We start from the raw sequence: 72,089 nt of genomic DNA, 5'->3' as shown, positions 1-72,089 counted from the left end.
AAAATGTCAGACAGGAGCTGATTGGCTGGCTGTTTATCACTCTCCATTTTATCATTTTTGAAGCTTAGAGAATCTGGCCCCATATCTGTTCCTGGACAGACAATGCAATAATATCAGGGAACTGTCAATCACAAGAATGTAAATCATTGCCTACAGCAGTGGTTCCCAAACTGTGCGCCTAGGCTCCCTGGGGTGCCTCGGAACACTTGCAGGGGTGCCTCGGGTTGGTCGTCCAGGACCAATTAAATTTATTTATGATCAATTTCTGGACTAAACCAGTGCTGGTGGCTGCCAATCATAAAATGTGTACAATCAGAACCAAGGGCCTTATTTTGGTTCATTCTTTCTGACAAAATCCTTCTTAGATGGGCAAAACCATGTGCACTGCAGGTGGGGCAGGTGTTACTTGTGCAGAGAGAATTAGATTTGGGTGGGGTTTTACTTCAAAGTGAGATCTATATTGCAGTGTAAAAATAAAGCAGTCAGTATTTTCCCTGCACAGAAACAAAATTACTCACCCAAATCTAATTCTCTCTGCACATGTTACATCTGCCCCCCCTGCAGTGCACATGGTTTTGCCCATCTAAGAAGGATTTTGTCAGAAAGAATGAACCAAAATAAGGCCCCAAATCCTACCCTTTTCCACATAACTGAACCTAAGAAGCACATATAAACACAATCTACTTAATTTGATATATATTTTTGGGGGCCTAGGGGTGCCTTGGAAAAATTATGATACTCTAGGGAGCCGTGATTAGAAAAAGATTGGGAACCCCTGACCTACAGTATTGTACATGCCTCTCAGCATTCCAGGGGATACAATTGTGACAAGCTTGCCATGTTTCTGATATGCCAGCATCACCACCAAAGCAAATAACATCACAACCATTTTCTCCCTTTCTGTTTCCTAAAAATGAGAACTGTTCAATAAAAATTTGTATAAAATAGTATAAATAGTATTAAAAAAAAAAAAATTGTGTGGCCATGATTTCCAAACATTTATAGAATCTTACAGCAATGGAAATACTATGGTTTAAGACACTTGTTTAAAATAAAAATTAAAAATAAAAAGATGTGCATAAAAACAATGAAATCAAATGATACCTTTAAGTTCTCCAATATTACACTGAGTACTACAGTATGTGTAAGTAGAATTGTTTCATTAAGCCCTTGAACAGCAATTATGGAGTCTAATGTATTCCAGAGTGTTTGAATGCAAACATTGTTAGTTTTATATGGGTAAGTTGCTAAATACTAGAGATGTGCGGCGGCCACTTTTTCGGGTTTTGGTTTTGGATCTGGATCTCCCTTCGTGTTTTGGATCTGGATTGGTTTTGGCAAAACCACCCTTGTGTGTTTTGGTTTTGGTTTTGGTTTTGGATCTGGATTTTTATGAAAAAATGCTAAAAATGGCTAAAATAACAGAATTTGGGCCTGTTTTTGCCCCTAAAGTATTATTGACCTCAATAACATTAGTTTCCACTCATTTCTAGTCAATTTTGATCACTTCACAGCTTACAAAATTGTTTTCATTTACTGTAGTTGGGCCAAAAGGGTATACCGAGGTAGCTGGATGACTAAGCTAAGCGACAGCAGTCGGCATCACATACATGTGGACCTTACACTTCCAACCTGGCAGAGCGGCACTGCAGGGGCAGACAGGGTGGCAGTTTAATAAACTATCCCAAAAAAAGAGAAATGCTCCAAACAGCAAATACAAAGAGGTATCGGCCTTGTCATGACTGGTGGTAGCAGCTTCAGCACTCCCACTATTTCCTCCTCCATCATCCTCCAAAAATGTGTTTTTATTTTATTTATTACTTTTATTTATTTTTCTTACTTTACACTGGACACAGCCTGTCACACTGGACACAGCCCCTTGGACACTGGACACAGCCCCTGGACACTGCCCCTGGACACTGGACACAGCCTGTCACCCTGGACACAGCCCCTTGGAAACTGGACACTGCCCCTGGACACAGCCCCTGAACACTGCCCCTGGACACTGGACACAGCCTGTCACCCTGGACACAGCCCCTGGACAATGGACACAGCCTCTGGACACAGCTCCAGTACACTGGACACAGCCATCACACTGGACACAGCCCCTGGACAATGGACACAGCCGTCACACTGGACACAGCCTCTGGACACAGCTCCTGTACACTGGACAATGGATATATGTCACGCTGGACACTGGATATATGCCGTCACACAATGGTTAGATGTCACAGTGGCCACTGGATATATGTCGTCACACTGGACACAGGATATATGTCGTCACACTGGACACAGGATATATGTCGTCACACTGGACACAGGATATGTCGTCAGTCATCACACAGGACAGGACACAGGATATATGTCGTGAGTGACTTGTGACACTGGACAATGGATAAGATATAGGCCGTCACACTGGACACAGCCCCTTGTATTAATGCTGCCCCTGTACACAGTGTACTACTCAGCAGCACTGCAGCCCCTGTGTGTGAGCACTGCAGCACTGAGTTAGTTAAATCACAAAAAAAACACAGGGTTCAGGGCTAAATAAAATAAATCACAACACAGGGCTTAGGGCTAAATAAATCACATCAGGGCACGGACCACAGGACAGCCCCTGGACAGTGGACACTGCAGCCCCTGCAATTTTATAAGTGGAAACCCTCTAGCGCTTAAACATGAAAGATGGTACTTCCCTTTATTTGGCGTGGATACTTCTTTACAGACAGGTGTGTGGGATTGATCGTCCTTGTGATTCAACTCTCATAGATTTTTATAGTACATGTAAAAAATGGAGAGTACAGACATCAATGTTCCACACTATATAATTAATTCTACACCCGTGCGAATGGATGGAGGCTGTGAAGTATTCTTTCTTCCACCCGACAAAAAAGGGGACAGACAGATGTAATCTGTAGGAATGGTGCGTACCAAAACTCACATAAAAATGTGGCTGGTTCCACACATCAAGGTATCTTTAAATCTTTGGTGCGTACCCAACTCACAATTAGGAAGAATGATATCCTCACATAAAGGTATCTTTTAACCAAACGAAATAAAGAATTCTGTCAAGGGGGTGCGTACCCCAACTCACTGGTGCAAATGTTGTAGTACTCGCATCAAGGTATCTTTTAGGCCACTCAGTTGATAGATCAGAAAGGTGCTTTAATAACTTCCACATCCAGAAGTGACAATATAAAATAAAATCAAACAGAGTGATCACTGTGACTGCCGTGTACAATAGAACAGTGGCGAAAACTTGGAGTCTACAACCTGGGAGGTCTTCCGGACGATCCAGCCAGGGAGTTGGTCACTCAGAGTTCCAAGGTCCAGCAGTCATCCAGGGATCCCTGTTGAAAAATCTACAATCATCACAGGCAAAGAAACATCTGCGACCCTGAACTCGAGTGTACAATACGGGCCTTCTTTTATATATCCTCATGGGTGCTCTTGATATCCGCCAACAGGACACAGTTGTATCATTTCTATCATGGCAACCAGTGAGACATCGCCCTCTAATGAACACAAGCAGAAGTGCAGTTTCAGCAAAACTGTACTACATTGATCCTGGTTTCTCCCAGACTGTCAATTTATCAAACCAAAAATGTAGAGCGTTTTATAAATACTGGCAAAGGATAAATTCAATACTTATTCATTGATTTACAGTTTCACATACTGTATCCACATCTAGGGTATATACATCTATATAAAATGTTATATCTATACATTTATATTGAATGCCCCAAACAGATTTGTTTGTACTTAAGCACTTTCATTTCCTTTGGATCGAGTTGGAAAAACAACAGCTACAGCTGACACATTCTGGATTTTATTACTGTAAGACCGTAAATACTGTACGAGACTCAAATATTTGTGAACTCTTAAATGATATCGGTATTTCCTGAATGTGGCAAAATTCCTGGCCGCAGCCATTTTTTTTTTTTTCAAGATACAAAATGCTTCTTTGTTAATCATGTCAGGATACTAATTCTAATCGCAAAAGGATCTAGTCCTGTCATCGGCAGCATTTAGAAAACCCTGGTCCCTGCGATTGACTGCTCGCTTATTATAAAGGTGAAATTGCATTACAGGTTATAAGAAGATTCTAGATCGTCATAGCCAATGTAAAATGTAGCTATGAGTCAAGTACAAATATGTATATGCCATCAACAGCATGAACGCAAAATACATAAGAACAAATGTTTAAGCTCATTTCAAATAAAGTTTTATGAATAAAAAAAAAAATGATCCCAGAGGTTTAAGCTTTATTGGATATAAGCACATTCATTTAGAATGCATTATGATAAAAGTATGCTCCATATAATAAGCGTGTTTATATCCCTGCTGTGTGGCAGTAGCTGTGAGTTGGTATATATTCCTATGTGTTTTCTTTTTCTTCATTCTTGGTCTGGGTATTTCGGTCTCCCCCTTGGGAGGTGGGGGTATGAAAAGGCAAGTCTTTGGGAAGGTGGATCTGAACAAAGGCACCTATTCACATGCTGGCTCTCAGTCTATCAGAGAGAAAAAAATCTGGGGCCAGCCTTTAACCTGAGCTGCTGGCAGTCTGTACCAGATGTGACATAACTCAGACAAGGAAGAAAAAATGTACATTCCACTGAGGACAGAATGTCGTTTGGAAAAAGTGGGTTCTTTCTATTTATTTTTTTATATATTCTTTATATTTCCATTTCCCGATCCTGGGCCTTTTCCTTAAACACCCCACATGAACAGAGGGTAGCAGAAAGAGCTCACATTTAAGGTGCCCATACACAAGTGCGGTTTTGGCTGATTTCATCCTATTTGATGCATCGGGCCAATAAATCGGATGAAAAGTGTCAAATCACATGTGTATGACCTCCGAATCTGATGCACGGTCCCATGAGCATCAGATCGGAGCTGGAGATTGTATGGCTTGTTCTATATGTAGATTTATCGGATTTGCAGCCGGATCAAGCGCGATAAATCGTATGCAGAAGGACTGCAAACGATATATCGCATGTAATCCAGCCACCGGGGAGCTGCTGGGTCACCTCCCAGGGTATCACATCCGATGTTGTCAGGCGATATCTCACACAAGTGTATAGGGGTTTTAGTATGGAGGTAAATGTACATAATGCTGTTGACATTCAAAATGTTGACATGTTTTGAATGTCGACAGTCAGCATGTCAACACAGATTGTTGACATTCAACAATTTTTATATTTACAGTGTTGAAATGGACAGAATGTTGACATGCGATAATGAATGCTGACAGACTTTTTCTCCTTCAGATTTTAGGACAAGGCTACAGTTAGGATTAGTTAACACGCCAATGCAAAACCAACACTCTATTTCTTGAAATTATGTGACATTTGACATATTGACCTCAAGTCCGTGTCAACATTCAGAAGATGTGGACATTCTGGTGTCAACATTCTGAATGCCGACTTTTTGCACCACTTGCTCAGTGGCAACATTTTTGCACCGTGGCTTTAGCTGAACACGCATCCATTTACAGATTGTACCTTGCATGAATTTGCACTGCCATACTCTGAAAATGGCGCAACCAAATGGCAATGCAGGGTCAAACAAATTTCATTAAAGTCTACACTTATGACCAAAGATGTGGAATTAAGGGGTGTTTACACAAATTCAGGCTAGAATCCAGGTTGGAAGTTAGCTGAAATAAGCCCTTTTGGAAGTGTATTTTTTGCACATAATACAGGCAGATGTACATGTGCACAGACATACAGGACTCGGCATGTATGCCACACACACATACTTTATATGGACAAGATGGCTACATCTTTATGGGCCTGATTCACAGAGAGAGAGGGTGCAAATGCACTATGCGATCATTACATTGCAATATAATATATAATAAGAGGTTGTTGGTATATCATTGACCAGTGATATTGGCCTGTCCACCAATCGTCCAGGTCACCTCTTGTCGAGCAGGTCCCTAACACTATGGGGTCACCACCTGGGACGCAGGGAACCCCGAAACATGATCCAGCTAAGGACCCCCCCAGGGCATCACAATAAAGAATAGTGAAAGTAAAGTGGTAAAATTATAAGTATGAAGGTCCCTACGATATGTTTGGAGGTAGAGAGTGTGTGAATTCACACCTGCAATTTTCGCAAATGGACAAAACCATGCTGCACTGCCAATTGAAAAAAATGCAGCCTTGATAACAGGTCAGAATTGGGCCGAATATGAGAGCAAGTATACACTGTGTGGATCCCCGGCCTGACCACACGCACAGATGGCCGGCAATGTGGGTGAGTACTACTTTCACACCAGCCAGGACCCCAGGTTGAACCCAAGAACAACCCTGCTCAATAGCAGAGTTGAAATCCAGGCAAATTAATGCTGGTGTGAAAGGGGTATTAGTGAATATAAGCCCTAATCACTCCTGTACTGTATTAATTAACTATATCTTCAATAACTTTTGAAGATACTTTGTCAGTACTTCGTCACAAGAAGGCTATGGTTATAATCACGTGTCCACTGGCTGAAGACTATGGAATAAGTCCATCACTGTAAATGCTAAGCTCCATGGCACTTACTACATTGTCTATATAGCTTACAGTAAGTTAGATTTTTTTAAATACAATTCAATTTACAGAAATTAAAAGTACAGGTCGAGTATCCCGTATCCGAATATCCGTTATCCAAATTATTCCGAAATACGGACTTTCCAGAAAGTGAAATTTTTTTTTTTTTTTGCTAAAAACTCACTGGGGACATTTGTAACAGCATCACTGGGGACATGATATGTAACTGGCACTATATATGTGCAAGACAATGATTGCTTGGCATTCAAATTCAGTGCTGAGATAGTACACAAATTTTGTTTCACGTTTTGAAACCTTGTTTTTTGAACAATTAAAATATATTTGTGTGTATTTTATGTGGTAATAAAATATATTTGTGTGTATATTATGTGTTTATACAGCATAAATGCAAGATACTTCAAAATACATCATTGAAATATTAAAATATTCCAAAATACGGAATAATCCGTTATCCAAAATTCTCCTGGTCCCGAGCATTTTGGATACGGGATACTCAACCTGTATTACTAAACAGAAACCCATTTTTTGACATTTTAGATTTTATTATGTCTTATATCTTATAATCCTTTGAGTGCCAACATTTCTGTGATATCCAAATATCTGCTAAAAGTTATATAAATTCAAATAAAAAATGTTGGGTAAAAAAATATTTTCTACATAAGGTAGACATTGTGATGAATAAAAATGTTTGCTTGGCAATTTTCACACCTATTTTGACACATTCACTTGGCACTCAAAGGGTTAATATATACACCAAACAACCACTGCATATAACTGGAATTGCTGTAAACGTTAGAAGATTAAAAATAAAAATATTTTTAAATTGAATCTAGTATTATAATAGTAGTTACCCGTCAATGCTGCCCCCCAAAAAAAACAAGCTGCAAGTCCTATATTTTGGATGTAGCCTTGTTTGCTTGCTAGAACTTCCTCTATCTTATAGAACTTAGCCATATACTATCTTAATTTGTCTGCTAGGATCCTAGCTTTTTACTATTTACTTTGCTTTATCACAGGCCACCCAGGGGTAATTTAATGTAGTTTTAGTGAAACTATGTCAGATATTTCTACGTTCAGTATATATATGTTTCTCTGACCCCATATTGCATAGGCTTGCAGCAGTGCTTCCTGTGGCACTGTTCCAGTGAAATGACCCCTTACAACCTTTCCCTTCATAGACAGTAATTTAAACACGACTGCACACCACACACTTTCCACTCCCATAATGTGACTGAAGGTTTCTACTCTTTTAACTGGCGAATTTCTCCCAGCGTGGCTTGTGAAATTTCAGATATTCACTCCAGCAGCTTATTTAAAATCCCCAGTGCGTTTGGTCTAAAAAAAATAAAATAAAAAAGTAAAGATCTGTCCACAATACTCACTACTGTACATCCAAATCCAAGCTCAGCCAAGCCCCCATTATTCGATTTAACCAACAGAAAGTCACTTCACCTTCAATGGAAGTTAACTTTTTTTGTGGATTATGAATATACATTTCATGATCCTAATTGAAAGCAACTGATTTGATTCATAAACTTTAAATATGGATGTTCTCTTGTTTTCAATGTATCATAATATTGTAATAAAAAATGCTAAAAATAACAGAACACATGGACCTCATTCATGAAGTGCAATTGACATGAACCACAAAAGTTGTTGTTTTTGAGGCCAGGTCCAGATTAACAATGAGGCAGATGGATCTCCAGCTCCAAGCCTCCCCATAAAGGCTCTGGGGAGCGTAGCGGAGTCACCTTATAAGGCCTCGCTGTTTCAGTTGGCCTTAGTTTTGGCATTCTTTGGAGCCTTTAGGGTGAGTGAATTAGTAGCTAGGAGTAAGTCATCTATAGACACAGGTATCCTCTGGGATAATAAGTGCGCAGCGAGAGTTTGCTTTACAAAATTGCGCGGTCCAAGACAGATCAATTGGGACGGGGTCGTTGGGTGACCTTGGCAGCTCAGAGGCAGGTATCTGCCCAGTACGGTTGGCACAAGGCTATTTGGGAGTCCGCCCCCCAGAGGGAGAAGGACAGTTGCTGGTGCATGCCGATGGGGGGCTGCTCACGAAGTTCCAATTTGCTGCGGTTTTAAAGCGCTGCTTGGGATTCTTGGGGCTGAGGCCCGAAGACTATGGGAACCATTCCTTTCGGATTGGGTCGGCTACACAGGCTGCGGCGTCTGGGTCTTCTGTAGTGGTGATCCAGGCGCTGGGCGGTGGAAGTCATCCGCATACAAGTCATATGTGCGTTTGGATAAATTGTAGTTGCGAATTAGCCCTTCCCCAATGTTCGGGGTTTGCACATGTGCATTTGTGAATATGCGCATACGCAAACCCCCGAGAGCAAAAGTGTGAAAAAGAAGAGTGCACATGTGGACTGTACAGTGAGGATGTGATTAGATAGGAACGGTACATGAAGGGTGAGTGGCTGGGGCTGGAATTTGATATTCGTCCATGAAGAGGTGAGTTTTCAGGGAACGCTTGTAGGTTTGGAGACTAGAGGAGAGTCTTATTGTCCATGGGAGAGCATTGCACAGAGTGCAGCCCAAGAAAAGTCCTGCAGTGAATGTAGTCCTGCAATTGGTAAAGTTGCTCACTGTTTGTCATCAGATTACTTCCAGGACTCACTCTAAAACCGTGTACTATATACAGGTACAGATTGGTGTTTGTCTTTTCACCAGTATTGTTTTTCTGTATTAATTCTAGAGGCAGGATGTTATGAATTCTGAGTTCGGTGGTCGTGTGGGATGCCGGACAAACTCAGACTTTTTTTTAGATGGGCAATCATTTAAAAGGCAAAACCATGCCTTGTAAAAAATTACCCCTTATAAAAAAGTTTGAGTTTGACTGGCATCCCACATGACCGCCGAACTCGGAATTCATAACATCCCACCCTATATGTTTTTTCACATCGCAGCGCAGCAAGCCCGCGAGGGGCGGCGGTACGCGTCCTACGACCTTTTCATACCCCCACTAAAGAAAGTGTGGCGAGCGCATCGAGCCACCGAGCCTGAAGCGCGGCAAGCGCAGCGAGCCCCGCAAGGGGACACGGATACCTTCACAGGTATACGCGTCCCCTCGCGGGCTTCACAGGTGTCCGCGTCCCCTCGCGTGATTTTTCAAAAATGCTAAAAACTGCAAAAATCGCATGCCATCGCATGCCACTACATTTGGCATGCGATGGCATGCGATGGGAGCCGTGAAAGTACACAAGTACCAAAATGGCAATATACCGGTTAAGAGCTGCAGTGTGAAAGAAGTATCAGACAGGGATGCGGTCATTTGGTCTACAGCAACTAGGTCGACAAGCATTTGGTCGACACCACTAGGTCGACAGGCAACACTGTGGACATGGGTTTAGGGCGACATGGGTCAAGGTCGACATGGGTCAAGGTCGACAGGTCATTAGGTCGACACAAGCATTAGGTCGATATGGGCTATGTCAACAGTCAAGTCCACATGGGGTTTTCACTGTTTTTTTGAGCCGACATGTGCCGACAGGCGGTATTTCATGCCCTAACATCCACTAGGGCGTGGTGGGAGAATAAAATAGTGTGCAGAGCGTAGCGCGGCACCATGCCCGAAGCATTGCGAGCGAATCAAACGATGCGAGGGGCTGCGGTGCACTTCAAACTGTGTCCAAGTCGACTGTGTTGACATTCGGGTAAAAAACTGTCGACCTTTTGACTGTCGACCTAGCCCATGTCCACCGAATGCTTGTGTCAACCTAATGTCCTGTCGACCTAGACCCATGTCGACATTGACCCATGTCGAATGCTTGTCGACCTAGTTGTTGTAGACCAAACGATCCACACCCAGATGACAGATCTCAGAGGACTTAGTATGGGACTGAATAAACCCTTTCATTCCATTTGGAATAACTGGAAATACTGACTGGGGGAAAAAATCATAATTTTTTAAATAATCAAGGAAAAGTTCTCAAGTCATCAGTGTCATACATAAATCTGCCAACACAACACCTTCCATGGCAGGCATAGAGAAAGAGTGGGTGCCTACAAATCAGTGACAGAGTGGAATGGGAATATAGTGATGTCACGCTTTCTAGTCACAGAGACAAAAAAAGAAACAGAACTATAAGCTATACAGTATGTGGATCAGAGGGGGGTTTTCAATGCTCTGGGCGAGTGGCTGCAGCGAGCAGAGCTTCCTGCTCGCTGTCACCACTCACCCTGTCAGTATTCAACGCAGCCCCCTCATACGCCAATTCCCCCTCGCTCCGTTTTTTGAGCGAGGGGGAATTGGCGTATGCGGCTCCAGAACCAGCGAGACTCGTTGCTAAATACAGCGAGTTTTCTGCATTAGCCGCGGGCCTCGCTGTTTTGGGGAATTCTCGCCGTCCTGTGACAGTGAGGATTTCCCCAGAACATTGAATAGAGCGAGCGGCCGGCACGGGGGTTAAACAGTGAGGATCGCTGGTTTTCTGCAATCCTCGCTGTTTAACCCCCTCGCCGGCCACATTGAATACCTGCCATAGACATGTCACAGATGCCTAAACCCTATCCACAGTAACAGAAAAAACATATAGGGTGGGATGTTATGAATTCCGAGTTCGGCGGTGGAAATGGAGGTTTGTGAGGTATTCCCTGCCTGGGTTCTGGCATACTTTTCCAAGCGGGCTGCAGCTGCTGTGCCAGATTTCCCCATGTTTGAGGAAGGAAGATGATAATGTTGGCGTTGCCAAAGCGGGGTTATTGTAATGTCGAGTTTCTGGGGTAGATTAAATTCGCACCCAGAGGTTCTTAACAGGCCAAGGCAGAAGAACCTTTATCCTCCGATTGCCACAGTATGCTGAGCAGACCAACTTCTGTGCTGTAATGTATCCCAAAAAAAAAGGAAACTGTCCGACTCACCCCCGCTGCACACACTGCGTGCCGGCCAGGTCTGCGTGGTGTACCCTGCTACGCCAGCCTCCATAGCTATGCCGTTGTGTCGCCTTGTTTTTCACCGCGGTGCTGCAGATGCTGCAGATACACCCCCCAGGTGTTTGCCAGTTGTGTATGATGGCGTGCTGCAGGCGGTAGAGAGAGCCGTTCAGATGCGCCCGGGTACTCCACTTTTCTGGCCATGCAGATCTCGTTTTTTGGGAATATTACATTCATATCACTTTCACACTGCCAAAACGTTTAAAAAACTGGTATTTTTAAACGGTATTTAAAACGGGTCTGAGCCTTCACATTGCAGTAGATTACCGTTTTAAATTACCATTCACATCAGTCAACCCGTTTAATCCCCTGAACAGGTTTCAAGGCAGAACGCAGGGGAACGCAGGGGACAGCCTATCACAGGTCTGTAATCTGTTGTTTTTACTAAATACCGTTTCAGAGCCATTCTCACTGAATTTTTTATTCAGTGAGAATGGTTCTGAAACGGTATTTTACCGTTTTGATTACCGTTTATGAATTTTTACCATGAATTCATGTATTTATAATAAATGTAATAAAACAAAACTCCCTTTTTATTTCATCTCACCATATTTTGATATACCTGTACTCCATCATATCATAGAATTACGCTATAGATACCGAAGGTCGCTGATACTTTTATCACTCCTGTTTACACAGGGACCAAATTTTAGTTCATTCCCTCGGATGGGAATTTGCACCGTTGCAAGTTTATTTATTTATTTACAGTTTCTTATATAGCGCAGCAGATTCCGTTGCGCTTTACAATAGTTGACAGTGATAAAACAAACTTGGTAACAACAGACAGACTTGGAGGTAAGAGGGCCCTGCTACAAGCTTATAATCTATGGGGATATAGGAGGGAAACACAAGGACAGGCACCAGTAATAGCATAGCAGTCCCACCAAGTTACAAGTCCAGAAGGGAGGCTATATAATGCATAAGTGCCTCAGAAAGTTATGCGTGTAGAACTTAAATATGATAGGCTTGCCTGAAGAGGTGAGTTTTCAGGGAACGCTTGAAAGTTTGGAGGCTAGTGGAGAGTCTTATTGTGCGTGGAAGGGCATTCCATAGGATGGGAGCAGCCCGATGAAAGTCCTGTAATAGTGAATGGGAGCTAGTGATCCGTGCAGAAGAGAGACGCAGATCTTGTGCAGAGCGGAGTGGTCGAGATGGGAGATATTTAGTGATAAGTGCAGAGATATATGCTGGTGCAGTATATTCAATGTGACCCAGATCCTGCCTTGTGATTGGTGGTACGCCAGCCCATCATCCGCAATGCACATACCTTCGCACTGGTGCAAATGGATGTTTTAAAAACTGTAAACATCCATTCGCAGCCTGCGGGGTAACACCCACATCATTTGATGGTCGCTCACCATCGAATGATGTGGCGCATGCAAGCAGATATAAGGTTGTTCAACAAAACCTAATACAGGTACCTGTTATATATATATGTCCAATTGCAATTCATTGTGCATACTAATGATAGGAAACTAACAATACTTGATCATACTAACAGTCATTTCACTCTAGACTACAAATATATGCAATAAAACGGACAGTGTCATTAATACTAAAATTACTAACCACCAATATAATTCTGATGGACTGCCTGTCACAAAAATCTTTACAGTTTACAGAGATGAACACAGTGGCGTAATTTTGTTTCAGTTGCCCGGAGGCAAGATATATATTGGTGCCCTCCCTCACACACACACACACAACCCTATGTAACCTTATATAAAATATTTGGTACTTGTTTCCTAGCACGGCGCCCGTCGTGAGTCATCGCATACCTTAAGTTAAGGTATGCTATGGACGCGACCGACGCGATTTTTGGGATATTTTTAGCCTTTTTCCTGACAATTAAAAAATTGCGTCCATCGCATGCCTTAACTTAAGGTATGCAATGTGACCGACGCGACCGATGCGATTTAACATTGAATGCATTGTATTCAATGTTAAATTCCTATGTAAAATCGGGTCCATTGTATGCCATTATAATGGCATTCAATGCGACCGATGCGATGGACCAGATTTTACATAGGGAACAATGTTAAATGGCCCAATGGACCCGATTTTTGATTGTATACCCACCCTGATGGGTAATTTGCATGTGAAATGCCCCCCATTGTTAACGCCACCAAACGATGAACGCCAACCTGTGAAGTAATGCGCGTCCCCTCGCCACGCTTTGGGCTCGGTGGCTCGCTACGTTCGCCACACTATATAAAATCAACTCCACGCCGACGTGGATAGTGGGGGTATGAAAAGGTCGGAGGACGCGTACCGCCGCCCCTCGCGGACTCGCTGCGCTCGCCACGCTTCGGGTTGGCGTTCATCGTGGGGTGGCGTTAACAATGGGGGGGCATTTCACCCATCAGGGTGGGGATACAATGAAAATTGGGGTCTGGGGGGCATTTAACATTAGGGCCAATGTAAAATCGGGTCTCAGGGACCATTTTACATTGCTCCCAATGTAAAAATCGCGTCGATCGCATCGCATGCGATTTGGTTGCGTGCGATGCGATCAACGCATTTTTTTAGGACCCGATGGATACAATTTTTATCGCTGGCGCCGTGCTAGGAAACAAGTACCAAATATTTTTTTCTGTTCGGAAACATAGATAGAGAACACATATATATTTAAGAACTCAGCAATAGAAGCAATTTCCTTGGCTTTTAAATAACTGATTTAAACTTCCAGGTGGAGGAGAGGTGCCCCCTTGGGAGCAGGAGCCCGGTGGCAGATTACTCCATTGCCTTGCAGAGTTCTGCCTCTGGATGAACACGCTGTGTAATTAGAGTGTGATATTGTACCCAAAAAATTTTTTTTAAAGGGATTACACATTAGACTATCTAAAGTAGAGTATATGTTAATTATTTTTTTATATTTTTATTATATTGTAAATGTTTTTATGTCTTTTCAATTCCTATACCTATAATGTACCTGTTTATATTTTAATATATAAATTATTAAATGAGGTTGTACCATAGTTTTTTTCTTTTCTGGAGTCGTTTGGGGACTGAGTATCCCATTGCATCTCAGCTGCTGATATTCGTACACTACAAATAAAAAATAAATAATAAACAAGAGCTGGACACCAGGGCGCCAAACTATTTTCTTTATATCTCACTCCCAGAAAACATCCAGTTGCCACCCAGAAACAGTATCTTCCTGTCAATCAACTTGTAAATGGCCCACAATGTGAAGAATTAGCAGGATTTAATTTCACGTTGACCTCGCGGATGCATACTACGAGCTGTATGCATGCGCAGTCTATCGATAATCGGTCACCTTGCAAATGCACACAGCAGCGATCAGGTCTGAATCAGGACCTTTGACCCTCAAGTTTTAAGATTTCCCAGTAAAAAAATAAATAAGGGTCTTAATTACATCCTACCTCAAATGACTGGCCTCATCTGTCAGCTAAGCTGTACGTAAACCCGTGCAAACAATGCAATACATTTAGGCAAACTGGGCCAGTTGTGCTGTAAATGCCACAAATTGATTTGATGCACTTGGACTTCTTACTGCCTTTAAGAAAATGTTAAATGTTTGTTGTGGCTTCAAATTACCACTAGATGGCACCATTGCCCAAGTAAAACAAACTGAAATGGAAGTATATTCTGTCTCACATGATGGCCGTATTAAGCAGGTGATCATCATGTTCTGCTCTGCAGAGCATCTGGTGATCTCTGAACTCGATTCTATATACAGGTCTATAACTAGGGTCATAGGCGTGCGCAGCACATTTTATTAGGGGGTGCACCGTCAAAGGGGTGTCCCTAGCACCACCTATTGGGCATACAGTATCTAACACCGCCCATTGGGTCTGTCTAACACCACCAATCAGGCATGTCTACCTCATCTATTGGTGCTCACTACAATGTAAAACATCTCTCAGCCACACCATAATCCCCTGCCTATTTCAGCTAAAGGGGGAGATTCTCTAAGCTAAAAAAATGCGGTAAAAACCCCGTTATCGGGGTTTTAACCGCATTTTGGCCCCCCGCCGGGTTACCGCGGTAGGGGGCATCGCCAGAAAAATCTGGCGATGCCCCATAGAAGCCTATGGGCTTCTACTACAACCCTCCGCCGCCCCGCACCGACCCACCGCCGCCCCGCATCGCCCCCTCTCACCTGTGTCCAGAGCTGTGCTGCCCGGACCTGTGACCTCCTTCCTGCACTGATCCTCTTCCGGGTGCAGGGAGGAGCAGCGCCGGGTAAGGGAGGGAGGGGAGAGCAGCCGGGTCCCCATGGGACCCGCTGACTCTATCGCAAAGGACAGCTCTTAACGCCGCAAGAGCTGTCCTTTGCCATAATTATCGCATATGTTACTGCATATGCCATAATTATGAATGCGGCGGTAAGGGGGCGCGGATGATACAGCATCCCGCCCTTAATCTTCTAATTACTCCATGCAAATAAAGTAAAAGACATACATGGATGAAACAGGTGTGCAGTGATATGACAATGGTCTAGTACAATTAACAATGCAAAAAGATATTGCTGGTATTGCTAGCGGCAGAGGTGTTCATAATGGTGGTCACAGCATTAGGGGGTGTCTGTGCACCCTTTACACTCAATGTGCGCACGCCTATGACTAGGGTGTGTGTCAGCTGTAGGGTTGCCACCTCTCCAGGATTTCCTGGATCCTCCCTGAATTGGTGGCAACCTTCCAGGACAGCGCTTTCTCCCAAACTGAGTCTCAAAGGAGAGATAAGCCGGCTGCTACTGTGTATCAGTCCCAGGGAACCTCTGTGTCTGTGCTGTGGAAATGGTGACGCCAGTGTGGAGGGGAGGGGGGATTTGTGTGTGTGTAGATGGTCAGTGTTTAGGGCAGATATGCATGTTAGAGAAGTGAGGGGGTGGGGGAGGTTGCTGTGAAGTTGTTGTCACTGGTGTCAGGGTGAGGGGAGGATGTATGAGGTATCTCTGTGTAAGAGTTGTCAGTAGGGGAAATGTGTTATTAAATGTAACAATAGGGACTTCAATACATGTCTGTATTAGAGCCAACGCCCACTTTTCTGAAGAGGTCATGCCCATTTTACAAACCCACGCCCACTTTTCCAGGCACACACATGAAGGCGTGTGGGGGGGGATCTCCAGGAATCGAAGATGCCTGAGGTGGTAACCCTAGTCAGCGGTGCCTTGCCCACAGGGCATCTGCACTCTCGGTGCACCACTGGCACCCACCTAGTCTGCAGAGTGGGGAGATAGGCCGGCACAAAAGAGTGGAGCCGGTGCCGAACAGGCTGCGGGAGCAGCAGGAGATTTAAAAAATCACATTAAATCAATGGGCGATCTCTGATTGGCCGGGAGAGCTGTGACTTCTGCCATCGCCCATTTTATTGCCCTATTTCAGCCTAAATCTATGTTGGTCAAAGTCAATTGCAAGTGGGTCATATGTAAGTGACCCCCCCCCCCCCCCCCCCGTGTGGGTTTCATATTGTTTGACCAACAATATTTAACCCTTGTAGGACACTGCTACTTATCCAAAATAGTGAAATCTGGGACCTATGCTCCTTTGCCAGACTGTTTTATGATTAAAATCGGGTACTTATGTATTATCTGGGCGTCCGATTATTGCATTGCATTGCATCGCATCGCATGCAATATAGTGGCATACAATGCAATGCAAGGCAATGTGATTTTTCATTGTAAAGACCCAATATTTAATTGTATAGTCAACCATGGGTGATTTCATACCCCCATTATCCAACTACGCATGGAGTTGATTTTATATAGTGTGGCGAGCGTAGCGAGCCACCGTGCCCGAAGCATGGCGAGCGCAGCGAGCGCCGCGAGGGGACACAGAATACATGTAAAGTTATCCACGTCCGCTCGCCACGCTTCAGGCACGGTGGCTCGCTACGCTCGCCACACTATATAAAATCAACTCCATGCGTAGTTGGATAGTGGGGGTATGAAATCACCCATGGTTGACTATACAATTATAAATCAGGTCTTTGCAATGAAAAATCACATTGCATGCTTTACAATGAAAAATCGCATTGCATTGCATGCCTTAAGTAGTGGCATGCAATGAAAAAATCGGGAGCCCAGATAATACATAAGTACCTAAAATCGCATTGGCACAGGCAAAATACAATTGAGATTTGTGTTGTGGATATTTTTTTGTTCGTACAATAATAATTTATTGCTCATACTTAATTTGTTTTAATATTAAAATTTTCTGAATAAGAAGCTGGATCACGAATAAGAAGTGAATAAGAAGTGAATAAGAAGCTGGATCACAAATTTTATATATTTATTTATTTACAGTTTCTAATGCCCCTTTCCCACTGCAGCTAAAAAACGGTAAATTGCAGATTTTCAGCGCAATTTACCGTTTTAAGGCTGCAGTGGGAAAGTGCCAGAGTTGAAATACTGTTTAAAGCTAAATGGTATTTCAACCCGTTTTTAACCCCTTCCTGACACAGCCAGTTTTTGCCTTCCTGACAGAGCCCTTTTTTTCAAATCTGACATGTATCACTTAAGTGGGGATAACTTTTTTTTACTTATCCCAGTGATTTTGAGATTGTTTTCTCGTGACACATTGTACTTCAAATTAGTGGTAAATTTGGGTCGATACAGTCTGTGTTTTTTTGTGAAAAATACCAAAATGTCGTAAAAAATGGAAAATTTAGCAATTTGCAAAATGTTAAATTTTCTGCTTGTGAGACAAATAATCATACCACTCAAAATAGTTAATAACTAACATAGACCATATGTCTACTTTATGTTTCCATCATTATTTCAACTTCCTTTTAATTTTTTTGGACACTAGGAGGCTTACAATATGAATAGCAAATTCTCAAATTTTCAAGAAAATTTCAAACACTGATTTTTTTAGGGACCAGTTCAGTTCTGATGTGACTTTGAGGGACTTGTATGTGAGACACCCCCATAAATGATGCCATTTCAAAAACTGCACCCCTCACAGTATTCAAAACAGCATTTTGGAAGTTTGTTAACCCTTTAGGTGTTTCACAGGAATTAAAACAAAGTGTAGGTGAAATTTCAAAATTTCATTTTTTTTGCAGATTTGCAATTTTAATACATTTTTCTAAGGAACACAGTAGATTTTACTAGAGAAATGTGACTAAAAATTGATTCCCCCAATTCTTTTGTTTTCATAAATATCCTATATGTGGCCCTAGTGTGCACGTTGACCAAACCACAGGCTTCATAATAGAAGGAGCACCTACTTGATTTTGGAGCCTCCTTTTTATGAGATTATTTTTTAGGCACCATGTAGGTTTCTAGGCACCATAAGATGCTAAAATTTAGGAACCCCCCCCCACAAGTGACCCCATTTTGCAAACTACACCCCTCAGGGAATTCATCTAGGGGTATAGTGTACATTTCAAACCCCCAGGGGTTTCACCAATTGTGGTACAACTGGGCAGTGAAAATGAAAAATTAAATTTTTTACACAAAAATGCAGTTCTGGCTCAAAATTTTTCATTTTCACAAGGAATGAAGGAGAAAAAGCACCCCAAAATCTGTGCCCCAATTTCTCCCGAGTACGGCAATGCCTCACATGTGACCAAAAAATACCATTTGGGTGCATGGCAGGACTCAGAAGGGAAGGAGTGATTTTTGGATTTTGCAGCTCAGATTCTGGTGGAATGTTGGTGGGTGCTATGTCGCATTAGCAAGACCCCCCAAGCACCAATACAGTGGAACCCCCCCACAAGTGACCCCATTTTGCAAACTACACCCCTCAGGGAATTCATCTAGGGGTATAGTGTACATTTCAAACCCCCAGGGGTTTCACCAATTTTGATACAACTGGGCAGTGAAAATGAAAAATTACATTTTTTTACACAAAAATGCAGTTCTGGCTCAAAAATTTTCATTTTCATAAGGTATGAAGGAGAAAAAGCACCCCAAAATCTGTGCCCCAATTTCTCCCGAGTACGGCAATGCCTCACATGTGACCAAAAAATACCATTTGGGTGCATGGCAGGACTCAGAAGGGAAGGAGTGATTTTTGGATTTTGCAGCTCAGATTCTGGTGGAATGTTGGTGGGTGCTATGTCGCATTAGCAAGACCCCCCAAGCACCAATACAGTGGAACCCCCCCACAAGTGACCCCATTTTGCAAACTACACCCCTCAGGGAATTCATCTAGGGGTATAGTGTACATTTCAAACCCCCAGGGGTTTCACCAATTTTGATACAACTGGGCTGTGCAAATGAAAAATTACATTTTTTACACAAAAATGCAGTTCTGGCTCAAAATTTTTCCTTTGCACAAGGAAAGAAGGAGAAAAAGCACCCCAAAATCTGTGCCCCAATTTCTCCCGAGTACGGCAATGTCTCACATGTGACCAAAAAATACCATTTGGGTGCATGGCAGGACTCAGAAGGGAAGGAGTGATTTTTGGATTTTGCAGCTCAGATTCTGGTGGAATGTTGGTGGGTGCTATGTCGCATTAGCAAGACCCCCCAAGCACCAATACAGTGGAACCCCCCCACAAGTGACCCCATTTTGCAAACTACACCCCTCAGGGAATTCATCTAGGGGTATAGTGTACATTTCAAACCCCCAGGGGTTTCACCAATTTTGCAAACTACACCCCTCAGGGAATTCATCTAGGGGTATAGTGTACATTTCAAACCCCCAGGGGTTTCACCAATTTTGATACACCTGGGCTGTGCAAATGAAAAATTAAATTTTTTACACAAAAATGCAGTTCTGGCTCAAAATTTTTAATTTTCACAAGGAATGAAGGAGAAAAAGCACCCCAAAATCTGTGCCCCAATTTCTCCCGAGTACGGCAATGTCTCACATGTGACCAAAAAATACCATTTGGGTGCATGGCAGGACTCAGAAGGGAAGGAGTGATTTTTGGATTTTGCAGCTCAGATTCTGGTGGAATGTTGGTGGGTGCTATGTCGCATTTTGCAAACTACACCCCTCAGGGAATTCATCTAGGGGTATAGTGTACATTTCAAACCCCCAGGGGTTTCACCAATTTTGATACAACTGGGCAGTGAAAATGAAAAATTAAATTTTTTTACACAAAAATGCAGTTCTGGCTCAAAATTTTTCATTTTCAGAAGGTATGAAGGAGAAAAAGCACCCCAAAATCTGTGCCCCAATTTCTCCCGAGTACGGCAATGCCTCACATGTGACCAAAAAATACCATTTGGGTGCATGGCAGGACTCAGAAGGGAAGGAGTGATTTTTGGATTTTGCAGCTCAGATTCTGGTGGAATGTTGGTGGGTGCTATGTCGCATTAGCAAGACCCCCCAAGCACCAATACAGTGGAACCCCCCCACAAGTGACCCCATTTTGCAAACTACACCCCTCAGGGAATTCATCTAGGGGTATAGTGTACATTTCAAACCCCCAGGGGTTTCACCAATTTTGATACAACTGGGCTGTGCAAATGAAAAATTACATTTTTTACACAAAAATGCAGTTCTGGCTCAGAATTTTTCCTTTTCACAAGGAATGAAGGAGAAAAAGCACCCCAAAATCTGTGCCCCAATTTCTCCCGAGTACGGCAATGTCTCACATGTGACCAAAAAATACCATTTGGGTGCATGGCAGGACTCAGAAGGGAAGGAGTGATTTTTGGATTTTGCAGCTCAGATTCTGGTGGAATGTTGGTGGGTGCTATGTCGCATTAGCAAGACCCCCCAAGCACCAATACAGTGGAACCCCCCCACAAGTGACCCCATTTTGCAAACTACACCCCTCAGGGAATTCATCTAGGGGTATAGTGTACATTTCAAACCCCCAGGGGTTTCACCAATTTTGATACAACTGGGCAGTGAAAATGAAAAATTACATTTTTTTACACAAAAATGCAGTTCTGGCTCAAAATTTTTCATTTTCAGAAGGTATGAAGGAGAAAAAGCACCCCAAAATCTGTGCCCCAATTTCTCCCGAGTACGGCAATGCCTCACATGTGACCAAAAAATACCATTTGGGTGCATGGCAGGACTCAGAAGGGAAGGAGTGATTTTTGGATTTTGCAGCTCAGATTCTGGTGGAATGTTGGTGGGTGCTATGTCGCATTAGCAAGACCCCCCAAGCACCAATACAGTGGAACCCCCCACAAGTGACCCCATTTTGCAAACTACACCCCTCAGGGAATTCATCTAGGGGTATAGTGTACATTTCAAACCCCCAGGGGTTTCACCAATTTTGATACAACTGGGCTGTGCAAATGAAAAATTACATTTTTTACACAAAAATGCAGTTCTGGCTCAAAATTTTTCCTTTTCACAAGGAATGAAGGAGAAAAAGCACCCTAAAATCTGTGCCCCAATTTCTCCCGAGTACGGCAATGTCTCACATGTGACCAAAAAATACCATTTGGGTGCATGGCAGGACTCAGAAGGGAAGGAGTGATTTTTGGATTTTGCAGCACAGATTCTGGTGGAATGTTGGTGGGTGCTATGTCGCATTAGCAAGACGCCCCAAGCACCAATACAGTGGAACCCCCCCACAAGTGACCCCATTTTGCAAACTACACCCCTCAGGGAATTCATCTAGGGGTATAGTGTACATTTCAAACCCCCAGGGGTTTCACCAATTTTGATACACCTGGGCTGTGCAAATGAAAAATTACATTTTTTACACAAAAATGCAGTTCTGGCTCAAAATTTTTAATTTTCACAAGGAATGAAGGAGAAAAAGCACCCCAAAATCTGTGCCCCAATTTCTCCCGAGTACGGCAATGTCTCACATGTGACCAAAAAATACCATTTGGGTGCATGGCAGGACTCAGAAGGGAAGGAGTGATTTTTGGATTTTGCAGCTCAGATTCTGGTGGAATGTTGGTGGGTGCTATGTCGCATTAGCAAGACCCCCCAAGCACCAATACAGTGGAACCCCCCCACAAGTGACCCCATTTTGCAAACTACACCCCTCAGGGAATTCATCTAGGGGTATAGTGTACATTTCAAACCCCCAGGGGTTTCACCAATTTTGATACAACTGGGCAGTGAAAATGAAAAATTACATTTTTTTACACAAAAATGCAGTTCTGGCTCAAAATTTTTCATTTTCATAAGGTATGAAGGAGAAAAAGCACCACAAAATCTGTGCCCCAATTTCTCCCGAGTACGGCAATGCCTCACATGTGACCAAAAAATACCATTTGGGTGCATGGCAGGACTCAGAAGGGAAGGAGTGATTTTTGGATTTTGCAGCTCAGATTCTGGTGGAATGTTGGTGGGTGCTATGTCGCATTAGCAAGACCCCCGAAGCACCAATACAGTGGAACACCCCCACAAGTGACCCAATTTTGCAAACTACACCCCTCAGGGAATTCATCTAGGGGTATAGTGTACATTTCAAACCACCAGGGGTTTCACCAATTTTGATACAACTGGGCAGTGAAAATGAAAAATTACATTTTTTTACACAAAAATGCAGTTCTGGCTCAAAATTTTTCATTTTCAGAAGGTATGAAGGAGAAAAAGCACCCCAAAATCTGTGCCCCAATTTCTCCCGAGTACGGCAATGCCTCATGTGTGACCAAAAAGTGGCAGGACTTAGAAGGGAAGGAGTGATATTTGGATTTTGCAGCACAGATTCTGGTGGAATGTTGGTGGGTGCTATGTCGCATTAGCAAGACCCCCAAAGCACCAATACAGTGGAACCCCCCCACAAGTGACACCATTTTGCAAACTACACCCCTCAGGGAATTCATCTAGGGGTATAGTGTACATTTCAAACCCCCAGGGGTTTCACCAATTTTGATACAACTGGGCTGTGCAAGTGAAAAATTACATTTTTTTACACAAAAATGCAGTTCTGGCTCAAAATTTTTCATTTTCAGAAGGTATGAAGGAGAAAAAGCACCCCAAAATCTGTGCCCCAATTTCTCCCGAGTATGGCAATGCCTCATATGTGACCAAAAAATACCAGTTGGGTGCATGGCAGGACTCAGAAGGGAAGGAGTGATTTTTGGATTTTGCAGCTCAGATTCTGGTGGAATGAATGGTGGGTGCTATGTGGCATTAGCAAGACCCCCGAAGCACGGTGAAATGATGAACCTAATAATCCATAGATGTGTGGTATATTTTAAAACACTCCTTTATACATAGGCCGGGTTTGTCGGGGCAAGTTTCACAGTGGAAAATAGTTTCCTTTCTTATTCCCTTTTTATAGCAAACTTTGCACCTTTTTTGTGTCCTGCCCTTTCTTGCAGTGGAGGGGATTTCGTTAGGAAAATGCTGCCCTGGTACAATACGGGGGCCAGTACTAGAAGTACTGGGGCCCTCTGCCTGCTGGTTCCCAAATATTAGGCCCTTTATGACTTCCTCTTGAAAGTGCATAAATGTCCCCCTCTGGCTGGTAGAACGGAATAGCACGTAAGCGTTATACAGTGCCATCTGGATGATATACACGGCCAGCTTCTTGTACCAGATTTTTGTTTTCTGCAGGGCACTGTACGGCTTCAGTACCTGATCTGAAAGATCCACTCCGCCCATGTACTTATTGTAATCTAGGATACAATTAGGTTTTGAGGTGTGGGTACTGGTACCTCGTACAGGGATGGAGGTGGTACTGTCTCCATGAATTGTTGTCAGTATAAGGACATCCCTCTTGTCCTTATATTTGACCAACAACATATTTTCGGTGCATATTCCCCTGCTTTCACCCCTTCTCATTACTTGGGCAATGTGCGTTTTTGGGAGGCCTCTTTGGTTCTTACGCACAGTACCGCAAGCTGCTGTACCTCTTGAACCAAGGGCCTTAAACAGGGGGATGCTAGTGTAAAAGTTATCCACATAGAGGTGATAACCTTTATCCAGGAAGGGGTGCACTAAATCCCAGACAATTTTTCCACTAACACCTACGAGGGAGGGGGGGCATTCTGGCGGTTCAATTCTTGAATCCTTCCCTTCATATACCCTAAACCTGTGGGTGTACCCTGAGGTGCTTTCACACAGCTTATACATTTTTATGCCATACCTTGCCCTCTTACTGGGAAGGTACTGGCGGAATTTAACCCTTCCTTTAAAATGTATAAGGGACTCGTCAATACAAATACATTTTTCAGGGATGTACATCTCTGCAAATTTGGCACTGAAATGATCAATGACCGGCCTGACTTTGAATAGCCGGTCAAAGGTGGGATCATCTCTGGGTGGGCACAGTGTATTATCGGTGTAATGTAAAAATTCTCAAAACGAGTCCGAGTCATGGCCATACGGTAAAGTGGGGTGCTGTACAGAACATCTGTACTCCAATATTGCCTAATTTCTGGCTTTTTTACTATGCCCATATGTAACACCAGACCCCAAAACGTCATCATCTCTACTGCATCTACAGGGGTCCACCTAGCAAATGATGACGTGGGGTTTTGAGCAATAAACTGCTGGGCATATAAATTAGTTTGGTCCACCATTAAATTTATAAAATCATCAGAGAAAAATAATTTGAAAAAGTCAATTTCTCTGAGACCTGCTGAATCAAATTGGATTCCTGGGATGGCCAAAAACTCAGGAACCTGGGGCTCAAAATTGTCTGGTGGTGGGGTCCATACGGGATCAATCATTTGGGGGGGGGTCTCAGCTGCTCTACGGGGGCGTCTTTGAGGGGGTCCCTCATCAGCAGAGGAGGAAGAGGAGCTTAAGGCGAATCCTTCAAATTCCCCGCTTGCATCACTGGCTGTGTCAGAGTCAGAGTCAGAGGCAAGCATGGCATATGCCTCCTCCGCTGAATACATACTTCTGGATGACTGGGATGACATTTGGGATGACATTTGGGATGACATTTGGGATGCCATTTTTATTTTTGTGTTTCTGTAAGTGTAATGTTTCAACACGTGTATAGTGTAGGGGGGGGTACAAACTTTATTTCAACACGGGGGGTATGTAGTGTGTAGTGTGTATGTAGTGCAGAAAAAAAAAATACTTTATACAGGAATTTGATCCCAATAAAAAAATAAATAATTGAAGGGGTTAAAAAAAAAAAAAAAAGGTCCTGCGCCAAAAATTGAGCACAGATGTTGGTCAGTAACGTCCGTCACTGAACAGCGCTCAAAGGCAACAGGACACCCACAAAAACAACGTGGGTGCAAAAACAAAAAAAAAAAAAAATTTAAAAAAAACTGCAGAAAAAAAATGATATAATGATATCAACCTGTGCCAAAAATGCTGTTCAGTGATTGTACGTCACTGATCAGCGGCCACAGGACACCCACAAAAGCAACGTGGGTGTAAAAACAATTTAAAAAAAATTTCCACAGCACTCTCCAAAAAAAAAAACAATTTAAAAAAACTGCAGAAAAAAAAATGATATCAACCCTGTGCCAAAAATGCTGTTCAGTGACTGTACGTCACTGATCAGCGCTCAGCGGCCACAGGACACCCACACAAGCAACGTGGGTGTAAAAACAAAACCCCACTGCACTCTCCAAAAAAAAAAAAAACTGAAGATCAGTGATGCAGTGATGCACCACTGATTAGCAGTGAGGGGCAGCAGACACACAACCTGACAGGGTATATATATAAAAAAAAAAACCTGGACCCCCAAAAAGTTGCTGATTAATTAATTAAAACTGACCAGCACAAAAGGGGGGGCAGCAGGGGGGGCAGCAGTCAGTTGCACACGCAGCACAACCTTTGGTGCAACTGACAGGTATATATATAAAAAAAAAAACCTGGACCCCCAAAAAGTTGCTGATCAGTTAATTAATCAGCACAATCAGCACAAAAGGGGGGGCAGCAGTCAGTTGCACAGGCAGCACAACCTTTGCTGCAACTGACAGGTATATATATATATATAAAAAAAAAACTCTGCACCCCCAAAAAGTTGCTGATCACCTCAGATATAGTGATCAGCACAAAAGGGGGTACAGCAGACACAAAATATAGCACTCTCTATCACTCTCTAATACTCTCTATCACGCTCTATCACTCTCTATCACTCTCTATCACTCTCTATCACTCTCTGTCACTATCTGTCCCTATCTCTCACGATCTGTGACTCTATGACACTGCTGCAGCAGCACACACAGAAGTCACAAGATCCAGGAAGTATCCAGCTGCTGGCAGCACGCTACCAGCGGTGATCAGCGGTGATCAGGTAAGTTTCAGGCAAGGATCAGGTATGTATCACGACAGATTGGCACGGTGACTGCTCTGCACGCAATTCCAGACCGGAATGGCGTCTGCAGCGCAGTCACCGTTAGTTTAAATCACGCGCCTTGGCTGTGATTGGTCCGTGGGTCCCACGGACCAATCACAGCCTTGGGGGCAGGTGGGGTGAGGTGTCGTCGTCACCGATGACCCCCTCATGCCCGCTGACGCCCGGCGGTGATTGACACCTGTGTTACCGAGCATCTGATTCGCCGGTAACACAGGAAAACGCTGTGAATGGCTGTTCACACTGAACAGCCAATCACAGCGATCGCCGACGGGGGGGCGGCATCGCAGCCCCCCCTGGGCATGCAGGGACATGTCTGCTGTCAGGGACAGCAGACATCGTCCCTCTGTCACTGCGTCTCGAGACGCAGTGGCACTTTGAAGTCATGATGTATATATACGTCATGTGTCGGGAAGTACATCCCGGCCATGACGTATATATACGTCAAATGTCGGGAAGGGGTTAAAGCACAGTCCTACACGTTAAATTAACGTTTAAGAGGCAATGGGAATGCCTCTTAAACGTTATTTAGCCTCCAGGCAGTCCCAGTGCCTGATGAGACCTAGTAGTTCTCACTTTGTGCATGCGTAATGAGAGCACGTGCATAATAAAGAGCCGCTCATTACATATGTGCATATGTAATGAGTGGCTCATTATTATGCACGTGCACTCATTACATATGCGCAAAGTGAGAACTACTAGGTCTCATCAGGCACTGGGACTGCCTGTACCCTGCATGGACCCCCGCTGCCTCCCCACTGCCCTGCATCCCCGTGCAGGTAAGTACAAGGGGAGGGGAGGTGGGGGCACAGGGCAGGTACTCTTTACACTTGGGGGGGGGGATTAGGCACTCTTTACACTGGGGGGGGGGGTTAGGCACTCTAAATTTTACACAGTTCACTGCAATGGGAATGGTACTTAAATGGTATTTAAAACGGTAATCTGCTGCAGTGGGAATGCTAATACCGTTTTAAATACCATTTAAGATTACCAGTACTTTAAACTGGTCTGCAGTGGGAAAGCAGCATTATATAGCGCAGCAGTTTCCGTTGCGCTTTACAATAGTAGACAGTGATAACACAAACTGGGTAACAAGAGACAGACTTGGAGGTAGGAGAGCCCTGCTGCAAGCTTACAATCTATAGGACATAGGAGGGAAACACAAGGACAGGCACCAGTAATAGCAAAGCAGTCCCACCAAGTTACAAGTCCAGAAGGAAAGCTATATAATACATAAGTGCCTCAGAGGGTTATGAATAAGAAGTGAATAAGAAGCTGAAGCTGACCGAATTAGGGATGGCCATCGACTATCGATGTTCCCAAAACATTGATGGTTGGGACCTAGTGCTCAATGTTTTGGGCATCGATAGTGGATGGTCGAATAGTTTTATGCCATCGATGGATGGCTTCCGATGGTAAAAGTTGTGGGCGCATGCGCACTGCGTGCGCAGCGTCATTGCGTCCAGCGACATCGCTGCGGGCGGCCCACCCCACCGGAAGGTGCGCGCACGCGCAAAAGAAACAAACTGGATTGATAGCTAAAGTTTCTTCTGCGCATGTGCACGGATCCCGGCCGAGCAGGCTGCCCGCAGCGACCCTTCCCGTTGCTCTGCGTATGCGCGGCTAAGCGATGGCAGGAACCATCGATGGTGTGAGATAGAATGGTTTATAGCCATCGATGGCTCCTGCTCTAGAAGCCATCGATGGCAACCATCGATGGGTGATGTGCCGATAGCCATCCCTAGACCGAATAAGAAAAAGGCTTTTTCTTATTCGGTCTAGGGATGGCCATCGGCACATCCCCCATCGATGGTTGCCATCGATGGCTTCTAGAGCAGGAGCCATTGATGGCCATAAACCATTCTATCTCACACCATAAGCTAGCTGGCCGGCCGGAATAGAGAAGTCAATTTCGTTTTCGTTTAGCCTCGTCCAATCACGCCCCTTCTCTCATGACCTGCAGCGCTACACACGGCTAATGGCTGGTTTGAAGTTGTGCCGCTGATTGGACGAGTGCGGGAAGTGGGCGGTACCAGCGCTGCCCGCTGTACCGCAGTCACGGAAGTAGTTCTGAATCCCGTGTAGCAGCAGCCTGGCCCTGTAGTCGTGAGACGCGTCCCCAGGCGGCACTGCGGCAGTGACGGCAGCTATTACACGGCGGAGGTACCGGGCGCTTGTGTGCGAAGTATATAGGAAGCTAAGCTACACGAGTGTGCGCACGGCCGCGCCTGCTCCCCGCCAGAGGCCACAGCTCTACAGCTTAATAAAGGGGCAGGTACATTAAATCCTAAACCATTCGTTTAGTGGGATAGCGACAATGAATCTACCCGCTAGCAGTACTGTACACACGTAAGCGCGTACTCTGGTTTGGGTTACTGATAGAAGCCCATATGAATCAATATTAGAGCATAGAGAGTAGGGTGATCATATTGTATAAGTACGGTAGGGTCTGATTCAGATGTTACTGCATTTCTAGCAGCAATCCACAAGGTAACTACTGTATTAAAACGTGCTAATGCTGCCACCTGGAAATGGATTGTAATGTAACTCGGTACAATAACATCCCTGACCCTCTCCATGAGGGCGAAAATGCTCTGTTCCTGGACTTCCCTGGAGCTAGGTAATTGACAAGAAAGGTGATGGCAAATATACATTACCAGGGAAGTCAAGGAACAGTGCATTTTCTCTGGACAGGTAGGCAACCATGCAATTGCATGTGATGCAATCTAGTTAAAAAAAAGGTACTTGTGGAGTATCCCGGCTCCCATCGTATGGCATCGTATGCCATATGTAGTGGCATACGATGGCATGCGATGCGATGTTTTACCAATTTTTGACCATTTTTGCTCAAAAATTGTATGCCATCGCATGGCATCGTATGCCATATGTAGTGGCATACGATGCGATACGATGTTTTACCGATTTTTGCGCAAAAATCGTATGCCATCGCATGGCATCGTATGCCATATGTAGTGGCATACGATGCGATACGATGTTTTACCGATTTTTGAGCATTTTTGCTCAAAAATCGCATGGCATCGTATGCCATATGTAGTGGCATACGATGCGATACGATGTTTTACCGATTTTTGAGCATTTTAGCTCAAAAATCGTATGCGATTGCATCGGATGCCATACGATGGCATGCGATGCGATGGCACCCGATTTTGCACTGAAATGCATCAGAATGCATTGAAATGTGTATTAAAGTAGTGAAATGCCCCCAAATGCCATTTTTCATAGTGCACCACCCCCTGTATCAACGTCAACCCGAAGCGTGGCGAGCGCAGCGGTACGCGTCCTACGACCTTTTCATACCCCCACTATCCACGTCGGCGTGGAGTTGAGAATAGAATAGTGTGGCGAGCCCCGCGAGGGGACGCGGATACCTGTGAAGCCCGCGAGGGGACGCGTATAGCTGTGAAGGTATCCGCGTCCGCTCGCCACGCTTCGGGCTCGGTGGCTCGCTGCGCTCGCCACACTATTCTATTCTCAACTCCACGCCGACGTGGATAGTGGGGGTATGAAAAGGTCGTAGGACGCGTACCGCTGCGCTCGCCACGCTTCGGGTTGACGTTGATACAGGGGGTGGTGCACATTTCAATGCATTCTGATGCATTTCAGTGCAAAATCGGGTGCCATCGCATTGCATGCCATCGTATGGCATCCGATGCAATCGCATACGATTTTTGAGCTAAAATGCTCAAAAATCGGTAAAACATCGTATCGCATCGGATGCCACTACATATGGCATACGATGCCATGCGATGGCATACGATTTTTGAGCAAAAATGCTAAAAAATCGGTAAAACATCGTATGCCATTGTATGCCACATGCGATGCAATGCGATTTTTAGCATACGATGCAGGTCGTGGGATCCGTGATACTCCACAAGTACCAAAAAAAAGTATGGGCAGCACATACTTTCTGAGCTGTGCGATGGGATGTGAGCGGGAGCACGCATCTCATCGCACATGGCAATTATACTGTGTATGGGCACCTTAAGTGTCTGCATGCACAGATGTCACACTTGTCGCAGATGGTTTGATAATCAACCGAGTAGCCTCAAGCTGGCCATACATCAGGACGACCTGCTCACAATCATGATTGTGTCCAGACTTCCCTTCAACTTCCCGGAAGTCCCAGACTCATGAATTGGTGGTTTATGGACACACAGTGTGCACACACTCCAGCTGCTGTACATGACCGGTCATCGCACAATTGATTATATGCACCTAAACTGCCTGAAAACTGCAACTCAAATGAAGCCGGTCATATGAGCAATCAAATGACTGATTACGTGTGCTTAACCCCTTCCCGACACATGACGTATATATACGTCATGAGTCGGTTGCGGGGGAATCAAGCCAGCTCACGGAGTGAGCTGGCTTGAAAGAGAGCAGGTAATGGCTGTATATTACAGCCAGGTACCTGCTCTCACGGCCACGAGCGGCGAGTTCGCCGATCGTGGCCGTTTAACCCTTTAAGCACCGCGGGCAAAGCGCCCGCAGTGCTTAAATAGCTGATCGGAGGGGGGGCGCCCCCCTCCGGCGCCGATCGGGGCCCCCCGCTGCGAGATCGGAGGGTGCCGATCGGTTGCCATGGCAGCCAGGGGTCTAATGTAGACCCCTGTGCTGGCCACTATGTTCAGCCATAGAGCTCTATGGCTGAACCTAGTACAGGCGTTCGCGCCCCCTAGTGGTCAAGTACACTAGGGGGCCTTGTAGTAAAAGTAAAAAAAAAAAATAAAATAAGTTTAAAAATAAAAAAAATATTAAAAGTTCAAATCACCCCCCTTTCCCCATTTCACAAATAAAAATAAATAAAAAATAAAAAAATTAAACCTATTTGGTATCGCCGCGTTCCTAAAAGTCCGATCTATTAAAATATAACATTAGTTATCCCACACGGTTAAAGGCGTAAACGGAAAAACATTCCCAACGCCAAAACTACGTTTTTTGGTCGCATCGCCTACCCAAAAAAATTTAACTAAAAGAGATCAGAAAGTCGCACATATCCCATAATGGTATTAATTAAAAAGTACACTTCAGCCCGCAAAAAATGAACCCTCACCCAGGTCCGTAGGTGGAAAAATAAAAAAGTTATAAGCCGCAGAACATATCGACGCGACGCAAATTAGAAAAAACGTAAAATTTTCTATTTTTTTTTTAGTGGTAAAACGTAACGAAAACTATATAAGTTTGGTATCACCGGAATCGTAACGACCCATAGAATAAAGATAAACCATCATTTTAAACGAACTATGAACTCCAAAAAAACCGTAACCAGCGCAAAATTGTGGAATTGCGGTTTTTTTCCTTTTTACCCCACATTGAATTATTTCCTGATTCCCCAGAATATTATACGGTATAGTAAATGGTACCATTAAAAAGTACAACTTGTCCCGCAAAAAAAAAGCCCTCATGTGTCTATATAGCCGGAAAATTAAAAAAGTTACGCTTATTTGAACGCGAGGAGGAAAAAAAAAAAAATTAACAAAAAACGCCCGGTCGGGAAAGGGTTAAAAGCATTGTTTTCTGTTGCTGGGATTGTAGGCTGAGAAATGCATGCATATTTGTCACCACACACAGCAACCAACATCGCTCAGGTAGCGATGCCAATAGTGCAACTGGCCATTGATAGTGTTAAACTATGCAATGGATGTCCATCGATAATTTTACCTATCGATGGTCATCCATTTGTTTTGACTGATTGGCCCGTGGGTCGGACTTCACTGGTGTTGGGGGTGGGGCTATGCTGTATGTCCTGACACTGAAACAAAACTGAAAGGTTTTGGGGTGCCATCGATGGAAAAAGTATTCAGCATCGGCCCTAAACCATTGACGATTTTAAATCATCGATGGCCGTCCCTACACTAAAGTACTTCACCTGGTGGGAGTGCAGTGTAACTTACTGTAGATGCATTTGCATATTGCTGATCACTAAACTGCAAAAACATTTGAATAGCGTACACCTCTGAATAAGGCCCATAGTTATGGCAAGTTGTAGTGGATTTTGTCTTGGGTGGAACAAAAATCCTGCAAAAAGAGTTAATTTTCCCAGCATATAGGAGGAAAATCAATAGCCAGCAAAGGGTAAGAAGTGCTGTTGCCATGACATTTAAACCCCAGCAACAGCACATCAACTCCCACCCTTTACCAGGCCAATTTGTATCCCGATTTGCACAAAGTGTTCGGTACTCTTTACCTAGCACGGCGCCCATCGCGGGCATCGCGACCATCAAATGCACTAAAAAACGGGTGCGACGCGATGCCCGCGATTTCCCATAGGGAACAATGTTAAAAGTGTGATTGGACGCGATTTTACTGTTCAATGCCTCAATGCCCGCGATTTTTCCATAGGAAACAATGTTAAATGGGCCACAGAGCCCAAATAGTCCCCCTGAAGTCTGAAATGGCCCCCACAATTGTTAACGCCACCCCACGATCAACGTGAACCCGAAGCGTGGCGAGCGGCAGCGGTACGCGTCCTCCGACCTTTTCATACCCCCACTATCCACGTCGGCGTGGAGTTGAGAATAGAATAGTGTGGCGAGCGCAGCGAGCCACCGAGCCCGAAGCGTGGCTAGCGCAGCGGATACCTTCACAGGTAAACGCGTCCCTTCGCGGGCTTCACAGGTATCCGCGTCCCCTCGTGGGGCTCGCTGCGCTCGCCACGCTTCGGGCTCGGTGGCTCGCTGCGCTCGCCACACTATTCTATTCTCAACTCCACGTCGACGTGGATAGTGGGGGTATGAAAAGGTCGGAGGACGCGTACCGCCGCCCCTCGCGGGCTCGCTGCGCTCGCCACGCTTCGGGTTCACGTTGATCGTGGGGTGGCGTTAACAATTGTGGGGGCCATTTCAGACTTCAGGGGGACTATTAGGGCTCTGTGGCCCATTTAACATTGTTTCCTATGAAAAAATCGCGGGCATTGAACAGTAAAATCGCGTCCAATCACACTTTTAACATTGATCCCTATGGGAAATCGCGGGCATCGCGTCGCACCCGTATTTTTTAGTGCATGCGATGCCCGCGATTTTTTACCCCCGATGACCGCGATGGACATCGTGGGCGCCGTTCTAGGTAAAGAGTACCAAGTGTTCTCTTACATTATGGGTTAGGGATCACTTTTGTGTCAGATATTGCTGCTGTAAAGTGCTGCGGGTGTCATGCAATTTTGGATGGCAAGATCATCATTCTGTTAGTAAATAATGCTGCTTTCACATTGCCTAAACGTTTAAGACCTGGTATTTTGAAATGGTATTTAAAACGGGTCTAAACCACTAAAGCCCTTTCACATGGCAGGTACAAACCATTTTAAATAGCATGTAATACCATTCATACTACTTTCAGACCGCAAACCCGTGTCCAACCCTGCATTTTGAACACGGGTTTGTCCTTGTGGAGAGCCGTTTCAGACTCTTAAATTACCCCTTTCACACTGCACTTCAACCCGGGTTTTCCTAGGATTGGTGCTTACACACTAAACCCGTGTCAGGGCTGGAAAACCTATGTGTGTCATTAAAAATTGGCTTTTTTTTATGGCTCACAATAATGATGTCACAAAGGAAATAAAAGTGAGGGGTGGAGATTGTTCACAGCATTGCAGCAGCAGCACCCCTAATGTTGAGCAATTCCCTCATCTCCTCATCTGTCCAGAGAGAGGACATATTGCTGGAAAGCAGGCTGTAGAAGTGTGGAATACACACTGGACAAGTGTGGATTGCAGGCTGTAGAAGTGTGGAATACACACTGGACAAGTGTGGATTGCAGGCTGTAGAAGTGTGGAGCACAGGCTGGGATGGTGCCTGTGTCCGTTGGTCCGCAGCTCCAGCGTGCTGCTTGTTGGTTTCCGGGGTCAGACTGCTGACCTCACAGGAATGCACCAATAGCAGCATTTCATAAACAGCAGTGTCGGATGACACGGGTCTGGGCCTTTCTGACCACACAGAAACATGTGTTAGAGCCGTGTACAACCCTGGTAAAGACCAGGGTTGAAAAGCTGTGTTGCTCAACACGGGTTTTCTGAGTGTGGCACTTTCATACCGCACCTTCACCCGTGTTTAAGCCCCGCGAACACGGCAATAACCTGTGTTCACAGTGTGGTCTGAAAGCGGTATCACACATTCAACCCATTTAACCCCCAATGAACACATTTCAAGCCATAGAAATAGAGCCATTCACACTGCCAAAAAAACGGGTAGGACACTGCTTTTTAACCGTTTAATAGTGCCGGTATTTGTTAAACGGTTAAAGCACCCTGAAGCTTTCACACTGCAGGTCTACCCTTTTTGAAATGCTAAAAAAATGGCAATTTACTGTTTAAGAGCTGCAGTGTGAAAGGGGTATATGTTGCCCATAGTTAGAAATTTCACTTAATTTTATTTATTAACAGTTTCTTATATAGCGCATACATATTCCGCAGCGCTTTACAGAGGATATTTGAACAATCACATCAGTCCCTGCCCCAGTGGAGCTTACAATCTATATTCCCTACCACATGTACATGCACACACAGACATTCTAGGGTTAATTTGCTGGGAGCCAATTAGCCTACCAGTATATTTTTGAGGATTGTGGGAGGAAACCGGAGTACCCAGAGGAAACCCACGCAAGTACAGGGAGAATATACAACTCCGCACAGTTAGAGCCATGATGGGAATTGAACCCATGACCTCAGTGCTGTGAGGCAGAAATGCTAACCATTACACCATCTGTACTGCCCAATGCTTGTTATCCTTTCTTACTTAATGTAAGAAAGGATAACAAGTATTTTTACTTAAGCACTTCAGTAATGCATGGAACTATTTTGGATGTAGTACTTTTTGCATTATGGTGGTAGCATGTCTAAGCAGATTTAAGGCCAACACACACTGGGCAATTTTCAGCTGAAAGCAGCTCAGTTTTTGTCGTTTGAGTTTCTTTCATCTCAAAAGCCTACCAGTGTGTACGGGGAAGTGGTGAGCACTTATGTGCGCTCCTGCATCATCGTCAGCGGCTGCTGCTCATCTGGTATTATCAGTAGATGAGAGACGGGGTGGATGGCTTTCCATAGTGTCCCAAATACAAACAATTATATGTTCTCATGTTTTTATTGAACACACCATGTAAACATTCACAGTGCAGGGTGAAAAAAGTATGCAAACCCTTATTTATTTTTTTCTTTACATTTTTTTTTATATAGCGCAGCAGATTCCATTGCGTTTTACAATTGTAGACAGTGCTAAAACAAACTGGGTAACAACAGACAGACTTGGAGGTAAGAGGGCCCTGCTGCAAGCTTAATGGATTTAATAACTGGTTGACCCTCCTTTGGCAGCAATACCTCAACCAAACGTTTCCTATAGTTGCATTTCTCCTTCATACTTCATGGCAGCCATTACATTGGGTTCATCCCTCTCTCCTCTCCAATTAGACAGGTAGTTTTTTCCCCTAGGATCCAGCCCCTTCCTCTATATAATCTGGCACCTCCCCATAGACCGTAGTCTTTTTCCTGTCTCCTTCTGTCTGTGACAGGTAGTCAGTTAGAGTTAGCTTATTTATTTTATTACCCGGTAGGCTGGTTATGCTATCGGAGACCTGGGCGGTAAGGCTGGCGGTGCCTTAAGCCTAAAGTGTGTCCGGGGGCCGGTGGCAAGGACATCATGGAAACCCACAGCGTCTCTCCCCGCCTAACATATGTAAGTATCACCTTTACGGACTCAGGTGCCGTCAGGGGCGCGCGCGTCACTTCCGGCGGATGCACGCGGCGTGCGGGTCACGGCCGCGTGCGTTCCAGCTATGCGGAAGTGCGCGCCAGGCTGGCGCCGGCGGGAGGAGGACGCTGGCTGCTAGAAGCAGCGGGTATTTAAAAGGCGCCTGGTCGGTGTTACAGGCGCAAGGCGATACGGCTGCAGAAGCATTTTGGATTGTTCTAACCGGAATTGTTGCCATGGAGGATGCCTCTCAGAAAGGTGTTACACCGCCGCCCAGGTAAGTCCTCTTACAGAGGACACGCTGTTAGAACATGCCATTTGTCAGTCAGATAGTTAGTATCTTTTTTCTTGTTTTTGTAGTGTGCCTTCAGTGCCCAGAAAGAAAGTGGCTAAAACTAAGAATACTAAAGACTGTCCAGGATGTGATAGAGCCTTTGTTGGAGAGACGGTGCTATGTTTAGAGTGTCTTACAAAAAAGGATGTTGGAATGAATATATCAGCCCAATTAGCTGAGATGAGGGACTGGATGAAGAAAAACTTTATTTCCAAGGAGGAGTATGCAGGGAATAAGAGGTCCAGGTCCCAGACTAGCCTTGATAAGGATGACGGGGATGTGTCTGTGCATGATGATGTGGACAAGGAGGAGTCTGGTGGCTCATCAGCTGAGTCAGGCGAAGTATTGGAGGACGAGCGTCTATTTAATGTGGAGTTGGTAGAGGCAGTGCTTAAAAATCTTTATAGGACACTTAACTATAAACAGCCTGCAAAATCTGAGTTTGACGCATTGTTTGAGGATCGTTCCAAAAAAGGGAGATCTTTTCCAGTACATAAAGTTGTGAAGGATATCCTAGCTAAGGAGTGGCAAGGTGTCGACAAAAGAGTGGGGTCGACTAAGAGAATTCAAAAGATGTTTCCCATTGAGGATGAAGAATTCATTAAATGGTGTAATATACCTAAAGTCGACGCAGCAGTGTCAGAAGTGACGACTCGTACTACCATTCCCCTGGAGGATGGTGCGTCACTGAAAGACGCAATGGATAAAAAAATGGAGAGTGCTCTAAAGAGATTGTATATCTCTGCCTCAGTCTCGCTAAAATCAGGAGTGGCCATGGCCTCCCTTTCTCGGGCACTCAGGATTTGGTGTTCTGCATAACAGGAAGACATACAGGAAAGGGTTTCCCGTGATCAAATTTGCAAGAGTCTTACCCAGGTTCAGCTGGCGGTAGACTATATGTGTGAGGCCTCCCTAGATGGTCTTGACTTTGCAGCAAAATCCCTGACATCGGGGTTGGTGGCCCGTAGGGCCTTATGGCTTAAGTCATGGGCAGCAGATTCCCATTCGAAGAACAAGCTAGCGACTTTGCCCTATGAGGGTGCTTTCCTTTTCGGCAGTCGTTTGGATCAGATGATTCAAAGAATGTCAGGTGGTAAATCAGTCAGATTACCTCAGGACAGAAGAGGGAGGTTTTCCTCATATTCTTCCAGACAAGCGTATAGACAGGCCAAGTCCTACAGGCCGGGCAGGTCTGTCCGGGACAGATACGCCCAGGGGACGTCCAGAGCCTTTTTTCGGCAATACGTCAAGAAAAGAGGCGAAAGTTCGGGAGCCACACAGAAACAGTGACGGTGGTCCCATGGTGGAGCAGGCTCAGGTAGCAGGAAGGCTGTTGGGCTTCGCTCGCGTCTGGGAACAAACCGTCCGAGACAGATGGGTTCTGGAGGTAGTCAGGACTGGCTATCCTCTAGAGTTCATGTCAAGGCCAAGAATGGCAAAAATTTTGTGTTTCAGAGATCCCAGTTTCGAAGATAGAAAGGGAAGCTCTAAATTTAAGTTTAAAGGGACTCATCGCATCAGGAGCAGTGGTGAGAGTCCCGGAGGAAGAGAAAGGAGCCGGTTTTTATTCTCGTCTCTTCATAGTCAGCAAGAGTTCTGGAGGTTACAGAACTATATTAGATTTAAGAAAATTAAACTTGCGCATAAAGAAAAGAAAATTCCACATGGAGACTACAAAATCGATCCTGATGGGGTTGAGAAGAAACGATTTTATGGTCTCCATCGACCTAAAAGACGCCTACTTCCATATTCCCATTTCCCCAGACGACAGAAAATATCTGAGATTCTGCATAGGTCACGATCATTTCCAGTTCACCTGTCTGCCCTTCGGCCTCACCTCTTCACCAAGGGTCTTCACCAAGGTTCTAGTGGTGTTGATAGAAGAACTGAGAAAAAGGAAAGTCATTATATGGGCTTACCTAGACGATCTATTGATCGTGGCATCTTCAGAGGAAGAGGTGGTCACAGCAAGAGACTACACCATTCAGTTTCTTCAGGAACACGGGTGGCTATTAAATTGGGAGAAGAGCTGTCTAAAGCCAACACAGAGTCTCCAGTTTCTGGGAGTGCTGGTGGATACCGTGAGGTTTCAAGTGTCCTTGTCCGCAAAGAGATGCGAGAAGATCCAGCAGCTAATTTCAAAAATCTACGAGGAGGATCGCGTACCACTCAGGTCAGCACTGAGCCTTTTAGGGATGATGGTGTCCACGGTGGACATAATCCCATGGGCCAGATGGAGGATGAGGCCTCTCCAGTGGTCCCTTCTAGGTTACTCGAAAAGACTGGTGCCGCTGGAAAGGAAGATAAAGATCTCAGTGGCAGTCAAAGAATCCCTAAGATGGTGGGAGGCCGATCAGCTAGTACCAAGAAAGTCTTCACTGGCAAGTCCCCGTTACAGTGTGATCACCACAGACGCCAGCGCCATGGGTTGGGGAGCTCATGGTCTGGGCAAGACATGTCAAGGTCTGTGGTCCCGGCATGAGTCAGAGTTCTCCTCCAATCACAGAGAACTAAGAGCCGTGTGGAAGGCAATAGAATTCTTCAGCGAAGATATCCGAGGGGCGCACCTGCGCATTTTTTCGGACAACGCCACTACCGTCTCCTATGTCAACAGACAAGGAGGTACACGGAGTCACGTGCTCTTAGAAGAGGTGCGAAACATCATGTGTTGGTCCGAGGAAAACCTGTTGTCCATATCAGCACTCCATGTACTGGGGGAGGACAATCGGCTCGCAGATTATTTGAGCCGCACAAGCGTGGTTCCGGGCGAATGGGAACTGAAGGATTCAGTATTTCAAGAAATAGTAGAGCAATTCGGTCAACCGGAGGTGGACCTCATGGCTTCAGCAGTCAACAAGAAGCTGCCACGGTTCTACTCGCGATACCCGGCTTGGGGGTCGAGCGGAGTGGACGCCCTATCACACAGTTGGGAGTTTCACCTAGGGTATGTGTTTCCTCCAATTTCCCTCGTTCACAGGACATTGTGGAAGGTCAGAACGGAGGGGGTCCAGGTCATAGCCATTCTACCCTACTGGCCCAGGAGGGCTTGGTTCCCCATGTTAGAGAGCATGGCGATTGCGGGTCCAGTGTTTCTTCCAGTGACTCAAGATCTGCTCAAGCAGGGCCCAGTCAATTGTCTAGAGCCTCACAAATTGAATTTAGCGGCCTGGAAATTGAAAGGCGGCAACTAAGAGACAAAAATTTATCCCCAGAAGTCATTGAAGTACTTCTCCAAGCGAGGAAGAAAATATCGTCAGAAATCTATTACAGAATATGGCGGGTGTTCGCAAAATGGTCCAAGGACAAGTTCACTTTTCCTAAGGCGAACATTCCTCAAGTGTTACAGTTCCTTTGTGATGGGCTTAACAAAGGGCTTTCGGCTTCAACACTCAAGGTCCAGATTTCGGCACTGAGTGTGCTGCTAGACAGGAAACTAGCGGAGCATAGTTTAATTAAAAGATTTTGCCAGGCTCTCAAGAAAATCCGGCCTAGAGTTAGGTCAATAATCCCCCAGTGGGATCTTAATTTAGTTTTGAATGGACTAATGGAGGCTCCGTTTGAGCCATTGGACAGAGCGAAGTTAAAGTTTCTAACATGGAAGATGTTATTTTTAGTTGCAATAACTTCAGCAAAAAGAGTGGGAGAGATCCATGCTCTGTGCATTAAAGAACAGTATTTGAAGATTTTCCCGGATCGGGTAGTGCTGAGGACTAGGCCGTCCTTTCTACCCAAGGTGGTTTCCTCATTTAATCTAAGTCAAGAAATTGTTTTGCCTTGTTTTTTCCAAAATCCTCTGACGAAGAAAGAGGAAAAATTGCATACCTTAGATGTCTTGAGAGCTGTCAAGATATATCTACACAGGACAGCGGGGTTCAGGAAGTCAGAAGCATTATTCGTGATTCCCCAGGGGGCAAAGAAAGGGTTGGCTCCGTCAAAACAGTCAATGTCAAGGTGGCTAAAGGAAGTAATTGCGTTCACTTACAAGAAGGTTGGTCGTGAAGTTCCTGAGGGTATTAAGGCTCACTCGACAAGGGCAATGGCGGTTTCCTGGGCGAGAGAGGCCAAAGTGTCAGCTAAGGAAATTTGTCAAGCAGCCACCTGGTCTTCCTTGCATACCTTCTCTAAGCATTATGCATTGGATGTCGCGGGGTCAAGCTTTGGAAGTGAGGTTCTTAAGCAAGTCTTGGCTTGAGGTATAGTATAACCCACCCTACTGCTTTGGTACATCCCAATGTAATGGCTGCCATGAAGTATGAAGGAGAAAGCAAGGATTATACTCACGATAATACCTTTTCTTCGGAATACTTCATGGCAGCCCAAAAATTTTTTGGGCCCTCCCTATTTGTGTTTTTTCCCTAGGATCAGGACGGAGACAGTCAAAGACTACGGTCTATGGGGAGGTGCCAGATTATATAGAGGAAGGGGCTGGATCCTAGGGGAAAAAACTACCTGTCTAATTGGAGAGGAGAGAGGGATGAACCCAATGTAATGGCTGCCATGAAGTATTCCGAAGAAAAGGTATTATCGTGAGTATAATCCTTGCTTTCAGACCTGCACAACGGTCAGGAGGAATTTTGGACCATTCCTGTTTACAAAACTGTTTCAGTTCAGCAATATTCTTGGGATGTCTGGTGTGAATTGCTCTCTTCAGGAACATGCCACAGCATCTCAAGTGGTTTGAACTCAGTATTTTCTTCTGTTGAAGCCATTCTGTTGTTGATCTACTTCTGTGCTTTGGGTCATTGTCCTGTTTAGGGTGGCCAATCTCGGGATCCCTGGATTTGGCCTAAAAAAGTCCGGGATTTCAATCCCGGGATTGGATTATCCAATCCCGTGATTTTCGGGATTAGACTGCGCATGCGCAGTCTAATGCCGGGCAGCGTCTGAGCACTAGCTCAGACACTGCCCGGCTCCCGAATCCTGACCCCTGCGCGCGGCGATGCGTAGCGTGACAGTAGAGGTCTAGCTGCGCAGCCTTCTGCTGTGCACGCCCCCTTCCAGTCTCCTCGCACGTCGCCCGCCTGCCTCTGCCCGCCCGCATTCTTTCCGGCCTGCGGCCTGGCTGCTAAAAAGGAGGTGCACGAGCCTGGAGGTACCGTGCACCTCCGAACCCACTCCCGGCCGCCCACCCGCTAATGTAAGTAAATGTGCGGGTCAGCCTGTGTGGGGGTGGGTATGTGTGGAGCAGAACTGTATTAGGGATGCCAATCCCGAGAATCCCGGGATTGAGCATTTTTCAATCCCGGGATTGAAAAAATGCCCCGGGATTGGCATCCCTAGTCCTGTTGCATCACCTATCTTTTGTCGAGCTTTAATTGGTGAACAGACGTCTTTAAGTTTTCCTGCAAAATGTCTTGATAAACTTGGGAATTCATTTTTCTGTCGATAGCAAACTGTCCAGGCCCTGAGGCAGCAAAAAGACCCAAATCATGATGCCCCCTCCACCATACTTCACAGTTGGGATGAGATATTGATGTTGGTGTGCTGTGCCTTTTTTTCTCCACACAGTGTTGTGTGTTCCTTCCAAACAACTCAACTTTGGTTTCATCTGTCCACAGAATGCTTTGCCAATAGTGCTGTGAAACATCCAGGTGCTATTTTGCAAACTTCAAACATAAAGCAGTGTTTTTTATGGACAGCAGTGACTTCCTCCGTGGTGTCCTCCCATAAACTCCATTCTTGTTTAGTGTTTTACATATCGTAGATTCATCACCAGAGATGTTAGCATGTGCCAGATATTTCTGCAAGTATTTAGCTGACACTTAAGGATTCTTCTTCACCTCATTGAGCATTCTGCACTGTGTTACAGGATGGCCACTCCTAGGGAGAGTAGCAACAGTGCTGAACTTTCTCCATTTATAGACAACTAGGTGATTCATCGCGCCCTCTTCACACCGTCGTGAGAGTTCCCTGGAAAACTCAGTTGATGTCCGGCCATTGAGAGGGACGGCCGCTGGCGTCATCTCCCCACAGCCATTACAGCGCCGAGTATGTATTGGTTTACTCTGCGCTGTGATCGGGGGAATCCATTTGGTGTTGAGTGATTGTGGATGGTATTCGCAGCCAAATGCTTGGGTGGGATTTTGTGTGTGTGGGGCGGCATTTACATATAGGAGGAAAATCAATTTGGGCATTTAAACCCCAGCAACAGCACATCGACTCCCACCCTTCACCAGGCCAATTTGTATCCCGATTTGCACAAAGTGTTCTCTTACATTATGGGTTAGGGATCACTTTTGTGTCAGATATTGCTGCTGTAAAGTGCTGCGGGTGTCATGCAATTTTGGATGGCAAGATCATCATTCTGTTAGACAATAATGCTGCTTTCACATTGCCTAAACGTTTAAGACCTGGTATTTTGAAATGGTATTTAAAACGGGTCTAAACCACTAAACCCCTTTCACATTGCAGGTGCAAACCATATTAAATAGCATGTAATACCATTCATACTACTTTCAGACCGCAAACCCGTGTCCAACCCTGCATTTTGAACATGGGTTTGTCCTTGTGGAGAGCCGTGTCAGACTCTTAAATTACCCCTTTCACACTGCACTTCAACCCGGGTTTTCCTAGGATTGGTGCTTACACACTGAACCCGTGTCTGGGCTGGAAAACCTATGTGTGTCATTAAAAATTGGCTTTTTTTATGGCTCACAATAATGATGTCACAAAGGAAATAAAAGTGAGGGGTGGAGATTATACACAGCATTGCAGCAGCAGCACCCCTAATGTTGAGCAATTCCCTCATCTCCTCATCTGTCCAGAGAGAGGACATATTGCTGGAAAGCAGGCTGTAGAAGTGTGGAATACACACTGGACAAGTGTGGATTGCAGGCTGTAGAAGTGTGGAGCACAGGCTGGGATGGTGCCTGTGTCCGTTGGTCCGCAGCTCCAGCGTGCTGCTTGTTGGTTTCCGGGGTCAGACTGCTGACCTCACAGGAATCCACCAATAGCGGCATTTCACATGCCACAGCATCTCAAGTGGTTTGAAATCAGTATTTTCTTCTGTTGAAGCCATTCTGTTGTTGATCTACTTCTGTGCTTTGGGTCATTGTCCTGTTGCATCTCCTATCTTTTGTCGAGCTTTAATTGGTGAACAGACGTCTTTAAGTTTTCCTGCAAAATGTCTTGATAAACTTGGGAATTCATTTTTCTGTCGATAGCAAACTGTCCAGGCCCTGAGGCAGCAAAAAGACCCAAATCATGATGCCCCCTCCACCATACTTCACAGTTGGGATGAGGTTTTGATGTTGGTGTGCTGTGCCTTTTTTTCTCCACACAGTGTTGTGTGTTCCTTCCAAACAACTCAACTTTGGTTTCATCTGTCCACAGAATACTTTGCCAATAGTGCTGTGAAACATCCAGGTGCTATTTTGCAAACTTCAAACATAAAGCAGTGTTTTTTATGGACAGCAGTGACTTCCTCCGTGGTGTCCTCCCATAAACTCCATTCTTGTTTAGTGTTTTACATATCGTAGATTCATCACCAGAGATGTTAGCATGTGCCAGATATTTCTGCAAGTATTTAGCTGACACTTAAGGATTCTTCTTCACCTCATTGAGCATTCTGCACTGTGTTACAGGATGGCCACTCCTAGGGAGAGTAGCAACAGTGCTGAACTTTCTCCATTTATAGACAACTAGGTGATTCATCGCGCCCTCTTCACACCGTCGTGAGAGTTCCCTGGAAAACTCAGTTGATGTCCGGCCATTGGGAGGGACGGCCGCTGGCGTCATCTCCCCACAGCCATTACAGCGCCGAGTATGTATTGGTTTACTCTGCGCTGTGATCGGGGGAATCCATTTGGTGTTGAGTGATTGTGGATGGTATTCGCAGCCAAATGCTTGGGTGGGATTTTGTGTGTGTGGGGCGGCATTTACCTGACACACACACACAGCCCAGCGATCAGGTCTGAATTGGGCTCAATATTCCTGTAGTAATGACCTCTTACCATAATCCCAGGTCTTACTACAGTGACTGGAGCTGAGGACTACAATCCCAAAAATGCATCAGACACACGTCCCTGACCTCACTGAGTTCTGTGTATATGGGAGCAGAGGCGGAACGTGCTGTCCGGAATGTCACTAATGTGAGCTGCCAGGTAAGGGGGTGATTGTTATTCACCCCACAGTGTGTATGTGTGTGTTATGTGATTGCCCACTGGTCTGACACACAACGTTGCACTGTGTCTGTGTGATCAGAGGAATGCTGCATTTACCTGGGAGGCAAGAAGGGCGCGCTGCCTTGTGTAACCAGCTCACATGTGCAGCTGGAGGCACCAGGCATGGGCTGGCGGTGTTGAGCGGCGCTCTCCGGTGCCGCTCCTGTGTGCAGCTGTGGTCGGGGATGTCCTGTGCCGCTCCCGCACACCCCCACTAAACAGATGGCGGCGGGTCACTGTGTGCAGCTGGGGGCATCAGGCAGGGGCTGGCGTTGGGCACAGCAGTTGGTATGGCTTCTGGCGGTGATCCAAGCAGGTGTGGGGGGACGTGCCTTGCACGTGTAGTCAGTAAGGGGCATGGAGGGTGGGCGGAATGAAAGCAGAGTGCTATGGGGTGGGGGGGCGTGGTGTGCAGGAGTGGGGTGGGGAGTGGTGGCTGAGGAGGGGGCGGGAACTTGGTGTGTAGGACGTAGGCTGTGTAGAACGTTTAACGCAGGTTCTGCAGTGTGGATAACGGTGGACGGGCCTGTCAATCACCCCTGGAACCACGCCCACCGTTAGCTACACTGCTTTTGAGTGACGGATCTGGCTAAATATATAAGAGATTTGTCTTACCCTGGACTGATGAATATCAAGGCTTTTAGAGATACTTCTGTAACATTTTCCAGCTTTCTGCAAGTCAACCATTCTTAATCGTAGGTCTTCTGAGAGCTCTTTTGTGTGAGGCACGGTTCACATCAGGCAAGGCTTCTTGAGAATATGGGTGTGAGTTTTTTATATGGGTGTATGTTTTTTATAGGGCAATTCAGCTTTAACCAACACCTCCAATCTTGTCTCATTGATTGGACTCCAGGTTGGCTGACTCCAATTAGATCTTGGAGAAGCCATTAGCCTAGTGCAGGCATGTCCAAACTGTGGCCCTCCAGCTGTTGTGAAACTACACATCCCAGGATGCATTGCCATAGTTTTAGCATTCCCTAATAGCAAAACTGTGGCAAGGCATGATGGGACTTGTAGTTTCACAACAGCTGGAGGGCCATAGTTTGAACATGCCTGGGGTACATATGGTGCGTTCAATAAAAAACATGAGAACATATAATTGTTTGTGTGCTGTTGGTTTAAGCAGACTGTGTTTGTCTATTGTTGTGACTTCAATAAAGATCAGAACACATTTATGAACAATTTATGCAGAAATCCTAGTAATTCCAAAGGGTTGACATCCTTTTTTTTTACAACTGTACATGGCAACTAACCACCAGTAACATAATGTAAAAAGTATATATATATATATATATATTAACAGAAGTTATGTGATTGATTATGCTTCATTATTTGTAACCTTTACACAGGATGCACCTTTTGACACATTCAAGTTTCGACAATAACGTAAAGTCAGTAAATATCAACATACCTAAAAAGAGATTTTTGTAAGAACTTACCGTTCTAATCCCTTTCTCTGATATGGTCCTGGTGACACAGCTCAACATTGGGATGTAGGAGGGTCCGCAGGAGCCAGGCACCTATCCTAAAGCTTTTGGAGGGTAGGCTCCTCCCTTCTGCATCCCAGACTCTTCAGTTCAATCTTTCAAAGCCACTGGAATACATTAACGCAGTACAAACGCCTGCACATATTATATGCACAATTTCAAATTAACTTCTCAACCCTATATAACATGAAACATCATGAACTTGGCATACTTACTGAGCATAAGGGAGAGATCGCTGTGTCACCAGGACCATATCAGAGAAAGGGATTCGAACGGTAAGTTCTTACAAAAATCCCTTTTTCTCTTTCAATGGTCCTGGTGACACAGCTCAACATTGGGACGTTCCAGAGCCGGTCCTTTGGGTGGGTACGCTCAGGTCTGCAGCTCTCATCACTGCTCGCCCGAATGATGCGTCCTCTGACGCGAACTCATGGAACCTATAGAATTTGGCAAAGGTATGAACAGATGACCAAGTGGCAGCCCTGCAAACCTGCTCAGCTGTTGCCCCATGTCGAACCGCCCAAGAGGTGGCGACTGACCTGGTGGTGTGCGCATTAATCCTGGCCGGCACAGGCCTACCAACTTTAGTATATGCAAAAGCAATTACAGAACGCAACCACCTAGCAATGGTCTGCTTAGAAGCAGGCCAACCAATTTTGTGTACATCATACAAAACTAACAAAGTATCAGTCTTCCTGACACTCTTTACTCTGTCCACATAAATGCGCAAGGCGCGCACAACATCCAAATTCCTTTAACCCTCTGGGGGTTGGAACACAGGCAGAACTATGTCCTGATTTATATGAAAAGTAGAGACTTCTTTTGGTAAAAATTGGGGTACTGTCCGAAGGACAGCCCTATCATCATGCATTATAAGGAAGGGAGACTTGCAGGACAATGCTCCCAACTCCGATACTCTTTTTGCTGACGCCACTGCCAACAAAAATACCAGTTTCCATGTAAGGAATTTAAGGTCAGCCGACCTTAACGGCTCAAAAGGCGCCCTTTGAAGGCACTCCAGAACCAGAGATAAATCCCATGGTGCTACTGGTTGCTTGTAGGGAGGTTTCAATCGAGAAACCCCCTGTAGAAAAGTCTGTACTTCCGGTAGCAATGCTATCCTTTTTTGGAAATAAATAGATAAGGCCGAGATCTGCACTTTGAGTGACTGAAGGCTTAACCCCGAGGAAAAGCCATCCTGCAAAAACTCCAGCAATTTAGCCAATCTGAATCGTGATGTGTGTGACTTCTGCCTCTCACACCACCGAATATAGGTCTTCCAGACTCTATAATAATTTGCAGAAGACACTGACTTTCTAGCCTTAATCATAGTGTTAACCACAGCCTCTGAGAGCCCTTTACTCTTCAAGATGGCGGTTTCAACAGCCAGGCCGTCAAAATTAACCGAGCTGAATCCAGATGATTGAACGGTCCTTGATTTAGAAGGTCTGACCTCAGAGGTAGACGCCACGAGTCCACAGACAATCTCTGAAGTCTCGAGTACCAGGACCTCCTTGGCCAATCTGGGGCCACTAAAATCACCGGAATTGCCTGGGCCTGAATCTTTTTCAGAACTCTTGCCAGCATTGGAACTGGTGGAAAAACATAAAGAAGATTCCCCTCCCAGGGGATGGTCATAGCATCCACTGCTTCTGCCAGTGGATCCCTCGTTCTGGCATAGAACCTGGGCACCTGATGGTTGAACCTGGATGCCATCAGGTCCACCTCCGGAGTTCCCCATTTCAGGGTAATCTGATGAAATACATGTGGGTTCAGGCCCCATTCTCCTTCCATGAGCTTCTCCCTGCACAGGAAGTCTGCCTCTATATTCTCCACTCCTGGTATGAATATCGCTGATAACGTTGGAACATTCTGTTCCGCCCAGCAGAGGATCCGGGACACCTCCCACATAGCCAGTTTGCTGCGTGTGCCTCCCTGGTGATTCAGATATGCCACAGCTGTGGCGTTGTCGGTCTGAATCCTTAAAGGGAACCCTTGCAATCTTTCTCACGCCAGAGAAATCACCTTCCACACAGCTCTCAGTTCATAGAAACATAGAATTTGACGGCAGATAAGAACCACTTGGCCCATCTAGTCTGCCCCTTTTTTCCAGTTCCAAGATGTTGATCGGCAAGACAGACTCCACAAGCCCTGCAGACGCAGTTCCAAAACTACTGCCCCCCAGCCCCTGAGGCTGGCGTCGGTAGTAACTACCAGCCAGTTCCAGGACTGTAGGGATCGACCCCACTGAAGGGAATCTACCTCCATCCACCATTTCAGGGAGGATTGAGTTTCTGGAGACAACACTATTTGTTCTGACTTCATGGTCTGAGTATTTCCTGACCAGGCTGTCAGAATGTTCCACTGGAACACTCGAGAGTGGAACCTGGCGAACTGCAACGTCTCGAAAGACGCCACCATTTTCCCAAGGAGTTTGAGGCACCTCCATACTGATGTGCTCCGAGACCCGAGGATCTCTTGGACCAAGGCAGCCAGATCCCTGGCCTTTGCCTCTGGTAGAAATACCCGATGTAGGTGGGTATCCAGAACAACTCCCAGGAATTGGAGTCTCTGTGACGGTACCAACTGAGACTTTTGTAAATTTAAAAGCCAGCCGTGAGCCTGCAAAAACCCAATGGCTTCTGCCAAGTGACTCCTTAGCCTTTCTGCTGACTCCGCTTTGAACAGCAGGTCGTCCAAATATGGGATCACCGTGATTCCCCTCAGCCGAAGTACCGCCGCCATTACAAACATTATTTTGGTGAATACCCTTGGCGCCGTAGCCAGACCGAAGGGCAACGCCTGGAATTGCAAATGCAGGTCTCCTATCGCAAACCTCAATAGAGCCTGATGTTCTGGGTGGATGGGGACATGAAGGTATGCGTCCTGGACATCAATGGACGCCAAAAATTCTCCCTGGTCCAGGCTTAGCAACACTGACCGTAGAGACTCCATTTTGAAATGGTCTACCCACAAATGGATATTCAATGTCTTTAAGTTCAGTATTGGTCTGAAAGACCCGTCTGGTTTGGGTACCAAAAACAGAGTGGAATAAAAGCCTTTTTTCCACTCCGCTCTGGGGACCGGGACTACCATGCCCTTCTCTAACAGAGAGTGAGCCGCTCCCAAGAGAGCCATACGGAGCCGAGCCTCCTTTAGTAGTGGTGTGGGAATGAATCTTCTCGGCGGAAGACCTTTGAAGGGAATTCTGTAACCCTGGGATATAATTTCTAACACCCAAGAGTCCCGGTCTAACAGCGCCCATGCGTCTCTGAACAGTGTCAGACGTCCCCCCACCTTGACCACCGCCCGGTTAAACCCCTGGCAGTCATGCGGAGGGTTTGTCCTCTCCTTTGGTGTTTGGTTTCTTATGAAAGGAACCAAATTTTGACTTTGGGGCCTTGCGCCTGGAGGACAGAAATTTTCCCCTAAAAGACTGAGCTCGAAAGGACGCACCTCCTCTAGGGGAGGGCCGAAAGGATGGCCTGAAAGCAGAAAACCTTGATGTCTGCTTGGCTGCAGGGGCAGGCAGGAAGGTACTTTTGCCACCTGTGGCCTGCTTAATAATCTCTTCCAGCTCAGAACCAAATAACAGCTTTCCTTTAAAGGCTAATGCCTCTAAGGCCTTCTTAGACTCGTTATCTGCCTCCCAAACCTTAAGCCAGAGCACTCTCCTGGCATTGACAGACACTGTGGAAACTCTTGCCGCCATTTTGAGAGCTTCCTCCTCAGCCTCAAGCACATACTCTGCAGCTGCTTTAAGCTTCTCCGCAAGCAACAATACACAAGGGTCAGCATGTAAAATACTGCACAAATCATTGGCCCACACAATCATGGCCTTAGAGACCCAGGCTGAAGCAATCAGAGGACGTAGGGTGTATCCCACCCCTTCAAATATTGCCTTAAGGTTACCCTCCAGCTTTTTGTCTACGGGGTCCTTAAAAGTTGCTCCCCCTTGCACTGGTAGCACAGTAGCTTTTGACAAACGTGCCACAGAAGCATCTACCACTGGCACTTTCTCCCAGAGCTCTGCATGAGCCTCAGGCATAGGGTATAAACTGAGAAATCTCTTTGGCATCTGCAGCCTTTTATCGGGCGTTTTTCAAGCCCCTTCCAATAAATCCTGTAAACCTTCATCTGCTGGGAAGGTAACAGCTTCCTTACGCTGCCGTTTAAACACACCTCTTGCAGGAGTTTTCTTTTCCACAAACAAATTCAAAGCCTGTTTTACAGCAGTAATCAAATCCTCCACCCCTGCGGCTGAGGAATCCTCAGAATCATCACCCTGCTCCCAGGGAATGTCTGCATATGCTCCATCCTCATCATCAACCATTAAATGCACTGAATAAGACCTTTTAGGGGTCCCCACAGTATCAACATCAATCTTGTCTAGTAATTCACTAAACCTGTTAATCCCTTTAGCAGTATCCTGCATGACCTGTAGCAAAGCAGGATCTGCCTGGGTCAGAGGCAAGGAGCCGGAGGACTGCTGAGACGATGGCATAGGTCTCTGAGAATCTACCAAGACATCACTGTCTATCCAGCAATTGCACTAAAGCATTCACAGACCTGCCCAGGGCACTGGCCCACGCAGGTTCCAATTGCTCTACCCTCTGGAGTTCACTCCCCATGGGTTTCACAGCAGCGCAAGCAATACACAAGCCCCCCTTGGCCATCTGCTCAGGGACAAATTTCAGTGTACAAACACTGCAAGCGCTCAATGTATCTGGGGCTTCCTCCCCCAAAACCACAGACTGATGCACAGACATGATGTTCACAATTAACACAGTCACAGCGCAAATGTACAGGCGTTTACACAGAGCCAATGTACTCAGTCACTTAGCTGTCTGTAGTCTTCAGATAGGGAAGGCGATGCCCAGGAAATCCAATCACTCTGTCAGGATCTGTCAGCCAGCTCAGCTCCGCTACAAGCGTTCCGAATGGCGCCAAAACAGAGTGAGGGAAGAGACCAAGTCCCTGCTGCTGCGGGGTCCGTGACTTTTGGCGCCAACTACCCCCAGACAGCCGCTCCCATTGCAGGATCTCCTAGTTCCAGTATCTCCCCCTCGCTGGGGACCACTTGGAACATGCCTGTAACACACTGCTGTCCTCTCATACAGGAGCTCAGTGTGTAAGCTCCGCAGAAAATGGCCGCCGCCATCACGGAGCGCCTGTCCCCCATGATCCCCACCTAGCGTGAAGCCGGTTTCAGAGCGCTCTGGAGCCCAGGCAGTTTCTTAAAAGAAGCTGTAAGCGCTGCACGGGGAGACCAGACAGCGTCTCCCCTGTGCACAGCGAACTGACAGGACGCGCTTCTGTCAGCTCCTGCTGCGCTAGCAGTGTGAGGATTCACTAATAAGAATCCTCACACTGTGCCTACCTAGCTAGTGTAAAAGTTAATAAAATAATAAAAACCCTAACTAACTCTAATCCTTCGGCTGCTCCGGCAGCCCTTTAGAATAGCACCCACTCCAGTGGGCACCTAACACGAACTGAAGAGTCTGGGAAGCAGAAGGGAGGAGCCTACCCTCCAAAAGCTTTAGGATAGGTGCCTGGCTCCTGCGGACCCTCCTACATCCCAATGTTGAGCTGTGTCACCAGGACCACTGAAAGAGAAATTAAGTTCACCTCATATTCATCATTAGTGGAAATGGTTGCTTATTTTCTCTTTATGACCTCACTTTTTCCTGTAAATAACAAATGTTTCTTTTCTACAGTAATGGCTATGGCAGTCAGCAATCCTGTGAAAGAGTTGGAGGAAGAAGTGACTTGTCCAATATGCCTTGATAGCTTCAAAGACCCTGTCTCTATAGAGTGTGGACACAGCTTTTGCCGGCCATGTATCTCTCAAACATGGAAAGGGGTCCGCAGTAATTTCTGTTGCCCCCAGTGTCGGAAAACATCCAAATGGAAGTTTTTTAGGCCAAACCGTCTTGTGGAGAATGTAGTAGAAATTTCAAACCGTTTGCTTGCTGCTGGTGGAAACAAAGAGCACGGGAAACGGTGTCAGAAACACCAAGAGCTGTTGAAACTTTATTGTCAAGTTGATGCAGAAGAAATCTGTATAATATGCAGAGAATCAGTTTATCATCGTAATCATGCAGTGATACCAGTAGAAGAATCAACAAGCAAATTTAAGGTAAAGCATAATAAATGCTAAATAAATAAGTAGAAGCTTTTACTATGCAAAGTCACTTTGCGTCCAAAAAAAAATACCCCTTTCATATATATATATATATATACACACATACAGATGTAGCCCGGCTCATCCTTGCAGGGGATGGCAATTGTACAGCCAGGGGCTCGTGTGCCCCGTGGCAACGGAGCTTGGCGGGGGTCCCCGCTGCTTCCCCCGCCGTCGCCACCGGTCCTCCTTGCTGCCTCCAATATATTGGATTAGCTGCAGGACCTAGCACATAGATCAGGAGCCTGGAGCTACTCAGTTACTGCCTGTAAACCATGATAAGGATGATGACACAGACTTCTGTTCAGGCATCAGGAGAGTGCAAACACAAATAAGCAGTAGATGCAGCCTCATGGTTCACACACACACATATATATACGTGTGCGTCTCCTTCCTTCCGTTATTTTTATATATATAACAGTTTCTTATATAGCGCATACTTATTCCGCCGATGCGCTTTACAGAGAATATATATAAATATTTGAATAGCTCCAGGCACTTATCACAGGACCTTTTTAAAGCCTGCAAATATTATATCCTTTTATTTTGTAGGATATAAAACAAATAAAATGAAAGCCTAATAACATGTTAGGAAGAATTAAGACATGGTTGATAAAGGTTTCTAATACATTATAACATTTTTGGGTACTTGTGAGTTATCCGGGCGTCCGATTTTTAAATCGGGTCGGATCGGGACATCGCATCGCATCGCATGCGACCATCGGATGCGATGCGATGACCCGATTTTTCCATAGGAATCAATGTTAAAATGGACTGAGTCCATTTTAACATGGAATTCAATGGGAAAAAGGGTCCTTTTCATACCCCTACTATCCAAGTGGGCATGGAGTTGGATATAAACCTGTGGCGAGCGTAGCGAGCCACCGAGCCCGAAGCGTAGCGAGCCCCGCGAGGGGACACGGAATACCGTCCCCTCGCGGGGCTCGCTTCGCTCGCCACGCTTCGGGCTCGGTGGCTCGCTACGCTCGCCACAGGTTTATATCCAACTCCATGCCCACTTGGATAGTAGGGGTATGAAAAGGACCCCTTTTTCCGTAGGAATCATTTTAACATTGATTCCTATGGAAAAATCGGGTCATCGCATCCGATGGTCGCATGCGATGCGATATCGCATCGCATCGCATCTGATTGTATGCCTTAACTTAAGGCATACAATCTAAAAATCGGACGCCCGGATAACTCACAAGTACCCATTTTTGTTCAACAAAACAATAATGCTGTAAAAAATGGTTTAAACAAAAAAATTAAAGTTTTTTTATTTTACACTAACCCTGATACAAATGTGGCGCACCTCATCTTGCCGAAGTGGCATCAACAGCCACTGGAAGGGGACGCACGCGCGTCCCCTTCCGAAGGTGCTCTTTGCCATTCGCTGTCCGCACCCTCTCTAACCATGTCCGTCTCCCTGGAGCAGAGATGGGCAGTATTTTCACTCCCCACCGCCAAGTGACTGGGGCACGCGTGCGTGTGAGACGCTCACGCATCCCAGTCAGATGGAGCACCTTTTTGCCGGCGATCGCCAGAGGGGGGCAATCTGGCGAGTCCCGGTGCTGCATGAGAGGCACTTCATCTGTATATACAGATATACATACATATGCTGAAGTGCCCAGGCAAAGGTTTTGCTGGGCAGAACATTTTGCCCCTTTCCACACTTTAGGAATTTAATTTTGACCTTTTCCAGATCACCCAGCAGGTGCACAGGGAAGGTTCATTTTCCAGAGCACAATGGTGTTACATTGTAAATGACAAGCGGATATTTTGCATAGTGATACTGTGTGTGTTTAAATTTTGGGGTGTTGGGGGGAAGAGGTGCGTTTTGGTGGGGTGGTGTAGGTAGTTTGGCTAGGTGTAGAGTGCAGGTGTTGGTGGTATAGTGGTGCAAAGAGAGTGTGTGAGGTATTACTTTGGGATGTGGGGGGGATGGTGGTACATATTTCAGTGGGTTGCTGCAGGCTAGGTTGCGCATATATATATATATATATATATATACACAGTGTATGCGTTGTAGAATAGTGATTCCTGTAAGTGTCTTCTGTCAGGTACCGGGAGTCCTTGCGGGTGCTGAGGTAGCAGGCATCGGCGTAGCGTTGAGTGCAGTGTCAGGGTAGCGGGACTTCTGCAGGTAGTATGCGGCTTTGTGGCTGTGAGGGGAGAGTGTGAGATTGGCGGTCGCGGCTGGAGGGGTGGTAGTGTAACTTCGGGCGGGTGCGGAGGTGGAAGGCGAATTTTTGGCTAGAGGGAGTGGTAGGTTAGCGGTCGCGGCTGGAGGGGTTTGCAGGGATCGGGCACACTTTGCAGCACTGTGCGGAGCGTGCTGCCGCGGCAGTTAACGCGAGAATGGGAGTCTGCAGCCTTTGACCTGTGTCTCCTGCGTGAGTTCCCGCAATACTTCCGGGATCGCAGGTCCCGGCCAGGGTGATGCTGGTGTCTTGTAATATGTGGGTGGCGGTGGTGTTTGCAATAGCACTGGTTAGTTATCTGGTTAGCTGGGCATATTAGCCACATCTATGTATTATATTTGGGCAGTGTGTATAACACTGGGCGGGGGGTGGAGTTTCATGTGTGACCCCGCCCAGCTTTATACACACACACTCCCAGAATGATTGACAGATGTAGCTAACTATACACACACACACAAACATACAATTTGTTTTATTTTTTTCTAAACAGGTTGAGATTAAGGATCAACTGCAAGAACTGAGAAAGAAGGTGGCAGATCTAGGGCAAAACAAAGCTCAAGAGGAAGAAAAGGCTCGAAAACTTCAGGTGATTATAATTAGACTGTCCAAAATTGCATAACTAGAGTATATTACAGATTATACTGTAATATACTCTATATTATAGAGTATAATGTGGTGTGAAACTCCAAAATACTTCCATTTACTGGGTACTGCGCACAGAGTTTATACAGCAAAAAGTTGACGTCTTACCTTGTCACAGCAGCGTGTGGCTACACACCTGGATCATTGAGTTGTGTGGGTGTGTGTGTTGTGTATATATATATATATATATATATATATATATATATATATATATATATGAATATGTGTGTGTGTGTTTGTTTGTGTGTGTATATGTATGAATGTGTGTGTGTGTATATTTATATGAATATGTGTGCGTGTATATATGTGTGTGTGTTTATGTATGTGTATATATGTATAGAATCCAGGATCCAAGTAGACATCATTCAGCGTTTCAATACCAAGCAGGTATGGTCATCAGGCTTGGTATTGAAACGTTGCTACCATTAAAACTATTAGTTTTTACCAACTGAATGATGTCTACATGGAGTGCCACACAAGCCTGGATTCTATTGCTACTTCTTTAGTGCAGGCACCCAGTGCTATCTCTTCTATAGGAGGCTGTGCCGAGCTACCTGTTATATATATATATATATATATATATATATATATATATATATATATATATATATATATATATACAATGTCCTACGGCCAAGCAACTCCTATGGAAAATAATCAAAGTCCCGGTGCAAACCATTAGCCTGGTCACAGGCAAATATACTCTCGTCACACTGTGTATGCAGTGAAGGCAGCACACGGTCAGGAATACAAACGAATCAGCAGGTAACTTCAAGCAACGTTTCGATTTTATTTACAAAATCGTCATCAGGCATAATACAACAATAGAAGTGCTCACCTTATATCCCCCACTCCAAGGTGGGGGATATACAGGCGGTACGGACTTTATTGAATGACAATGCTTTATATGTGGGACCCTCTATTGATTTTGTGTGCAATCTTTTAGAGCTACTTTTGACACACAATTTCTTTGTACATGACGGAAAGTTTTTCCTTCAACGCTCGGGCTGTGCGATGGGGTCCAATGTGGCCCCATCGTACGCCAATGCGTACATGTTTGTGGCAGAACAACAGATTTTTTTCAATAGTCGAGATGTGTCTGACAGGATTTTTTTCTATGTCAGATACATCGACGACATCTTTTTGATGTGGACGGGGGGTGAACATGAGCTTGTCGACATGATAGAACGACACAATCAGTCGACCTCACCACTTAAGTTCACCTTCGAGATCCACTCTGAAACTGTGAATTTCCTAGACGTAGCAGTCCATTTGGATGATGGGACACTTAGCACAACTCTCTTTAAGAAGGCCACCGATCGCAACACGATCTTACATGCTGCCAGTCACCATCCTAGACCACTTAAATTTGGGTTGCCCTACTCCCAATTCATCCGGGCCTGTAGAATTTGTACAGATAAAATGGAGGCTACTACCCAGATTGATAATATGATTAAGAACTTTGTGATACGAGGGTATGATTTGGATCTTCTTGTGAGTGCTAAAAACAAGGCGCTTTCCCAGCCACGGGAAGAATTGCTTGCACCCAAGATCAAAACCAGGCAGGCTAGGAAAAGGATGCCATGGGTCAATCACTTTAGCACGGCAATCGACACTATCCGCCAGATTTCCAGACGACATTGGCCGCTGCTTAGCTCTGATGAAAATCTGGGTCTGACGGACGTGTCGCTTATGCCTTGCTATACCCGAGCATGTCCGTGATTGGTTGGTCCGGACTGACATTACACCTTCTGTTACCATGCCTCCTGTCACCACTTTCCTGGGTAGACGCAACGGATGCTTCCGTTGCTTAAACTGTATTACATGCAGAAGCATGACTGTTGGGGACAGTTTTTGCCACCCGTTCTCAGGGAAACGGTATTCCATCAGATATAAAGTGACTTGTACCACTGCCTTCATTGTGTATCTTATCTCCTGCCCGTGCGGCCTGCATTATGTGGGCAAAACCGACAGAAATTTGCGTGATAGGATGGCTGGCCATCGGGCTGCCATACGGGCTGCTATCCTTACCGGTACTAGTGACCAGCCAGTTGCGAGACACTTTGCACTGGCTGGGCATAGTATGGCTAACTTGCATTATATTATAATAGATCATATCCCGGCGCGCTTGAGGGGTGGAAATAGATCATTGGCTCTCCTTCGGTGTGAATCGAGGTGGATACACCGATTGAGAACCATGGTCCCCTTCGGCCTTAATGATCATTTAGGTCTACATGCCTTCCTTTAAAAATATAAGATCTAAGGGGTGGTGTTTTGGGATGTCTTGAGCCCTGTATATGCTTTATTATGTGATTTTTTAGCTTTGTGTGCATTCCGCAGTTTTGATGCGTTACCATGTTGTGTGGATAACCCTCTATTATTATGCATAAACTGTTGCTATTAAGCTGTATTTGATGTGGCATCCTCACTGTATAATATACACTACTGCCTCTGTCATGTTTGTTGTTTTTAAACTGTACGTCTGGCATGGGAACACTCGCATGTCGGTTCTCCGCTTACTGGTTGTGACGTCGGTTGTCAGCATCAGTTGCCATGGTGTGGGAATCACGTTTGTATACGTGACCATGGCAACGGACGTGGCGCGGGCGCGCACTGGTGACGCATGAGTCTGACAGCGGGAAACGTGCCGGAGCGTGCTGGATGGAGTGGGGGATATAAGGTGAGCACTTCTATTGTTGTATTATGCCTGATGACGATTTTGTAAATAAAATCGAAACGTTGCTTGAAGTTACCTGCTGATTCGTTTGTATTCCTGACAGTGTGCTGCCTTCACTGCATACACAGTGTGACGAGAGTATATATATATATATATATATATATATATATATATGCTTAAAATTACTTATGAGATAATCTACTAGCATGTACTGACTTAAAAAAAGGACCGCTGGGTCCTTAAATGTCGATCCCTTTGTACATGACTTTATAAATCAATCTACTCAAAGCTGTGGAGTGCCGCTTCCTTCCTCAATGTAGGGTTTCTAAAACTTGCCGAGGGCACCCACCACCACAAAAAAAACCTTGTAACTATTGGAGTACCCATCTACCCGCATCGTGTGTGTGTGTGTATATGTGTATATATATATATATATATATATATAGGCTTAAGCCTGATGAAAATGCCGACATAGGCATTGAAACGTTGCCCTCTGTGCCATTAAATAGTACTTGTTTTCGTGAATGGTGTGCCGCATCCTTTACACAAGCCTGTCTACTTCCTTCTTGCGGGCACCCATGCAATTGAGCTGAAGGAGGCCGTGCCGGACACCCTGGATTTCTATATATATATATATATATATATATATAAAGTATACCGTATTTGCCGGCGTATAAGACGACATGGCGTATAAGACGACCCCCAACATTTCCACTCAAAATATAGAGTTTGTTATATACTCGCCATATAAGACTACCCCCTCTTCCGCACACATTCCACACTCCATGTCACTAGCAGCTGTCTGGTCCGCCCTTGAATCCCTATTATGGATACCTGTAGTACCAGTATTAACCCCTTGAGTGGTGGGTTTTGCTGGGGCAGGGCAGGTTTGTCTTCTCCCGCTGCTCTGCGGTCCCCACGACGAGTGGGAGAATAGGAACCATCCTATTCAAAAGAGCTATCAGCCAATCAGCGGCCACCCAGTCTTTTGAATAGGATTTCTTTCTATTCTCCCGCCGCGCCCCCGGTCTCTGCTCTGCATCTGCGGTCCCCGCTCCCTGCCTGCCGCTACATCTCGTGCAGCTCCCCCGATCTGGTCCCCACTCCCAGCCTGCTCCTGACGCTCCCCCGAACCGGTCCCCACTCCCAGCCTGCTCCTGCCGCTCCCCCTGAACCGGTCCCCATTCCCAGCCTGCTTTTTTTTTTATTATTATACTTTGGTGTCAACACCCACCTTCTTTCATATCTGCACGTTACTACACTCTGGGGACTTGGGGCTAAAAGGAAACCATCCAATGGAAAGGGACACCAAAGCAACATCCAGATGTCCTCTGTTAACCCACTGTTATCCCATAAAAGATCCTGTATATATGAGCACGTCAGCACGACCTAAGTGTACGTACATTACCTATTATCCACTTTGGATTCTGAGAATACTACACTAGAGAGAATAGTTTCTTACTTCTTTGATATATATTGTTTCCACTGTCTCAATATATTGTGAGCCACTTTGGATTTGTATGGATTTTGGACTTGTTTTTTTCCCCCCACTCAGGATGAAATTATGCAGAAAAAAAAAATGGTTACAGCAGAGATTGAAGCTTTGCGTCAACTACTGGCTGACCAACAAATAAGCCTTATTAATCGTTTGGAGCAGATGGAGAAAAGAGTTGTACAGACCAGTAATAAAAACATAACTATTCTAACCAAGCAGATTTCATCTCTCCAGAAAGTCATTATGGACCTTGAAAAAAATTGTGTCAATTTAAAAAGTCCTACTGATCAGGTGAGATTCGATTGTGTTTTCCTGATGAATGCATCACATTTCCTTTACTTGTTTTTCTGAAAATTAGTCAGAAATGTTGTTTCCCACTGATGTCTCAGTTTTTCAGTCTTCCCATATATGTTTTTTTTTTTTTTTTTTTGCTTTTGTGTTTTTTTTGGTTTGTTAGTTTTAGCTACTCTTGACATAAGGCAGTGGTTCCCAAACTGTGTGCCGTGGCTCCCTGGGGTGCCTCGGGACACTTGCAGGGGTGCCCTGGGTTGGTGGTCCAGGACCAATTAAAATTATTAATGGCTAATTATTTATGAGCAAAACAAGTGCTGGTGGCTGGCAATTATAAAATGTGTATAAACAGAAGCAAATCCTGCCCTTTACCATATAACTGATCCTAAGAATCGCATATAAACCCAATCTAATAAAAAAAAATTTGGCCTAGGGGTGCCGTGAATTTTTTTCTATACTCTAGGGTGCCGTGAATCAAAAAAGATTGGGAACCCCTGACATAAGGGCTTTTAGGTCACTGGGGCCAGGTTTTGATTTTTGTACTTTATGAATTCTGAATTTCCAGGTTTGTTTCAGTTCAAAACTGAACTGAAACAAGGCAATTTCAGTGTAGACTAAAGAACCATCTATTTTATTTCCGGGCCGTCTGTGATGGATGCTACGTTCCTAGTCTGCTGCATTTGTATGTCAACATGCCAAGCTGACTTCATGCATGAGTAGTATGTTTGAATAAGATGGATTCACATTAAAAAAGAAATAATGCTGTATTGGAAAAACCTCCTATGATTTTGTGTACTTATTGTACTCCAATAGAGCTCGTCCAGTCTTTCTCTACATATGTTTAAGAATATTGGTAATGTGCATGTTTACAAAATTGGTCTGGTGCACCACAAAAGTGTAACTAATGTGTGTTTTTCCACACTGCTAATGCAATAAAAGCATTTGCTTGCAAAAGCAGTGCAATAAGGATGGTAATCTGAGAAAAAAGGCAAGTGACTGGGTGCCGATACAACTGCAATGAACTCAATAACTTTCTCTGTGTGTTCAACCTGTTCTAGCTCATTCTTCCAAATGCATGTTCTGAGTAAGCTAAAGTAAGCAGAACACTTTCTCGCAGTTTTTGTAGCTTCGTATTGGCCGCATCGGTCTTGGTATGCAGTCTCTCTTCAAATATCAGTGGCCCTTTCTTGGTTTCTACCTTTCCATTCCTTTATCACAATGATCTGCAGAGACTATCTTTGATCAGGCAGCTATTAAAACATCCATGCTACAAGTAAGAGGTTTCGGTACTTGTTTCCTAGCACGGCCACAATCGGGAGTAATCATGTACCTTAACTTAAGGTACACGATTAGCGTGATGGACCCGATTTCCTTTGAAATCAGGTCCATTTTGCTGGCAAAGGCAAAATCGGGTCCATTAACATGGCACGCGACGCGATTTTGCCATAGGGTTCAATGTTAAAATATTTTTAACATTGTAATCGCGTTCATCGCGTCGGTCTTGTGCCATTATAATGGCACAAGATGCGATGGACACAATTAAGCACATTTTACATAGCTAACAATGGGAAATGGGCCAATATGGCCCATTTCTCATTGTATATGCCCCCGTCATGCCTATAAATGAATGCCCCCCCCATTGTGAGCGGCACCCCACGATTGACGCCAACCCGAAGCGTGGCGAGCGTAGCGGTACGCGTCCTCCGACCTTCTCATACCCCTACTATCCACGTCGGCGTGGAATGGAGAATATAAAGTGTGGCGAGCCACCGAGCCCGAAGCGTGGCGAGCGGACGCGTATACCTGTGAAGTAATGCGCGTCCCCTCGCGGGGCACGCTGCGCTCGCCACGCTTCGGGCTCGGTGGCTCGCTGCGCTCGCCACACTTTGTATTCTCAACTCCACGCCGACGTGGATAGTAGGTTTATGAAAAGGTTGGAGGGCTCGCTACGCTCGCCACGCTTCGGGTTGGCGTCAATTGTGGGGTGCCGTTCACAATGGGGCCATTTGGGGACTGGGGACAATTTTACATTGAATCCAATGTAAAATAGGGTCCCAGGGATCCTATTCACATTTCATTCAATGTAAAAATCGGGTCCATCGCGTCGGTCGCATCGCATGCGATGCGACCGACGCGATTTTTCCGACCCGATCAAAATCGGTGTAGCCGTTCTAGGAAACAAGTACCGAGGTTTCTCCGATGCAGTGATTAAGACTATTCTCCATGCTCAGAAACCATCCTTAGCTAGTATTTATCACAGGGTGTTGAATACCTATTTCTCTTGTTGCTAACAACAGAAGTTTTCTCCTTTTTTGTTCTGGTTAATTAGACTATTGCCATTTCTCCAAAAGGAACTAGACTTGCGTCTCCTTCTCCGTTCCTTAAAATTTAAAGAGTCGGCCTTCTGGGTTTTTTTCAGAAAAAAAACTAGTGGCCATTCCTTCCATTCAGACTTTCCTGCAGGGAGTGTTACATATCTGGCCTTCCTTTGGGCCTTCTGTTGTGTTGTGGAACTTTTAGCTCTACAGGAGCCTTTTTGAACTTTTGGAATTGATAGACCTGTGGCTTTTCACCTAGAAGACCTGTTTTCTTACTAGCCATTTCCTCAGCCAGGAGGATCTCCTTTTTCAGGACTAGGCAGGTCTCCTTTCTAATAAGACCTTTTGACCCGATGTGGGAATTATTTAGCTCATTAACCAGAAATTAGTGCTTCCCTCTCTTCCTGGCGGGAGTTGGGTCTTTCTAGCATTGGACAATTACCAATAGTTACCATATTTGGGAGCTTTAATGGGATGGTTTTCTAGAAACAGCTGCTAGAGGAAAGGGTAGTCAAACCCTCCAGAGGTAGATATGCAAAAAGAGTATGTGTTATAACACAAATAGCAGTTCTAACAGCACCTTGAAAAATCCGGTAAGCTGTCTCTATACATCCGGCTGGGCGACTGAAAGCTTCACCGATGTGTTTCTTCCCACTCTGGGGATTTTCTCAAGGTGTACTATGTGCATGGTGTAGTAATACAGCGTTTCTCTGGGACACACAGAAATCCCACTGTCTGCTGTGGTGTTTCTGGCACAGGTCTGGTTTGCATATCAGTGCTGATTTACAGACCACATGGTGCTAGAAGCTCTACAGCAGACAGCGACACCCCAGGCAGGGAAGAGGAACTGCATGGGTTTTCAAAGATAGCGGGTGCTAGAATGAACACTATTATGTGATTGTTCTTAAATATGCTGCTTCTTGATAATTGATGGCTCGCTGTTGCAAGTTCACCGGGAGTTACCGCTTAATGAGCCTCCATCTTTGCACCATGAAAACACTCTGATACCAGGTACATCAACTTAAGCTTCTTCTCTTCTTTTTGTTGCTACATTATGGTCAAGAATAAGAAATCCTCTCAGAAAGGATATACACCTCTTCCCAGAGAATCCATGTCAAAGGCAGATATAAGGCCATCCCTACACCCCAGACCTTCCCAGCACACCAAAGACCTTCCAGGTTTGAGTCCCTCCTCATCTTTCCCAGTTTCCCCTCCATCTACAGACCAAGATTGTCCATCTTCTAAAGGTGACACGAATCTGCGAGAAATTCTATCTCTTCTGAAAACTCCCTTCTAAGCAAGATTTCCAGGATATCATTCGGCAATCTTTTGCAACTGATCCTACAGCCTTCTTAGAAGACTAGATTCTACCAATGCACTCCTGAGCTCCTTGAAAGATGTTATCAAACAGTGGAGATTCGCTCACTCCAAATGCTATTGACTGATCTTGACAACAGGGGAAGGAGGAACAACATCCGTGTTAGAGGCCTACCCAAGGATGTTACCCATGCCAATTTTGTTGATGCTCTAACAAAGATGTTTAATGAAGTCTTGGGTAAAGATCCTAATGACACCTATCCTTTGATAGAGAACACAGTACGCTCACTGAGGGGGCTCTCTGCTGAATGCTTGCGTGATGTGATTTAACGCCTGCATTACTACTCTCAAAAAAGATGATTTTATGCATAAGGTAGGACAGCTGGATGGAGTCAATTTCAAGGGCACAGTGGTCCAGATATACCAGGACTTATTCTAGCATACTCTCCAACAACGGAAAACACTGAAGCCTTTAACTGATGAGCTCCACAAATGTAAATTGAAATATCGTTGGAACTTTCCTGTCAACGTCTCTCTATCCCAGGCATTCCCAACCACGGTCCTCAAGGCACACCAACAGTGCAGGTTTTAGATATCTCCAGGCTTCACCTGTGCTCAAGCCTGGATATCACTAAAACTGCATTGTTGGTGTGCCTTGAGGACCATGGTTGGGAATGCCTGCTCTAGCCTGTAAGCTCCTTTGAGCAGGGCATTCTCCTGTTCTCAAAGTCCTTTTCTTGCATTTTTAATTACAGCTCTCTTACTCACCTACCATCTATACCCATATCTCTTCTCACTTGTGTTCATTCATCTCTACCAATGACAACCTGCCCCTGGTAGCATGCAGAATACTCCTTTGCTTCCCTACATCTCAGCTGTATTATGTACTAAGTATTGTGCTGCTTATTGTTCCCTGTGCTTTGTTTTAGTTCTTCAGTTTAGGTTGAAAAAAGACTTGCGTACATCAAGTTCAACCTTTTGTTACCATTTAAATCCTTGAATGTTTTATCCAATAAATTGTTTTCTAACCTTAACTTAAATGTAGTTATTGTATCTTCCAACACCACCTCCTCTGGAAGAGAGTTGTACTGCCCTGGCCATAAAAAAGCCCTTCCTTTTAAGTGTACTAAACCTTCTCTCCTCCATTCTCAGTGCCAAGTTCCTAGTATCTGATTTTGTAGTAAATAGGCTACCTGACTGATCATTGTATTTGCCCTCTATGCCCATTTTTTTTTTCACATTAGTATCTTGTTGGCCTTCTTGGCAGCTACCTGACATTGAGCAATGCACCCCAGTTTGTTGTCAATTTGGACTCCTAGGTCCTTTTCCAAATCAGATTTACCCAATTCTACCCTACTACCTAAATCATATGCAGCACTTTTGTCTCCCTAGATACACACGGCCTTACATTTGTCCACATTGAACCTCATTTGCCATTATTTCACCCGCTCATCTAGTTTAATTAACTCTGTAATGTGGAGACATCCTTATCTGTATTAATCACCCGACCCAGTTTTGTGTCATCCGCAAAGATGGAGAGGTTGCTGAGTATTCCCTCCTATATCATTGATGAATAAGTTAAATAGAAGAGACACAAGTATCAATCCCAGTGCTCTAAAAACCCGAACCCTTCTTGCACCCTGTACCGTTCTAATAGATCACCCTATGTACGGCGCTGCGAACCACTTGTGGCACCAGGATGCAGTCAATTTACCGACAGTCAAAATACAGACGAGCAAAATACCATCATCAATTGGCAGACTATAAAAATACTGACACGTTCAAAATGCATTGATTCATTATGCCGACATGGTCAAAATGCAGACATCTAAAAAGTCGACACTAGATTTTCATGATTTTTAGTTTGAAACTGACTTGTTCTTACTTCACGATCCAAGTAGGCATAATAGAGTTATATTATAATAGTGTGCCGAGTGCAGCATGGCGAGCGCAGCGGTACACTTACCATGTCAAGGTAGGCACCAAAGAAACCCATGTCGTCATTTTAACCGTGTCAGCATAATGAATGCCTGCATTTTGAACATGTCGCCATTTTGTCTGCCAATGCTTGTCTGTATTTTGAATGTCGGGAAATCATACTGATCCCATGGCGCCTTTATGAATAAAATTTTATAATAATGATAACCTACAAGTTTCCTCATCTGGGAAACTTCATTCCCTGACTTGTTTTACGATCTTTCCTCATTCTACTCTGGCCTTGGACTACCAAATATTGAAATTTCCAACAGGGATTTACAGTTTCCACATGTTGGAGATGGCCAAACCTACCAAGAAGTTCATAATTCCAAGAGGAGATCATATGCTGCTCCAATCTAAGAAGCTGATGTTACTTGAGTGACTCACTTCCCTCACATGTTAGATTATTTGTTCTTTCTTAACCATATTGGCCCTGATGTATCAGCCAGTGGTGAGAACTCTGACTATGTTGTTTTTGTTTATCTTCTTGCCAGCCTTACCTTGTGATTTTACAAGATTTTCCACTTTCATATTCTTAGAATACACCAGACAGCAAATCTAAAGGAGTAGGATATTGTTCTCCAAAAATGTACAGGTCACTGATATCTCCGCACATAAAACGGGGCGTTTTATGTGCAGAGATATCAGTGACCTGTACATTTTTGGAGAACAATATCCAAAAATTCAAAAACTCCCTACATTTGTGGGAATAAAAGAGGTGAAACAAAACTTCCCTTTTCCTTGGTCTTATCTTATGCGGCAACAATTCATAGCGCAATTCATGATATTTGGCCACAAGAATTCAGGATGAGGGAGCCTGTGCATTGTCGTGGTGGGGGAAAAAAACCGAACCTATGAATCAATCTGAAATTTTGGTATGGCGTTGTTTGAAAGATGATAGTACACGAAAGTAATACCAACTTTCCTCAGCAATGCCATCTGTCTTCAAACACAGGTACTTATTGATCCATCCTCGTATGTGTATGATTTAACTTCTCTGCGATATTGGTATAAATAGAAATATTTGTATTGATGTTTCTCGCTGCCTCAACACTTTTAGTCTTTTCTGATATTTTGCTTACACTTTGCACTCTATTGTTAATTTTTTGTCTTTTCAATAAAAACAGAATGTAAAAAAAAATTCTACATCAGTCCTAAAAAACCTGCCCATTTTTTTTGCGATGTTTGGAAAAAATGTTGCCCAGTTGGGGTTAAAATCTAATACTGCCCATCAAAGTAGATAAAACCACCTGTGCATAAAACCACCTGTGCATTCTTAAATAAATCTTGAAAATATTGGCTGTTGGGGGGTGTGGCATACATTTTTGAATACTGTAGATGATCTGACCCAGAGATCTGACAAAATGTTTGTTACATTGTCTTATTTGTAGAAAGGGTTTATTGATCCAAAATACTGAAGGAGGGAATGGCACAAAATAATGGTGTAGGGAATAATTAATTCAGAACTCCACATATGTAAAGCCATTTTTTCATGAAAATATTTATACATATTTAGCAGCACAGCCTAAGGATAAATAGATCTATTTTTTTTTATTGTTGTCATGTTTTCTAGGTTATGTCATATGATTATTTTGACTGTTTGCTAGATGAGGTGTGTTCAGAATTTGTATGCACTGCTTGACTGGTTTATTTTCTTAAGTTTCTCCATTTATTAGATATTTTTGGAGAGGAATACAGTATGTTTAACTTTTATAGCAATGTGCTGAAAATCCTGAGATGTTAAGATGTTTTATACATATACCAGAACAAGCTGTAACAAACCATCATCCCTGATTTTATGTTTCATTAGGCAGATGTATTAAGCCTTAGTAAGAGATAAAGTGGTGGGCGATAAGAGTATGGGAATAAGCCAATCAGCTCCCAACTTCCATTTTACAGGTTGTGTTTGAGAAATTACAGGAGCTGATTGGCTTGTCCTTTATCACTCTCCACTGTATCTCTTGTACAATCTTAATACATTTGGCTCATTAGTGCAGATAACAAGTGATAAACGTCCAACCAATCAGCTCCCAACTGTCATGTTATAAGCTGTGTTTGAAAAATGATTGGTTGGGCGTTTATCACTTATATCACCCTTGCATTTACCTCTTTTTCTAAGAGATCCAAATTCCTGTGATCCTATTCCTCAAGACACAAACCTGCCAATAGGGCATTAGTGAGATCTGGGACAGTCTTTACGTTGTTTTGTCAGGGATGGGCCAAAATGTGATATGATAAAGAAAATGTGAATTTTGTTGCAGTTTGCAGAGTCCCCTGTTTTCTTTGGTGGCACATAAATGTGTATGGAGCAGTAACTTATTTGTGTGTGACTAGTCTTTATGTAAATACTGAGGACTTTAGGACGTGTCTCCATGTGTGACCTTAACAGAGCACTGACAATAAATATATATATTTGTTTAAGGGTAAAAGATGCATAGTGGAGTATTTTCTGGAGTAACCTTTTGTTGATTGATTAATATCTATGTTCTCTTCCCTTCTTTTTTTTTTTTATGGGGCACTTGACCGGAACAGAAATTCACACCCACTGCACAGAGGTAAGATTTTCTTTGTAACCGACATGGGTGACAATTAAGCGCTATAGATATGAAGCCATTTATAACTAGGGGTTCCAAACTAGTTTTATTCTTTACCTGAATACTGATCAAAGCAGCCCAAATCTTTCAGAAAGTATTAATAGTAATGTTTAGTAGCATAAATTATATCTGTTTTTGTTCCAAATAAAATTAAATGAAATGCTAAATAGTTTATACGTTATTATGAAAACTTTGTTTAGTTGTATAAAAGTAATAAATCCACAAGCCCTGTGCAATGGTTGCCAATATTTTTTTTCTCCTTTTAGTCCTCTTCCTGAAGTTCCCTCTTCTAAACCGCTCAGTCAGCAAGAATTCTCAGCAGAAATGGACTATTTAAAGGCATTCACTGGTGAGGATACAGCTTGTCATTGTGGTTGGTTGCTTGGTTGAAATAAAAAAAATAATAATAAAATTTTTGTTACTTTTAGTTCCAGTGTCCTTGGACCTTAAAACTGCAAGTCCCAATCTTATTGTAACCTACAACAAAAAAAGCGTTCAGTACGATGACACTGCCACGGATTTAGTTCCACATCCAGAGAGATTTGACTCGAAGCCATGTGTTTTGGCAAGCACTGGATACCGCTACGGGAAGCGTTATTGGGAAGTTGATGTGGGCGGTGGCATATATTGGACCATTGGAGTTGCAAGACATTCTATACGCAGGAAAGGTGCATTTAAAATTGAACCCAATAATGGAATATGGGCAATAGGTTTACTTGGCATGTATACGGATAGATATTATGCCTTTTCCAATCCAGACACACTTTTGCATCCTCGGGAGCCCCCAGAAGTAATTGGCATTTTCTTGAACTGTGATGAAGGCTTTTTAGCTTTCTATAATGCTGAGACTTTGGAGCACCTATTCACATTCCAATCCATAGACATCTATGAAAAGATGTACCCCTTTTTTTGTGTGGGTGCCATAGGAACAGAGTTACGACTTTTTTAATAATATGGTTAGTTGTAGGTGCCACCAATCTGTTCATTCTGATTTTATTGGCTCCTTTTTTTTTTCTCTGTCAACACTGTCTCTCTTTCAGGAGCAGATGTATGAAGCAGTGATAAGGAAGTAAGGGCCAGATGTATTAAGCTTCAAAAGTGATAAAATGGAGAGTGATAAACAATCAGCTCCTGCCTGATATTTTTCAAACAGTCTGTGACATGCCAGTTAGGATCTGATTGGCTGGCTGTTTATCACTCTCCATTTTATCACTTTTGAAGCTTAGTACATCTGGCCCTAGAAGTGATAAAGTGTCTGGTAATTTATCACCGGCCGATACGCTCCTAGAGGTCCCCTTTTAAACCCAGCCTGTAACTTAACAGTCAGGAGCTGATTGGCCGGTGATAAAGTACCAGGCACTTTATCACTTCTCCTCCCTTATCACTGCTTCATGCATCTACCTATCAGTGTTTCTTTCTGGTAGGACTGGCTGGCTCTTTTCAGCATTGCTAATGTTGCTTACACCAACTTCAGGGGAAAGTTTCAAAGCTTTGTAGATTTTTGTAAGCAACTGTCCCTGTGTTTAAATACTTAAAGAACTGCACTGTTGTTCCTTTCTTACTGGATACAGGGCCTGTTTCAGAGGTGGATGCAAAGTCCATGTTTTTGCCGACTGTTTGGGGGTGTTAACATGGGAAAAAAAGCAGGCATGTCATAGCTGTAGTCAGGTCGTGTATCTGATGTCAGCTGTGAGCCCTAGCATATGAAAACCTGCAGCCTGTGTTACTACTACTGCAGTCAGTTTACGGAGCCATAGACCTACGCGAGCAGTCAGTGTTTCCCGTTCTTGCGATTAGGCCTACGTATGCATATGCGAATGAGTTGCAGTTGCTCCTGTGGACATCTTTTCATTTTTGAGCAGCAGCTTCACTTGCTGATATCAGAAGCTGCTTTACGGAGAAAACCACACTTACAGCTGCAGCAGCGACCATCTCTGAATTAGGCCCTGAGTTCTGCCACTCATCATATGTTCTTGGTGTTTATACAAGATAATTATTTTAAAACTAAAAGAAATTACATTCTGATTAAGATCAGTCGCACAGTTATGATGAGAGGTGTACTCTCGACCTCAAATTTTCCATGACATAGCTCATATGTGTGGCTGCTTTTAGGCATCCTACCCCATGCAAGGCAATGTAGGACGTGAATCTGATCTGTGTGGCGCTACTGGGCGGAACAGAGAAGAGTCACCACTCTTGTCAGCCTCAGGCAAGGGTTTTACCTTTTGATAGGTTTTATTTTTAGAAGTGTAGATATTAATAAAGGCTGAAGGAATTGTCACTCTGGCAACAGCAAAATAATCCCAAATGGTTCTATTTGTTGCTACTACACCAGCATACCAAAGATACTGCCCATTTCCACATACAATATTCCATTTCGGATTTTACAGCTTTTTTTGCTTTTATATAGTATTGTATTTGGAAGTAGTAGCAGATTAATATTTTAAAAGCAAAACTAATTTCTAAAGTGCAGTATTTTGTACGGTTTTAGTCCTTTTTAGGCAATATGTTAATAATTATTTGAATTTCTAATATAACAAACTACTGTACGCTTTACTGTTTTGGTAAGTGGTCCATTCTGTAAAGTTGGATTTTTCTGTACAATAGCCATGGTTATATTGCAATTGTATTGCTTTCATAATCTAAAATGAAGTATTAGGTTATATTGCAAATGTATTGCTATCATAATCTAAAATTAAGTATTAGGTTATATTGCAAATGTATTGCTATCATAATCTAAAATAAAGTCAATCTAATTGGTTCATCCATTGTTTTATTTCTCTCCAATTCTACATTATTAGTTAAGTTTTCTTTAAGTGTCTACTTTTATTTTGTAACCTTGTCATTGTAACTATATAATACAGAGAGCAGCTGCTTCTTTCTGAAGAACTGAGTAAGAAAATCCATAGCGATTCCAATTATATTCACTTTCATATTATGACATAATAACTTTGCCAGTAAAGTGTTATACAATGTACGTTACTGAGCCCTGTTTGGAGACCCATTATAGTGATTGTGGAGACATCGCAGATACCTCATGAGCAGAAACACAGATCATATTGCGACTACACCAGAGCTAAAACAGTTGTAAAGATTATGAAGAACTAAATAGCTACCTTTTGCTGCTTTCAGATCGCAGATTTGGACAGGGGTCCATCCCGGATGTGACGCAGCATTTGCACTAAATGTGGCTCTCAGCGACCCGGCTTATTAATGTCATCTGGCGGAAGGGGTACAGCGGTGAGCGGCAGCACATCATGCAGGGGAGGAGGCAGCACTGAGGTGAAGCTGCTGCCTCCTCCATAGAGAGCAAGAAAATCACCTGGGTCTGCAGTTTTAAATGCACAATAACCCGGGTCTGACCCGTGTATATCCCTTCTTTTCTCCCGAGTTATAATGCTGGGTTATTCCACTCGGGTTATTGACTGTTGTAGACTCAGCAATAACCCGGGTTATTTGTGCAATGTGAAAGGGATATTATTAATAGTTACAAGGACAAAGGAGGAGATATCAAGTAGTCTAAAGAGTAGATAAGTTGGTCATAGCAACCAAGTCCAATCAGTTACATTCTAGAAATGGTAGAAGCTGATTGGTTGCTAGGACCACCTTCTCTAAAGTCCACTCTTTAAAAGGCAAGCGCAGCGAGCCCGCGAGGGGCGGCGTTAGGCGTCCTCTGACATTTTCATACCCCCACTATCCACGTCGGGGGTGTATCTTATATAGTGTGTCGAGCGCAGCGAGGTTATACGGAATACATGTCAAGAAATCTGCGTGCGCTCGCCACACTATATAAAGTCACCTCCACGCCGACGTGGATAGTGGGGTATGAAAAGGTTGGAGGACGTGTACCACCGCTGCACTATGCAAAACCATCCATAAAGCTGCTCATCTGCTTGTAATACAACCAGATGAGCAGTTTTCCTGGCACGATGACCGCTCATCGCTGGGCCGTACACACTGGGCAGCCTTGTGCTGAAAGACGCACAAACTTGGTGTTTTGAGCATCTTTCAGCTCAAAATCGCCCAGTGTGTATGGGTCTTTACATTTCCTTGACTTTACACATTAGCAACAGATCTGTGGGATTATCTGCTACTCTGCTAT

The 72,089-nt window shown here is 44.6% G+C and overlaps 1 protein-coding gene across 3 annotated transcripts; it reads left to right on the top strand.

Moving 5' to 3' along the window:
• The first annotated feature begins 28,641 nt into the window (after positions 1-28,641).
• LOC146057802 (E3 ubiquitin-protein ligase TRIM7-like) lies at positions 28,642-71,625 on the top strand. Of its 3 annotated transcripts, none has more exons than XM_083169494.1 (7): positions 28,642-28,885; positions 52,009-52,430; positions 55,167-55,262; positions 59,551-59,781; positions 67,926-67,948; positions 68,254-68,336; positions 68,416-71,625. In XM_083169494.1, exons 2-7 carry the CDS (start codon positions 52,011-52,013, stop codon positions 68,934-68,936), a joined length of 1,374 nt encoding a protein of 457 aa, XP_083025620.1. In that variant the 5' UTR covers positions 28,642-28,885; positions 52,009-52,010; the 3' UTR covers positions 68,937-71,625. The 3 variants fall into 3 exon arrangements, with proteins under 3 accessions (XP_083025620.1, XP_083025621.1, XP_083025622.1); XM_083169495.1 differs by having other exon boundaries at positions 28,646-28,773; XM_083169496.1 differs by lacking the exon at positions 28,642-28,885 and adding an exon at positions 43,611-44,744.
• Positions 71,626-72,089: the final 464 nt, after the last annotated feature.

Source organism: Crinia signifera, chromosome 2 (genome assembly GCF_055691185.1).
Source record: "Crinia signifera chromosome 2, ASM5569118v1, whole genome shotgun sequence".
Lineage (NCBI taxonomy): Eukaryota > Metazoa > Chordata > Amphibia > Anura > Myobatrachidae > Crinia > Crinia signifera.
This window is presented reverse-complemented; position numbering and strand designations above follow the sequence as displayed.

Coding starts and splice junctions, on each gene's coding strand:
- LOC146057802 (XM_083169494.1), top strand. CDS start 52,011: ATGGCTATGGCAGTCAGCAATCCTGTGAAAGAGTTGGAGGAAGAAGTG. Junction 52,431..55,166: donor AATCAACAAGCAAATTTAAG/GTAAAGCATAAT, acceptor TTTTCTAAACAG/GTTGAGATTAAGGATCAACT. Junction 59,782..67,925: donor TAAAAAGTCCTACTGATCAG/GTGAGATTCGAT, acceptor TGACCGGAACAG/AAATTCACACCCACTGCACA.